Source organism: Scyliorhinus canicula, unplaced genomic scaffold (assembly GCF_902713615.1).
Source record: "Scyliorhinus canicula unplaced genomic scaffold, sScyCan1.1, whole genome shotgun sequence".
Lineage (NCBI taxonomy): Eukaryota > Metazoa > Chordata > Chondrichthyes > Carcharhiniformes > Scyliorhinidae > Scyliorhinus > Scyliorhinus canicula.
Window position 1 is genome coordinate 1,031,598 of NW_024055726.1, and position 63,674 is coordinate 1,095,271.

Genomic DNA, 63,674 nt, shown 5'->3' on the forward strand with positions numbered 1-63,674 from the left:
AATTTAACGTGGTCAGTTCACTAGGGCAGGGGTTAGACCCATGCAGACACGGGGAGACATCCGAAAAGTAGCATCCCAAAAGTTACCGAGGCAGCATTTCCGACATTATTTTTCGTTTTTACGAAATTAAATCCGTGAACATGTTCAACTTCTTAACGTATCTCACATCACAGAATCGCAGTAGTTGATGAGGAGCAAATCAACTCCTTTCAGATCAAATGAAAATGCCACTTGTTACTGGACCATTCGATGGAACGCTGAATGCAATGGTGCCGGTCAAGAGAGATTCCGCTACTGTGCAATTACTGATGGAGGCTCATAGACATAGAACAGTACAGCACAGAACAGGCCCTTCGGCATTCGATGATGTGCCGAGCAATGATCACCCTACTGAAACCCATGTATCCACCCTATATCCGTAACCAAACAACCCCCCCCTTAACCTTACTTTTAAGGACACTAGGGGCAATTTAGCATGGCCAATCCACGTAACCCGCACATCTTTGGACTGTGGGAGGAAACCGGAGCACCCGGAAGAAACCCACGCACACACAGGGAGGACATGCAGATTCCGCACAGACAGTAACCCAGCCGGGAACCGAACATGGGACCCTGGAGCTGTGAAGGATTTATGCTAACCACCATGCTACCGTGCTGTCCTCATATGGTGGGTGGAGATGGGTTGTTTGGACCAATTACTCAATTCACTTTTGACTGTATTTAAGAAATGGCATTGCAATTAGCACGATTTTATGGAAAAACTCCATAGTGCACTGAGTTATGTTTTACTCGTCTCAGTGTTGTATATTGAAATCTATAAGCGTCACCAGCAGCAACATAGATTAGATATATTCTTTTCAAAATCAATCGCAAAGTCATCGATATCTAATAATCTTAATGGCAGAGAATTTATGGAACAGTGGAGAGGGAGAGAGATACAGTGGTTTCTCCATCAAACAGAGAGGGATAACCAAGGACACAGAAACAGAGGGAAAAGGAGATAGTCAGGCAAGTATTACATAAATAGTCGATGGAACTTTTACAAATGTTACCTTGTCTGTCTCGGTACACCTTTGAAACATCAAATTATGAAACCACGTTGAGAACAATATTTTGTGTGAACACAGCTTGGATGGTTGGATAAGTCGTGATTATGGCAGTAGTTGAATACAATGGCTTTGATCATGACATGATTTCATGAAAACTAATTGCAATAAACTGAGAAATGACTTCTCAATCCTATAGATGGCCACAGATCTAAACAGAAGCCACCACCAGCAAGGGCACAATGTATTACTGTTGTGTTAAACATTTCGCCCCCATTAATAATGTTAATATCCAGGAACTGCCAGACCAAGAACAAGACTAATCAGTATTGGGGTAAGATAATATAAAAGTAAAACAGTGAGACATGGATAATAGAATAAATTGCTGGATATTCAAACTTACCAGGGACAGCGACAATAGCGAGGATTGGAAAGTAAAAGTGGAGGAAAATTTGAAATTTCAACTGAATTTGTAGGTTCTCTGACAGCGAATACAAATAATTAATTAGAAGGTCCATCTCCCAGAAGAAATAAGTGTCCTTGGTTGTCATATTCCAGTCAGAGCTTTCCATATCATTCTGATCCATTGTTAAACAATGCTTTCAGATTCTGGTGATATCTACAAAAATCCGATGTTTGTTCTCAGCTTTTGTTCTCTTCTCTCTCTATCGTTGGAACTGCAAATTCAACAGTGCAATGACACGTACATGGAACAACAGCTTTGCATTTTCTTATTAATAGCAGAGGTAAAGTATTCAGTGATACAATTTGGCCCCATCGAGATGATATTACTTGCAGTCACTGAACAAACATGTTTCTTTTGCTACGTTTAATCCAACACGTTTGCACCTGAATGCTGTAGAGATAAAAGCCTATCTTGGGAATTGTGGTCAGAGTTGCAAAGAGACGAAAAGGTGAACATTTACGACCATTCAGTCCATTTTGATTTCCCCGGCTAAAGTCACCGGTGAATTAACCCATCGATGATGCCTCCTAATCTTCAAAATGCCACAATGAAAGGGGGGAATTAGTTAAGTGATGTAAAAACAGTTTGACATACATCATAGCAATGCCAATGCAAATGATGTCCATTAAACATGACAAGTCACATGATGAGGATATGCAGGCGAACATGATCTTAGAGGGCTAGAATTATGGAGACGGGATTTGAAAATGTCAGTTAATGAACTGAGCCCCATATCTTAAACGGGATATATTGGGAAAGAACGAATTTGTCGACCGGACAATTTGCAGTCAAAGTAATAAGCAGTTGTTGTCCTGTCTGGGTCAGGAGCTCCATTGCTTCCCCTCAGCTCTCTGCCTGCACACGATGGTCGGCTGCTGAACAGTAATAAGCAGTTATTATCCTGCCTGTCTGGGTCAGAAGCTCCATTGCTTCCTCTCAGCTCTCTGTCTGGGCACGATGGTCGGCTGCTGAACAGTTATAAGCAGTTATTGTCCTGCCTGTCTTGGTCAGAGGCTCCATTGCTTCCCCTCTGCTCTCTGTCTGGACACGATGATCGGCTGCTGAACAGTAAGAAGCAGTTATTGTCCTGCCTGTCTGGGTCAGAGGCTCCATTGCTTCCCCTCAGCTCTCTGCCTGGACACGATGGTCGGCTGCTGAACAGTAATAAGCAGTTATTGTCCTGCCTTTCTGGGTCAGAAGCTCCATTGCTTCCCCTCAGCTCTCTGTCTGGACACGATGGTCGGCTGTTGAACAGTAATAAGCAGTTATTGTCCTGCCTGTCTGGGTCAGAAGCTCCATTGCTTCCTCTCAGCTCTCTGCCTGGACACGATGGTCGGCTGCTGAACAGTAATAAGCCGTTGTTGGCCTGTCTGGGCCAGAAGCTCCATTACTTGCCCTCTGCTCTCTGTCTGGGCACGATGATCGGCTGCTGAAAAGATGAACGGAAATTGCACCGCGAATCCAATTTGTTGCAGATATTAAAGTTTAGACGTTTTTCTCATTTTCTCATCAGAGAAAAGTTAATCTTTAAGAATTGCAATGTGTTACTGTGATGCCATCCGGTTCCTTTTGAAGTTAGATTGTGAATGAGATGTCCAACTTGCAGGTTTCTTGGCAAAGGACACGAGGGAGCTCAGGGAATATATTTTCCAGGCAGTTGAATTGCAATAACCCGGAATTTTCCAGCAAAAAGGCTGCTGGGGAGGTGGCAAGTCGCGTAGTGGATAGCCCTGCGATGGCGGCGCTCTGGACCCGGGTTCGAATCCCGGCCCTGGGTCTCTGTCCGTGTGGAGTTTGCGCATTCTCCTCATGTCTGCGTGCGCCCCCCCCCCCTCCACAAAATTCAAAGATGTGCAGGATAGGCTGATTGTCCACGCTCAATTGCCCATTAAATGGAAAAAAGGTAATTGCGAACTAAAAGGCAGCTGGAATCATATTTGATCATACATATCTGTCAGAAAGGAATTCATGGAAATTGGATTTTCAGTTTATTGGATTTGAGCAGGAGAAAGGGCGATAGTTCGACAGCTGATTGACTTGTATCTATCTTTCTGTCATCACTAAATCCTCTCTGGTTTGATGGGTTCTTTGATGACGACCGAGCGAAAAGCAGCACTTCCTTTTCCGACACATTGGCTAAAGGTCACTCGAATGTTTGGCGGAATCAGTTGTTCATGATTTTTCCGAAATTTCCATGATGCCTGGTATACGACGCTGCATCTTCCAGATGAAATCTGTCGCTGGGATCCGTCACATCTGAAATGGACGCTTCCCAGTTATAATCGGCGTTTGGTTACTGGTGCATTTCGCAAATTTATGTGCGATTCGGGCAGGGGCCATTTACGTTGTGCAGAAGGTGGCCAATGTTTGCGACCTATTGTAATTACTGAAAGAGTAAAGACACACGACGCCACGGCTTCTTAAAGAACAAAATAACCTTCATCTTACAAAGATGAACAAGAATGAATTACCTTCGAACATCGGCTTCAAATACTGCCTCTCAGAACTTGCGGAAGGTGTATTTGCGTTTACAGGTAATCTGTGGTCAAACAAAAGACAACTCTCCGCATGTTCAAACCGCCTCAGCAGACCTTGGAATCTCCGAGCAACCCATCCTGAAGTCACTGGTCACTATCAGCGAAGGAGTTGGGTTTCTCTACCTCGAGCTGCATTTGAAGCATTCCAGTTTTCAAGATCTTCTTTCTGAATCCACCCACACCGTGGACAATGATTGCCCCAATAATCGATTGACGTCCCAGGCTATAGATCTTGTCACGCGTCACCATATTGTCCCGAATTTCCGAGGCTGTGGTCAAGCGCGAATTCCCGGGCACAGACCCTAACCAGCACACTCGCTGATCAGAACCCTGCGGTTTCTCTGCACAGACCCTGATCAGCACATTCGCTGATCAGAACCGTGCGGTTTCTCTGCACAGAATCTGACCAGCGCACTCGCTGATCAGAACCTTGAGGGGTCACTGCACGGATCCTGATCAGCACATTCGCTGATCAGAGGCCTGAGGATTCACTGCACAGACCCAGACCTCAACACTCGTTGATCAGTACCGTGAGGGTTTTCTGCACAGACCCTTACCAGAAGACTTGTTGATCAGAACCCTAAGGGTTCTCTGTACAGACACTGCCTTGCACACTCGCTGGGTTGAGCACCGAGGTTTCTCTGCACAGACGCTGACCAGCACACTCGCTGATCAGAACCCTGAGGGTTCTCTGCACATACCCTGACGAGCACACCCTCTGATCAGAACCCTTTCGGTTCGCTGAACAGACCCTGATCAGCACATTCGCTGATCAGAAACCTGAGGATTCACTGCAGAGACGCAGACCACAATACTCGCTGATTGGAACCCTGAGGGTTCTCTGCACAGGAACTGCCAGCAAGCTAATGGAAGACCGAAATTGTCACTGCCTTCTCCTGGCTCGCGAGGGCGCACCTAGTGTTTCCCAGTTCGGTTATGTCTTTCGTGAGCTACCTGTCAGGCAGGAAGAATTGCTCAGTGAATAGCATGGCTGCCTTCACAGCGCAATGGACCAGGGTTGAATTCCGTCCCTGGGTGACCGACTGCTATGGTGTTTTCCCGATGTTCTGGTTTCCTCCCACAGTCCAAGGGTGTGAAGACTCTGCCTGTGGATTAGCCGCTCATTTGATGTCAACCAAATAGGAAAAGAAACAACCTTAGGCATAACTCTGCAACGGGCCGCTCGTGTTTGAGGTTCTGGCCGAACGTAACGAATATCAATGAGAACACATAAAATTAAAGAAGAGTGCAGCTAAAGGTGTTAGGTGGATTGGCTATGCTAAATTGCCCGTAGTGTCCTAAAAAAAGGCAAAGGTTGGGGGGGAGGGGTTGTTGGGTTACGGGTATAGGGTGGATACGTGGGTTTGAGTGGGGTGATCATTGTTCGGCACAACATTGAGGGCCGAAGGGCCTGTTCTGTGCTGTACTGTTCTATGTTCTAAAGTGCTCAGTAAAGCAACCCAACCGCTGTGGAGCTCATCGGCCTTGGGAGGCCTCGATGGTGCCCGGGGACACCGCATGCTCCATTTCTGGGACACGGCCATGAATTAAGCCGTGGAAGAGGGACACGCAGTCTGGATGGGCGACCCCCTCGTCGCACGATGCCTGGACCTATCAATGGCGAGTTTGTGCAAGCCATTGAAACAGGGTCTCAGGAGGACCCCCACCTTCCCTGGCACTGTCCTCAAAGGTTGCCCATAGACCAGGAGAGTGGGGCTGAATTGCGACCAGAACTTCCATAAATGATTGGTCAGAATGCGAAGGACTGAGCGCAGCCCATAACACATAGACGTCGTCCACTGACTCTACATTGCTGCAAAAAGGGCTTTCTTCCGGGGAGTCCGAGAGTATGTACAACAAATGGCTGCAGAAAACTGCCGCATGCAACACCCTCTACCCCAGGCCCCGTATACAGAGCGGGGCATCCTCCTTCGAGGGACCTCTGGATGGGAACTCTATCGCAACAGTTCCGTACGACGGGTGAGGCTAAGGACGTGAAGGTCTTACCTGAAATAACTCCGCGCAGTGCAAAGACCATGGCGGGCATTTATGCAAGACAGCTAGGATTGTAGAGCACCAGTCCGGAAGGAGGAGGAAAGTGTTCTTACCTACTCTCCACCCAGAATAGTAAGCGGAGTAAGGAGGAAAGGGAGGGGAGCCAGAGCAAAGGACACGTCGGGAGGAGGAGGATGGCTCACTGGAGTGTGGGGCATGTGGCTAGGACAGAGCTAGTGACCGGAGTCTCCTGTCCAGCTGGTGGACGGGAGGATAGGGGAGCGAAAGTAGAAAGGAAGAGTCCCAGCAAATATACAGTCCATACTTCCTCCCTGGGACAACTACACGAATGAAAAGCACAGGCTCTTACTGTCGAAAGATGCACTTGATATGCGTGGTCCTCAACCCGGGAGGGGATCATCAAACCCACTGTCTGCCAAATTCTCACCCGGGGGAAAACACATCTGGCAGAATAACAAAAAATGCTTCGCCCTCTCTGAAAGTTGTTGATTGTTGGGGGGAACGGGCGGGGGAGGGCCATCAGCTGGGAGGTTCCCATCAAATAAGCGGTCCCTTCACGGCCTCGAAAGTTGCCCTCTTCTCCATCTCTCTTTCCTTCCGTCCTCCCTCCATTCTGGAGTCAGGCAGTCAGCTCAGCACCAAACATACTCTGGAAACAGGCAGCATAAATAATAGCAGCAACAATGTGAGCGAGAGAAGCAGTAACACAGATGGAGAGTGAACAACAGAGAGAGAGGCTTAGATAAACAGTAACCAGTAACTTTGAGAGAGACAGAGGGAAGCAGAGAGAGAGATAGAGATGGCCATTTCTTATATTTGTCACAGTAGTAAATCGCACGGCACAATTTACGTCAATTTAGCCATTCTGCCAATACCAAGTTGTGGGGTGGCTTTAATTCTGCTCACTACTTAGTTCTAATTATCGTTTGCTATGTTTATATTGTAAAACAATGTGACACAATGCAGAGCAAAATAAGACAGAAACACCAATAGGACTTTCTTGTATGTGTCCGTCAATTGCTGACAGAAACCTCGTCATTATTCAATGGGCCTGTTCATAAGTCCAGTTGCCTGCTAAATCAGAGATCTCTAATTCCGCTCTATTAAACAAAAATCGCTATGAATGGAAGATTTTAAAATGACAATCATCCTCCCGTCAACAGCCAGTGAGAAAATGATTTCAGGCCTCCATCACCCATTCTGTGTAAAAGCTTGTTCTGGCTTTATTTATGAAAGATCTGACGCAACAATATTTGCATGTTCATCTCGTCCAATTGGAGAAGCTGCGGTTGTTCTCCTCAAAGCAGAGATAGATGTGAGTGGATTTGATTGTAGAGACGAAAATCCGGAACTGTTTGGATGGAGGAAATAATTAAAACCGTTCTCCAGTCGCTGAATGTTCGGAGTTACCAGCGGGCATTGTAATTTTATTTTAATTAATGGACAATTTAACATGGCCAATCCACCGATCATGCATAACTTTTTGTTGTGGGGGCGAAATCCACGCAAACACGGGGAAAATGTGCAAATTCCACACGGATAGTGACCCAGCGCCGGGCTAACCACTGCGCCACCTGCCGGCCAAGATGGCATTGAATTAACGGTTGGCGCAAGGATCAAATTAAATGCTTTTTTGAACACATGTTGGTTTAATCTGGAACGCTCTCTTATATGCAGTGGGAGCAGCTTAAATTGCAATTTTCTATTTGATTTGTATAAATGCTTGTTTGGGAATAAAAAACACAGGACATCGGAAATAGTTATGATGCACCAGAAGATTTCTGGTTTGCTTTATTCTACAACACAATAAATTATAATAAGGCCTAAAATAAGCGAAGTTACATGTTCTTTTCACAGTGTTTTTTGAGTGAGACAAAGCATTTCACTAGTTCAGAACTGATACTTCGGTCCTGTGTAAATTAATGAATTCGGATATGCACTAAAGTAAGCTATTAAATCAATTAGTTTAATTTTATGAACATTAACATAATTGATTTAACCCGTCGTCCTGTGGCATCGATCGGTGTAATGCAGTATTATATCTCAGTCTGTTGAAGACAGGAGATTTAATTTATATTTTGTAATTGTGTCCACTTCAAATCACTGTTGAGGTTTTTGACGGTAAATTCGGTTTTAAAGATGGCCCCGAACCAATTATAGATCCAGTGGCACAATTTCATATTTTCGTTGGAGTAGCTGCTAGCCTTGGAAACGGTCGCACTTCTTGACTGCCCGTATTTCCCCAAGAACTGCAATTGCAATGGCCAATTAAAATTGAGCGGGCATGGTGTCACTGGTCGAACAGAACAACGACTCACGGCAGAATCCATCTTCATTCTGTGGCTAATCCCCCACCCCCATCCCGCCATTCGTAAAGGACATCGCTATCTGAGAACACAGGATGCTTATTGCTATCGTAGCTATAACTGAGACTCGCTTTCAATTCCACAGTTATTAATTTAATTTATATTTTACAAGCTGCCATGTTCCCCATAGCATTAATCTGGACCTCTGAATCTGTGTTATATTTCCTACACTACACAATCTAGACGTCTAGACTGCTCTGTTTTAGCAACAAAAGTTTTTGTTTCCGTCACAAGATCACTCTGGCACATACGCCATTCGATTGAAATATGACTGACAGTTCTGTATATTAATCCCATTGATGCAAATTGTTTCCATATATTTGAACACAGTTTTGATAGTGGGCTGGAGCGTGGATGAACGGGATAGAAGCGTATGAGATGGAGGGGGGATGGAGGGAGATGGAATTGGATACAATCGAAGGGGATGTGATGGGAAGTGTCACACCTCTGTCAGCATCTAGTGTGGATGTTCGCAGTGCCATCACCCCTGACAGTTTCTCTCTGTCTTGCCTGAATGATAGGTTTTTTCTCTGAGACACGCCAACTTGACTCACCGTTAATTTAGTCCTTGATCTATTCCCAGCAATCCTAAACACGATTATACTAATTCAGTGCGTGTCTCATTCTAAATCTGTGTTTTATGCGCGCCAAAGCTAACATATCCGTCTTGAGCTGCACTTTCCCGCATTGTTTTCAGAGTCCCAAATCTTCCAGGCAAGTGTTAAATATTCCTCAAACACTTGGTGTGTGTCCATGAAGCTGGTCTACAGGATTTGGCGAGCCAGAAACTGTGAAACTCTCTCCGGATTTCATGATATCTGGCCTGCTTCTTCCAACCACAGTATTGATGCGGCTGGTCCAATGAAACCTATGGTCAATTGGAGCCCTGGGGATGTTCATGACATTCTGACTGGCACAATCGTGCCATTTATTACGATCATGATGTGTAGATGCACGTGATAGATTGGGGTGAGCACAGTAAGAAGTCTGACACCACCAGGTTAAAGTTCAACATGTTTGTCTGGAATCACTAGCTTTCACTGCAATGCCCCTTCATCAGACCTTGCATTTCGATCATGGATCAAACAATGGCTAAGATACTGGACAAGAACGCCAATAATTTGTTTTAATTTTCTGAGACTTCAAGGAAAGTCTACCTGTCGTCCAGGTTATTTCAGCAAACGGAGGACGTGGCACACTGGAATAATAATCCAGAAAGCTAGGCGAGTTCTCTGGGGTCCAAGTCTGAATCCCACCACGGCAGATGGTGATATTTGAATTCAATAACAATCTGCCATTAAAAGTGTAATGATAACAATGAAACCATTGACGATTGTCGCAAAACCCCCATTTGGTTCACTAATATCCTTTAGGGAACAAAACTGCCGTTCTCACATGGTCTGGCCTACATGTGACTCCAGAGTAACAGAAATCTGGTTGACTCTTTCCATGCTCTTTGCAATGGCCGAGCAGATTACTCAGTTAAAGGGCAATTAGGGATGGCCAATAAATACTGGTCCAACCAGTGAATTCCAGACCCCATGAATGAATTAACAAAGAATAAAATGTATTACTAACACAATTTATTTCATATAACACAAGAAAATAAAGTACAATCCCTGTTTAAACATTCTTAATTAATGCAGTGACACAATAACCCTGAACTGTGATCTTTATTTTCACTCAAGCAGGAAGAGCATCTCAGATTCCAAACGACATTTAACGGCAGTTAGCGTTCAGGATTATTGTTGCGTTGAGATATATCGAGCACTCCAGTTTGAAGAGATCGTTTGAGACTGTGGAAAGAAACGATTTGACACCCTGCCAGAATAATTCAGAATATCTGGATGTTCAAATATTCAGAAACCTTACCAGCTCATCTTCCAGCTAAAAGTAATTCTCTTGAACCCGGTAACAACTGACTGCTTCAACTCTCGGGTTGAACTATATAATATTATCAAAGTGAAACCTTGTCTTTAATTTACAGCTTCACAGGGAACCGTTTTAAATTAAATAAATCTCATTAGCCCAAACGTATACAATGTTCTAATTAGACTTCCGGATCAACAAGCCTAGCTGCCATGCAGCCAGGATGTTTAAAACACCACTGCAGTAATCAAGCAAAGACTAATCCAGACATTCACCCCTTACTGCGCCAATTGCCTATAATGCAATGTGGGTGAAATTCTAACGTTCATCACACCTCCCCTTAAAAACGATTTCAAATATAAAACGTTCACTTCATTTTTTTAAGTCTTTCAACTGTATATATTTCCCATTAACACAACTAATCCTCTTTCATGTTTATATATTACATTTAAGCAGTCGAGTGAAACATGAGTATAATCAATTTCAGTCTTTGTTTTCCACTTTCGAATATTCTAATCTTCTCCATATCAAATTCGTGATGAAGCATCTGCAATCCCTTTTTCGCTTCCTGGTTAATGTATAGAACATACAGTGCAGAAGGAGGCCATTCGGCCCATAGAGTCTGCAGCGACCCACTCAAGCCCTCACTTCAACCCTATCCCCGGAAGCCAATAAACTCTCCTTATCTTTTTGGTCACTATGGTCAATGTATCATGGCCAATCCACCAAACCTGCACGTCATTTGAGTGTAGGGGGAAACCGGAGCACCCGGAGGAAACCCACGCAGACACGGGGAGAACGTGCAGACTCCGCACAGACATTGACACAGCGGTGAATCGAACCTGGCACCCTGGCGCTGTGAAGCCTCAGTGCTAGCCACGTGTGCTACCTTGCTGCCCTTTTCAAGTGTCAAAATATAATTTGCCAGTTAAATTATTGCAGCAATAATCTATATCTAAACAGTCTTGGATTACTATCCTTTAATTTTCCAAACATTTTCATGGATACTGATCTGTATGTAGATTGTACCTGTATGTCTCAAAAGTATTTATTCTGGCCACAGCTGTAAACTAGTTCGGAAGCCGGCAGAGAAATAATGCAGCCCGCCCCCCCCCCCCCCCCCCACTCCCATCTCGACCCCTTTCCCACCACCGGAGCTAATTCAAGATGCTGGTCTTTAGGACGGAGATGAATATTTTAACGAGTCGGCAGTAAACATTAAAGGGAGGCTTTCAGGAATGATGGGGTTCAATTATGTGGGGAGGTTTGATTTTATTAATTGGAGGGTGGTCGGCTGCGCGTGGCAGAGCAAACTGTGATGTCGCGCCTGTATCTGTTCTCAGTTATTTTCCAGTAAAAAGGCAAGTGTATTGATATATTAGATTATTTGTTCCTGTCCGAATCAATGCTGACTGTTCCTCCGAATGTCATGCCCCGCTTCAATGAATAGATTCTGCACACACTGCGTATATTAGTGTAAATGGTACGAGGACTTATCCTGATGAGATACTTTGAACGTGTTCTGGTAAACAGAGCCACACCTAACCATGACATTGTGAAAGCTTGGGGCATTTATTGAGAACCTCAAAGATAAGTGTAGATTCAAAGCATAGCCGCAGCAAATTACAAATCTTCAAATCACCTCAAATAAGTATAACTGTAAAAAAAATCTTCCGTAGCAATAGACATAAGACCATAAGACCATAAGACATAGGAGTGGAAGTAAGGCCATTCGGCCCATCGAGTCCACTCCGCCATTCAATCATGGCTGATGGGCATTTCAACTCCACCTCATGAGCAAATGCCTACTCAGAAACAATGAATCTATCAAAGCACATGTTTATAACTATAACTGAAGAACATAGGCTTCCCGAAAAATAAACAATTCGTGCACTTGTAATGGATATTGGCTCTTGAACTACAATGTGTTTCGAACAGCCTGGTCTTTCAATAGAAAGGACTATTTGGAGGAGGAAGGGAGCAATCCCATAATTCTGAAAGGACAAAAGCTCATTGCAATCAGTGGAAAGGATTAATTCCCACTCCGTATGTGTATTCTGATTACACTCTCCAGATGTTCCTTCTGCCATTCAGCTCAGGTGTACCTCGGCAGCCATGGGCACAGATTCAATTATGTTTGCTTTCATACTAACCCCAACCCTAACCGGAAAATAGGTGTACCTACACCTCAGGGGTGTAGCCATGCTGGCCACGCAAAATGGACACTGAGCCAAACTAAAATGGATGACAGCAGGGAAAGCCTGTTTAGTGAGAACAGACAGCCTGCTCTCAACTAATTAGCATTTTGCAAGCAGCAAACCAGTTTTCTGGCCAGGTGCAGATCTCCAAGCCAAAGGTGTTAATGGCAAAGCGCTTAACATCCTGATGAGGCGGCCCAGATCCAGGCACAAACAATGGCAACATTTCCATCTCAATGTAGCACTTAATTGGTGGAGTAGACAGGATGGCACCAGAGTAACAAATATCGAAACCACCCCCCAACATCGAGGAAAGCCCCGCATTGGAGGATTTCGAAGGTAGCCGTTTGGAAACGTTCCAATCGGTACCGAAAGGTAGAGCCCGCCTAGAAGGGGGCAAGGACATTAGAGAGGGGTATAAAAGCAAATCCCCCACAGAGCCCGGTCTGTTAAACCCGTGCTCCGGCTCTGACTGACATCTTGCATCCTGACTCCAGCCGTTGAGCACCAGCCGCCGAAACCGTAAGTTCAACGCTCGCTACGCGATCCAAGCCCACTAGACTCCCAAGTACCAGAACGCTTGCTGAAGGCTGCAGTGCCAGACCAGGACGAAGGCCTCGTTCTCTGACCTTGCCTGTTCCTGTTAGATAAGTATTCTGTTTGCTTAAGTTTAGTTATAGCTTAGTCTCTTAGTGTGTGCATGAATATTTATTATAACTGTATAATAAATATTGATCGTTTGAACTTTACTAATCGGTGTATCGTCTTTATTACTTTGAACTTGACCTTGGAATACTTGTGACGTTGCCTATACGGCAACTGGCGACTCCAGAGCTAAATAATTACATAGAACAGAGCCTAGTAGTGTTAAGCACACGTCGAACTCGGAGGCGTGTTAATACACTCCAATAAACGCGTTTTACGCCCATAGTAAAACGTGCAACATTTAGTGGCGACATCCGCCGGGACCCTGTTGTAAGTGGAAACACCACAGTGTCCAGGACCCTGAAATTTGAATTAGAGCTCCAAATTGCAGAGAAAGAAAGAGATCACAAGTATTCAAGGTGTTCAAAATAATAAGCGAAATTCGGAAGTGTGTTTAGTGCATGCGTACTAACAGGGCTGTAAGGTAAAACTGAAAGCTTTTTGTTGCGACAAACTTTCGGTAGTTTTGTGATCGGAAAATAGCGTAAGCCGTACCCTTTTCTCGAAACACCACCCCAACAACCCCCTGTTCCAAATTATACAAAGAGAGTCAGAGGAAATGGCCATGCAGGCAATGGAACGTCTGATGGATCCAGCAAAGTTTGTGGTCGCAGCGACCAGCAGCAGTAGCAGAGTCGGCCAGTGTCCCACGTGGGAGCTGGAACTCCGCAAATATTTACAAGGAAAGGGATGGCCCCTTTGGAAAGAGTTTTGTGCAAATGAGGAGACAGGTCCCGGGAGTATAGGTCATACTTGGTGGGAGAACCTCTCTCAGATACACAAAAAGAATTTAGGTAAAGCACGCAAGCCGATGGCGATTGTGTCCTGTTTGGCACAGCTGCGAGGCGCAGAGGAGGTCATCAGGACGCTCCGGACAGATTTAGAAGAGAGGAATAGGATGAGTAAGGTCGATGTCAGGGACGTCGAGAAAGAAAACCTGGAATTAAAAGGGAAGTTGGCAGAGAAGGATAGAGAGGTGGATGATGCCAAGAGGGCTCACCAGTCTTGTCTAGCTCATCTGAACAGTTCCCAGACCCAGTATGAGAAAGCCTATCAGGACGTGCAACGTGCCGTTCTGATAAGACAGGAATCGGAAAAGCAGGTGGAGGCATTGCAGAGGCAATGTTCCGATCTCAAAGCAGCTTTGAGAGCACTCCATGCTGCAACGACCGAACAAAGACAAAGCACAGTTGACCACGCGAAATGCAGGAAACAGATTGCGGAATTGCAATCTCTGCTTTCGGTGCAGAATGGCTTCCAAAGCACCTTTGGAGCACAGTTAGATGGGGAATATGCCCCAGATTGGCAGGAATTAAGTGAGACAGCGCAGCGTTATGTTCAGGGAACATGTGCGCCAGCAGCTCAGCAGAAACGACAGGCACCCCAACCCCCCACAGCTCAGATCATAACCGCACCCATGAATCCCGTAACCACGCAGAGAAAAGCCGAATCAGAAGGCGCCCCAGACATAACTTACACCACCCCTTTAACAGTGACCCAGCTAAGGGACGCTTGTGAAAAGATCACTCCGTTCCTCCCCACCGCAGACCCCCACCAGTTTTTCGCTAAAGTAAAGCAGCAGGCTACCATGTACGGCCTGGATGAGAGAGAGCAGGTTAAGCTCACCGTGCTGAGCTTAGACCAGAGCGTAGTAGCAGCCCTCCCCGACCCACAGAACGTGGCAGGAGGCAGCCTAGAGGAGATGCACACTGCTATTTTAGATGCCATCGGGTACAATAGAGGTGACCCCGTAGAAGGATTGAATAAGTGCAGGCAGAAGAGATCCGAACACCCCACAGCATTCGCAGGAAGGCTGTGGATTCATTTCAGCGCAGTTTTCGGACAGCTAGATAGAGCGCATTTAACCCGCGAAAACATGGTTAAGTGGACGCGCACAATTATCTCACACGCAACAGAAGCAGGACAGAGCGCTTGCAATAGTTACGACCCCTCAGAAGAGGCCCATAACGAAAAATGGGTCCTGAAAAGATTGTCCCGCGCTTGGGAGCAATCGCTTCAGGCAAAAGGAAAAGTTAGATCCCCAGAAGAGGCTCAGGCTGCTGCAGATATCCAAGCAGTCAGAGAGCACCAGAAGCACGCATGGGTAAATGAAGGCAAGAGCAGCCCACAACAGAAAGGACAGGAATGCTATAACTGTGGACAGTTAGGGCATTGGGCAAAAGAGTGTAATGCACCCCAGCGATCTCAGAGAGGCCAGCAGACAGGCACTCTGAACCGCAGTAAAGCAAAACCCATCCACAATGTAGCAGTACAGTCAGGACCCACCAATGTGGACGAGACGAACTGACGGTGTTCGGGCTCCCCCACTTGGGTCTGTGACACACTATGGGACTCATCAGGGAGGCCCGTAGTCACAGCGAAAGTCAAAGGGAAGCCCATAGAGTTACTGTGGGACACAGGAGGATCCCGCACCACCATTAACTCCACAACCACGGCACACGCAGACACGTGGCCGACCACCTCCACCATCACACTTAGCGGGTTCACCGGACACTCGCAGCAGGGACATATCACAGCACCCGTAGCGATCCAGCTAGGGAACATTAGCACAAGGCACCCCGTAGTTCTAGTAAATCTTCCCCGGACAGCAGAGCACATCCTGGGGATAGATTTTATGAACGCTCATAGCTTGTCGTTCGACCCAGTGAACCAGTGTGTCTGGCGAATGGCTAGATCAGACAGAGCCCCAGCCACCCTCACAGTAGGAGACTACGCTAATCGGATTAGCGCAGTGGGAGAGTACTCATTCGACCTGACTACACTCCACACCGACCGACAAATTAAGGCCCTACTAAACAAACACAGGACAGCATTTGCAAGTCACCGTCATGACTGTGGCAGAATGACTGGACAAGTTCATGTTACCGGACAGGACCCCCGACCACAAAAGCAATATAGATTTCCCCTCGAGGCAGAGGTGGAAATAGAAAAGGTTATAGGTAGCTTGTTGGACCAAGGTGTACTGAGAACGGTAGCCTCCACCAACAATGCCCCTATTTGGCCAGTGAGGAAGCCCGATGGATCATGGCGTCTGACCATCGATTATCGGGAACTCAACAAAGTAACCCCCGCAGTAGCCCCAGCGGTAGCTACTAGTCCCGAGACCATGCTCAAGCAGGGTCTCAACGCCAAGTACTTCACGGTATTGGACATCAGTAACGGATTCTGGTCAATACCATTGGCAAAAGCGTGCCAATACAAATTCGCATTCACTTTCAAAACTCAGCAGTACACGTGGACATGCCTCCCACAAGGATTCCACAATTCCCCCTCCATTTTCCACCGACAGCTGGCAAGTGGATTAGAAAAATTTTCCCGACCCGAATGTCTGGTACAGTATGTAGACGACCTACTACTGCAGACAGACACAAAGGCAGAGCACATTTCGCTTCTGGCCGAGCTCCTGGAACTCTTGACTGAAATTGGCTGTAAAGTTAACCCGAAAAAGGCCCAAATATTGGAAAGTAAAGTGATGTATTTGGGATCAGTCATCACGCACGGCAAACGCGAGATCGAATTCAAAAGAATTGATTCGATCGTCAAATTGCCCCTTCCCCAGAATGTTTCAGCCCTCCGGTCGTTTTTAGGACTGGTTGGCTATTGTCGGAACCACATAGACGGATTCGCGACAAAAGCCGCCCCACTTTCAGACCTCCTTAAGAAAGGAGCCCCCTGGGAATGGCTTCCGCAGCATACAGGCGCTGTGGAAGAGTTAAAACGAGCCCTTAGTGCAGCACCCGCGCTGCTAGTCCCCGACCAACTTTCCCCGTACGCAATCGAGGTAGCGAGCACCGATCTGACCCTCTCGGCCGTGTTGCTTCAGGAACGGCACGAGCAGCTAAGACCAGTGGCTTATGCCTCCCGACTGTTAGACCCGGTAGAACAAGGATTTTCAGCCTGTGAGAGGCACCTCCTTGCTGTCTTCTGGGCAGTACAGTATTTTTCATACATAACCGGACTAAACCCCATCACCATTCTAACCGAACACACACCCACACAGCTACTACTAGACGGTCGACTGAAGGACGGTTCAGTTAGCCAGATTAGGGCAGCTAGGTGGACCCTACTTTTACAAGGACGGGACATTACTGTAAAACGGACACGCACACACACATATTTAGCAGACAACCTCCAATACCCCGGACAGCCCCATGACTGTGAAATTGTAGCTCCCCTGCATAACACAGGACCCTTTTTAGCAAAAACACCCCCCAGGAAGATAGGGAACCCAAAACAAAGCCCCCAGCCCACAGACACGTGTGGACCCTTGAGGATTTATGTAGACGGTTCCTCCACAGTTTTAAATGGTGAGCGTATCACAGGATGCGGCATCTATGTAGAGGACGCGCAGGGGCGCGCTCTCGAAGAGATAGCTCTTAAGTTACCAGGTCACTTAGGCGCGCAGGCAGCAGAGCTAGCAGCCATAGCGTACATAGTGGACCACCCCGATTCTTTCCCCAGCCCAGCAGACATATATTCAGACAGCTTATATGTATGCAATAGCCTAACAGATTTTCTGCCCCTGTGGAGGACACGAGGTTTTGTCTCCGCAGACGGAAAACCCCTTCCATCAGCCCCCTTACTCCAGCATATCCTAGAGAAAGCGAAGGACAGGACCTTCGGCATTATAAAAGTTCGCAGCCACCATAGGTCATCACCCCCTGGGAATGTAAAGGCCGACGCATTGGCTAAGGCAGGTTCCAGGAGAGGACACTTATGGACCCCCCCCCCAGCTAGCGCACCAGCTAGCGCCCCTGTGAGCGCAGTACAAGTCTCACAAACAGAGGTTAAAGATCTCGTGGCAGCACAGAAACAGGACGGAGACCTCAGGGAGGTTTTCAAGGGAAACTTTGTGCCTGCGTACGAACACTTTAAACACACACTGACCACACATGAGGGTGTGATTATTAAGGACCAACTTTATGTGGTCCCACAGCAGGACAGGAATCAGATGATTGCCTTGTTCCATGACGGACACGTGCATCAGGGAATTGATGCAACAACGAGGCACCTCAGGCAACTCTGTTGGTGGCCTAATCTCAGGAATGATGTAACGCACTACATAGAGAATTGCCTGATTTGTGCTCAGAATAACCCGGAGAGGTATTCTAAGAAGGCACAACTTCGGCATACTCGCCCAGTTAACGGCCCTTGGACAAACCTCCAGATCGACTTTATAGGTCCATTGCCCCCTTGTCGGAATGGCTATAAATACGTTCTGGTGGTGATAGATACCTTTACCAAATGGGTAGAGGCATTTCCCTCACGAACAAACACAGCTAAGACAGCTGCAAAGATCCTGACCCACCACATCTTCACGAGATGGGGTTTACCCCGAAGTATCGATTCGGACCAGGGATCTCACTTTACAGGACGGGTCATGAGGAACGTCCTGACAATATTCGGCATCAAACAAAATTTTCATATTGCGTATCATCCACAGTCCAGCGGGATTGTGGAGCGCATGAATCGGACCCTAAAAACTACCCTTAGGAAAATGGTTCAAGAGAATAATTCCACATGGGATTCAGTGCTCCCCTTTGCACTTATGTTCATAAGGAACACTGTCTCCACATCTACAGGATACACACCACATACACTCATGACCGGACGCCCTATGAAAGGTACAGAATTCCTTTTAGGACTGGACATGACAAGCCCCGAAGTGACGGCCCTCACACATGAAAAGGCAGTTAAAGATCTAGTTGAGACTGTGAGGTCTGCACAGCTCGCAGCCGCAGTCCAGCTAGGGAAACGCCGACAGCAACGTACTGCCTGTTTCAATAAGACCGTACACACCACAGAATTCCAGGTTGGGCAACAGGTAATGTTATCTGTTTATAACCCCAACAGTTTTTTGGCTCCAAAATATTCCGGTCCCTACTCAATTTCTGACAAAATTAGCCCCTCCGTTTACAGGATCAAACATCCTAATGGGAAGACCGCGTGGTTCCATATAAACCAGTTAAAGGCATATGGAACACAGGCCAACCATGCTCACCATGTCCTGCTGGATGCAGCAGAACACTTCACCCCGCCCACCAGAGACACTTTTCCACCATCCCCCTCACAGACCAGTTCATCCACGGACTCGCCCACGACTCCGCCCCCAGACCACAACAGACCACGCCCCGACACGCCCACAAGCTGCCACAGCAGAGACAGCAGGACTGACACTGACTCTGAAGACAGCGACAGCACACAGCCATACAGCCCACACTGCACCAGCTACGACCCCGACTCCAGTGACCCCATGGAAGTCACTTACCTTAAAAACCCAGAACCACCACCCGACCCGGCTACCCCGACAACACACTCGACACTACACAATGGCACAGGGACAATTCCTACAGACTTGTCCGCAATGATGAAAGTGACCCCCGGTCACACAATTCCAAAGTTTCATGCCTGATCCACACAAGGGTGTGGGATCCGGGAGAGCAGGACGACACGGTGTCTGACTCCCGACACGGCAACCCCTTTGTGACCCTGTTCACAGAGGCAGAATCAAAGTGAGGTGTCCAGATGATGTAAAATAGGAATCGTTTGAGGGAAACGATGTCCTTTCTGATGGAACCTGCACGTATGTTTGTCTTCGTTTTCTGTTTGTTTGTCTCAGGATTGTACATTGTTCAGCTGGAGGATGGACATCTTCTTTTCAGCTGAAAAGATTGTGACCACCTCACATACACGTTAGTTTGTCTGCCGAAACTTTTGAGAACTTCGGTTTGATTGGAGATCTTTTCCAAAGTTGTAAGGCCACACGCCAAATAGTTTATCTGCAGATATCTCTGAGAACTTCAGTGATGTCCTCAGTTGGAGCATCTTGGCTCCCTTGGTTTTTTAGGTGCCCCTCTATTCGGCGAAATAGAGGCGGCAAGTCATGGTCAACACATTCGTACCCGTTTCTTTCCAGGTTACTCAGGCAGTGGACAAACGGCACTGAGGACCCGCCCTGTCTGAGAACCAACCCTTGGTCAGCCAAGCTCGGGTATGGCACAGCACGCCCTACCCGGGGATTCCATCCAACTCGTACCCGTAGCGGCCCATACGCAACTCATTCGGATGTTTGTTTCAAAGTTTGTTTTCATTTTACGTTAGGTAGCCCTTCGGCCACCATCCCACATGCTATTTACATCCGGGAACATTCGGATGGTAAATCAGCAAAGCCTGCGAGACGGCTTGCAGAAGGAAGGATTGTTAGGTGTATGCTGGTCTTTAAATTCGCTTTTTGAAAAAAAAAAAAAAATGAGGGGAGTCACAGGGTGTGACTTAGCCAGTCATTTTAAAGGGTCAATTGGGTTTTGAAAGACAGATGCACTAACAAGTAAAGGTCTTAAACTGTGTATTGACAGATACTGTGCTTGATCCCAAAGGTTTCAAAGGACGAGACAGAGGTCGAAGCCAGGATTGTCAATACCGGAGGAAGAAGGAAGAGAAAGAAGAAGAACAGCAAACTGATGGAAGCCCACTTATTACTGTTTAATGTCATATGTATATGTGTGGAAACAAGACACGTTTCCCCCACAACCCCCACCGTAAATGCTTCAATTACAGCAAACCCCCAGTGCTCAGCTCTGATCAGCGAGGTTCAGACCTGGTGTACTAAATTCATGACGTGGTACTCCATGTCCTATATAATCGAATCACTGTTGGTGATCGCGATCCTCATCATCCTAGTGCAGACCCTCAGGTTGAGGAAATGGAAGAGGAGAGCCTCTCGTTCCAGCACCTCACCCATCTATAGAGTTCAATCCCCCATCTTCGGATTCCACCAAACCCCTCAACCCCTCACTGATTACAACACTCTGTAAATAAAAATTCAGCCATGTATTATATTGTTCAATACTCGACTGCCGAGTTGGGAAGTGTGATGTTGTGGTGTGAATGGTTAAGATTTTAGAGTGATGAAATGTTAAGTTAAGGTTAAGGTTAATAGTGATAGGTAGAGGTTCCCAGTTGTAGTAATGCATGTCCCTTTGACATAGGGCCAAGTAGAGATGTTAGTTAAAAAAAATGTTTCTCTTCTTCCCATAGTTTAGGAACAGAGTAGAACAGGAACTGGCAAGAGGTCAGAACACAAGGAAGGCAAAGTACATAGGTGATCCTTCACAATAGTATGATTGTGAGGATCACAAGGAGGGAATGTAGCCATGCTGCCCACGCAAAATGGACACTGAGCCAAACTAAAATGGATGACAGCAGGGAAAGCCTGTTTAGTGAGAACAGACAGCCTGCTCTCAACTAATTAGCATTTTGCAAGCAGCAAACCAGTTTTCTGGCCAGGTGCAGATCTCCAAGCCAAAGGTGTTAATGGCAAAGCGCTTAACATCCTGATGAGGCGGCCCAGATCCAGGCACAAACAATGGCAACATTTCCATCTCAATGTAGCACTTAATTGGTGGAGTAGACAGGATGGCACCAGAGTAACAAATATCGAAACCACCCCCCAACATCGAGGAAAGCCCCGCATTGGAGGATTTCGAAGGTAGCCGTTTGGAAACGTTCCAATCGGTACCGAAAGGTAGAGCCCGCCTAGAAGGGGGCAAGGACATTAGAGAGGGGTATAAAAGCAAATCCCCCACAGAGCCCGGTCTGTTAAACCCGTGCTCCGGCTCTGACTGACATCTTGCATCCTGACTCCAGCCGTTGAGCACCAGCCGCCGAAACCGTAAGTTCAACGCTCGCTACGCGATCCAAGCCCACTAGACTCCCAAGTACCAGAAGGCTTGCTGAAGGCTGCAGTGCCAGACCAGGACGAAGGCCTCGTTCTCTGACCTTGCCTGTTCCTGTTAGATAAGTATTCTGTTTGCTTAAGTTTAGTTATAGCTTAGTCTCTTAGTGTGTGCATGAATATTTATTATAACTGTATATTAAATATTGATCGTTTGAACTTTACTAATCGGTGTATCGTCTTTATTACTTTGAACTTGACCTTGGAATACTTGTGACGTTGCCTATACGGCAACTGGCGACTCCAGAGCTAAATAATTACATAGAACAGAGCCTAGTAGTGTTAAGCACACGTCGAACTCGGAGGCGTGTTAATACACTCCAATAAACGCGTTTTACGCCCATAGTAAAACGTGCAACAGGGGCCACAGCGGTTCAAGGATGCAACACACTACCACCTACCGAAGAGCAACCAGGGATGGACAATAAACGCTGTTCTAACCAGCAAAGCCCACATGACATAAATGAATTTTAAAAATCATCCACTTTGTTCTGGAGATACAACTGTCAGCTAAAGTGGGACATCAATGTTCCTGTGACTTAATTTCCACAACACAATGAGAGTTATGATCCTTGATAACAAGCGTCCGTTTACCACAATATCCGCTTTTACTACATGTGTGCATGATGGGCTCCGTGCAGACTCTGTCAATTGTGCAGACAATAATATGCTGATGGGCAGAGAGGTCACATTCTCATGATGGGCTCCGTGCAGACTCTGTCAATCGTGCAGACAATAGAAGGTAGCGTGGTGCGACATGGAGGCAGTGACACAGTCCCAATACCCTCAAGTTGTAAAGTGGAAAGCGCTCCAGCTCCAGGTCCACACATGTATAGTAAGATCCAACCTGTGATGCACGTGTTGATTTCTGGTCAATGCACCTCAGCAGAGACACATTGCTCTACAGTTGGAGGAGCACAGCTGCTGCTTTGCTATGAATGTAAAATAATGAGAATAGCTGTGATTCAATTGAGGAGAGATAATTAATGGGTGATCAGTTTGTGGTGGTTACAATGTTAAATCTATTTCATTAGATAGTAGCAAATACGCCGTTAGCTTTGATTGGGGAATCTATACAGCAGAAGACATAACTCTAACGATAGGCAGTTCAGGAATTAAACTCAGAAACTGAACATTGTGAACACGTTCACTCAAATGACTCTAGATTGGGGATGACAATTGGAGACAGTTTTGGTTGTTTCAATATTCTTAGCTACTGCCATTAATATTTATGGAGCAGTGGAATTTACACAGAACAGATTGAATGCAATATCAGCAATACATAGAACAAGAATGTCCCCAAGCCTGGAATAGATGCAATAAAAGGAGTGGAGAACAACGTCTCAGTTTGATCTCTTTGAATACCTCCCGGTAAACAACGAGTTTCCTTTGACAATATTGAATTGGGTTACACGTTAGTTATCATTGGGTAGCAAGTCTTGGATTTTTTGAGGAGGGTCCAGGATCCCTTCCAAGATTCTACAGTTTCACCGTTGCGTAGAGTGTTGACTCGTCGCTCTGAGCTTGGGCGATGTCTCGCTGACGCTGGGCCTGAAATAAAGTTTGAAAAGGGTCAGAAGTTATGTCAATTGTTTGAAACTCTTAGGTAAGTTCCGCAAAATTCTGTTAGGATACCAACGGGGCACAAGCGTGGAAAACATTCAACAGCAACGTGGAACTGTTGTTACTAGGGGACTTGGCTCAGTTCTAAATATTCAGAACTGGAGAAACAACACCACATCTTCCGACTAGCTAATTAGAAAAATCTGGACTCAACACTGAGTTCAACGACTTCATACCAGGAACTTTCGCCCTCCATCTTGGATTTCAACCATGAAAAGTGTGAGATGCTGCATTCTGGGAGAAATAACACGGAATGGGAATGCACAATGGCTATCACTAGGAATTACAAAGGGCCAGAAAAGCCTTCATGTGCAGGTATATGTATTGCTGAAGGCAACATAACAGTTTGGTGAGGTGGTTAAGAGTAGACTTTGGATACTTGTCTTTATTCGCAGAGGCAGAAAATATAAGAACAGGGAAATTCTGATGGACCTGTACAAAATGCTGATTGGGTCACAGCTGCAGTACTGCGTGTAGTTTTGTTTGTCGCACGATAGGAAGGCCGTGATTGCACTCGAGAGGGTGCAGACCAGAACAGCAGGATCTTTCCTCGGCCGGAACGTTTGAGTTTTGGAGCGATATTGTTTAGCCTTGGGCTGTTCTCCTTAGAGCAGAGCATGCTGGGAGGAGGGCGAGGGGAGTGATTCACGCGTATATAATTATGAGGTCAGAGATAGAGCAGGTAGGAATAACAATTACACCTAGTAGAGGGGTCAAGAACCCCGGAGCAGGAGATGTTAGTTCAGAAACAGGAGATTTACTGCGGATTTGAGGGAAGCCGTTTTTTGCCCAAAGATAAGTGAATCTGAAAGTACGGTAATGGCGGTGGCCCTCAAAACATTTACGAAGCATTTGTATGACACTTGAATCGCCATAGCATACAGGATTACAGTTAAGATACTGAATTATCGGACTTGAGTAAATAAGTGCTTGATTGCCAGCACAAACATGAGGGGCACTGGACCCACTTCTGTGCTGTATAAATCTACGTATCCATCTTGACATTTTAAATCCCTTCCTCTTGTCCCAAAGAACCACCTCCAGCTCACGAAGCCCTCTGTCCCATGCTCTTGAGTGTTTCATTCAGAAAACGTGGATCCTTGTTATCCTATTAACAGTCCAATCTCAATTACTTCTCTATCGCCATTACCACCTCTTTTGGCTTCAACACGGCCAATAACGGCCTTTGTCTTTTCCCAATACATATTGGACAAATTCCTACTACATTCCACGCACGTCTGCTCTTCCAATCTGATCCAAGGGATCGAGTTCTTCTGAAACAATGCATAATCCATCACTTACCCCACCATCTCAATTTATCTGAACAGTCATTGGAACTCGAAACATTAACTCTGTTTGTCTCACCATAGATGCGTCCAGACCAGCTGAGTGTTATCAGCATTTTATGTTTTTGTTATGACTGACGGTCTGTGAACTTTACTTTTTCCGCTGAAGGAATTAGATCAGGAGCGATGCTGAATATCATACGAAAAGAACATAGAACATAGAACAGTACAGCACAGAACAGGCCCTTCGGCCCTCGATGTTGTGCCGAAAAAGGGACTCATAGAACATACAGTGCAAAAGGAGGCCATTCGGCCCATCGAGTCTGCACCAACCCACTTAAGTGCTCCCTTCCACCCTATCCCCGGAACCCAATAAACGCTCCAAAACGTTTTAGTCACGAAGGGCAATTTCTCATGGCCAGTCCACCTTACCTGCACGTCTTTGGACTGTGGGAGGAAACATGAGCACCCGGAGGAAACACATGAAGTGAACGTGTATACTCTGCACAGACAGTGGCCCAGCAGGGAATTGAACCTGGGACACTGGCGCTGTGAAGCTCAAGTGCTATCCACTTGTGCTGCCGTGCTGAATCGACAGAGAAAGAACATTACTCGATGTGATAAGTGTTGGTAAGACGCCACATCCCGCCTTCCAGTCCTTAAAGGGGCAAATACTGACAGTGGGACACGGGGCTCGAGAACCAATCGTCACAGGTCATGACTGTGGTAGACACCAGTAGGATGCCAGAGCTCCAGGTGTCCAGGCGGCAGAGCTGAGTGCAGTGCCCGTTACTAATGAGCGGTTCTGGGGAACTGAAATGTCTGAAGGTGGATAAGTCACCTGGACCGGATTCACTGCACCCCAGGGTACAAAAAGAGATAGGTGAGGAAATTGTAGAGGCATTAGTGATGATCTATCAGGAATCACAGGAGGCAGGAAGTGTCACAGAGGACTGTAAGGAGGCTCATATAACGCCACTGTTTAAGAAGAGATAGAGGCAGAAGACGGGAAATTATAGGTTGGTTAGCCGGACCGGTCATTGAGAAGATTTTAGAGTCTGTTATTAAGGATGAGATCGCGAAGCACTTGGAAGTGCATGGCAAAGTTGGACTGAGTCAGCACGGCTTAGTCAAAGGGAGTTCGTGACTGACAAATCTGTTAGAGTTCTTTGAGGAAGTAACAAGCAAGATAGAGAAAGGAGAATCAGTGGACGTGATTTATTTAGATTTCAAGAAAGCCTTTGATAAGGTGCCTCACAGGAAACTGTAAAATACGCTAAAAGCCCATTGTGTTAAGGGTAAGACGCTGGCATGGAAAGATGATTGGCTGAACGGCAGAAGGCAAAGAATGAGGATAAAGGGGTCTTTTTCAGGATGGCAGACGGTGACCAATGGTGTGCCTCGGGGGTCTGTGCTGAGACCAAAACCTTTTACAATATACATTAATGATCTGGCAGAAGGTACTGAAGGCACTGTTGCTACGTTTGCAGATGATACAATGATCTGTAGAGGGGCAGGTAGTTTGAGGAATCATGGGGCTACAGAAGGACTTGGACAAGCTAGGGGAGTGGGGAATGACGTGACAAATGAAATACAATGTGGAAACGTGTGAGGTTATGCACGTTAGAAGGAGGATTCTAGTCATAGACTATTTTCAAAATGGGGAAATGCTTCGGAAAGCAGCAGCACAGAGGCACGGGTCCTTAGTCACGATTCCCTTCATGTTAATGTGCAGGTTCTGTCGGCAGGTAAGAAGGCAAATGCAATGTTCCCATCCATGTCATGGGGGCTAGAATACAAGACAGGGATATATTTCTGAGGCTGTATAAGGCTCCTGTCAGACCCCATTTGGAGTATTGCTAGCAGTTTTGGGCCCCTTATCTAAGGATGTATGTGGTGGCCTTGGAAAGGGTCCAGAAGAGGTTCAAAAGAATGATCCCTGCAATCAAGAACTTGTCCTGTAAAAAACATTTGAGCACCCTGGGTCTGTACTCGCTGGAGTTTAGAAGGATGAGAGGTGATCTTATTGAAACGTAAAATATACTGCGGGGCCTGGATAGAGTGAACGTGGAGATGCTGTTTCCACTTGTCGTAAAAACTAGAACCAGAGGACACCATCTCAGATTAAAGGGACGATCCTTTAAAACCGAGGTGAGGAGGAATTTCTTCAGCCCGAGGTAGGTGAATCTTTGGATCTCTGTGCTGCAGAAGGAAGTGGAGGCCAAATCACCGAGTGTCATTAAGGCAGAGAGAGATAGGTTCTTGATTAATAAGGGGATCAGGGGTTATGGGGACAAGGCAGGATAATGACGATGAGAAAAATATCAGTCATGATTGAATGGCGAGCAGTCTCGATGGGCGTGCCCTAATTCTGCTCCTATGTCTTATGATCTTATGACAACGAACGGAATAGGATCAGGAATAGGCCATTCGGTTCCTCTCGCCTGCTCCTCCATTCGATAGGAGCGGTGTCATCTGACTGTCCCCTGACCCCCACTTCCTGACTGCCCCCCGGACAAGCCCCACCACCCCTCCCCGCCAACCCGCGACTCTGTTTTCTTTCAGAAATGTGTCTAACTCAGCCACGAATATATTCAACAACCAAATGTATACTGTTCTCTGGAGGTGAAAAATCCATTTTCTAATGACCATGTGAGATATAGCATTCCTCCTGATCTCCGTATACAATGGTTGACCCCTAATTATAGTCTATGCAACCAACCTCCAACCCCTTGAATTCTACATACCACATTAGTTGAATCACTGTCTTCGCAGCTACCCTAACACGCTGCACCTCATCCCAACATAGAGCACCCCTGCACGCAGAAAGGTCTATGTTTTAAAAAAATTAAGGGGTAACTTAGCGTGGCAATTCGAACTATCCCGCAAATATGCGGGCTGTGGGGCGAAGCCCACGCAAAAACCCGAATGTGCAAACTCAACACAGACTGTGATCCTAGGACCTTGTCGCCGTGAGACAGAAGGGATAACCCACTGCGCCAATGTGTTGCCCCAGAACGTTGTATGTTAAAGACATCGCTGAGTTGTGTAAACGCATGGGTTCAGGCCCGATTTTGCTAAAAGTTCCATATCAGCCTATTACCCTTTACCCCAGAGTTGTGCTTCGTGAACATTCCCTGAACTGCCTGTAATACAATTATGTCCATCCTGAAGTTAGGTACACGAAACTGGACAGCTGTGGTATTGGGCGGCATGGTATCATAGTGGTTAGCATCTTGCTTCACAGTGCCAGCGCCACAAATTCGATTCCACGCTGTGTCACTGTCTGTCCGGAGTCTGCACATTCTCCCCGTGTCTGGATGGCATTCCTCCCGGTGCTGCGATTTTCTCCCACAAGTCCCGAAAGACGTGTTTGTTAGGAAAATTCGACATTCTGAATTCTCCCTCTATTTACCGAATAGGCGCCGGAATGTGGCGACATGGGGCTTTTCAGAGGAACTTTATTTCAGTGTTAATGTAAGCCTACTTGTAAGAATGAAGAGTATTATTATTGCCAATGCACAGTACAGTTACAATTCTGTTCAAGGTCAATGATCGGGAGAATTTAGCATTGAAGGTGGCCTCAATAATTGTTGGTGCAGGATATTAGGTGGTCACGCCTGCTCAATAAAAAAAAAATAGAAACATGCATGTCCAGATAATATTTGTTTCTGTTCTCCACAGACAGCTGCAATAATGAGATATAAACGTTCAATCCATTCCATGCCCTGTAAAGGGAAGCTTAACACACCACTGCTCAATTGACCTCTATTTACAGATGATCAGCTGTCTAACATATTTAGTTAAATTCTCTCAGCTCCATAAAGTTCGGTGGCATGTTGAAGACAACTCAAAAGATGATCGACACAGCATGTATTGTAATGAATAACTCTTGAGGGGAAGAGAGTTATGGTATTGAAAAGCAGGAAAAGGTTCAGTAATGAAAGGCAGTGCATTATTTGCTAAAGAATGAACGAAATAAAAAGAGCATCAAATAATACACTATCCAAACACTCACATATTCTCTCTTACAGAGGCAGACGCACTCTAAGTTACACACGAAAGAACAAACCCATTCTCCAGCAGGTGCACACAAAGACACGCACATTCAACTTCATATGAAGTTGAAAATAAATAATGTTGCCATTGTCCCAGTTGACCTCAGGCAGCTGGCCCCTTTGAGGGGGGGAGCAGGCTGGTGGTGATGTAACCTGAATTCACCACGCCTCTGGCGTAGAGCGAGGTGGAGAATGTGGTGCCTTCATGAATGGCGTCAGTCTGAACTGGAATGCAGCGAACGCTGTTGGCCTTGCTCCCTAAATGCACACACAAGCATGTACACACCATATCTCACACACACTCACTCTTCCACTATCGCACACAAGTATTCTCCCACAAATACACTCTAAACCACACGCACTTTCCCTTAGACACACAGGTAAACTACACACACTCTCTATTACACAGGTCAAACACACACTCATCCTCACGAACACTCAGACACACCCACGTCGACACACTGACACATACACACATTCTCCCTGTCACACACTCGACTACGCACAATATGTATCGCATACAAACTCAAACACACACACTCATGCACACGCAAACTCTCCCTCGCAAACACACACGCAAGCACACACTCACTGTCCCTAACACGCACATCAGACACAGACAGACCTTTACACTCTAAAACACATACTCTCACTCGCACACAAACTCAAACCCACTCTCACTGACACGCCTATATGCAAACTCAGACACTGTCATTCACACACTCGAACAAACATGCACACTCCCTCCTACACACACACAACTGAAACATACTACACTATCCCTCACGCACACACTCAGGCAAACATATACCAGCACATACACCCCCACACAGATGCACAATCTCACGCGCACATACTCTCACACACACACAAGTTCAATGCCTTCCTCTTACACACACTCTCAGAGCCAATTATACTTACCCTATTACTCTTCGGCTGAGATTGTAGGTTAAGAACAGCATCTAAACGAAACAAAACAATTTGAAAACAACACATTGACGATTGAACTTAGAATATTTGACCATTCATTAATGAGGTCTGTTTTGTGACTTTTTTTTTCAAATAATATTAACTACAACGATTTGGGACTAATTAGCTTTCGAAATGATAAATACATGAAATTCATTCTTGTTTTCTTTTAAATAATCTCATTTTTAATTCACATTTGGTTATTTGTTACATTAATTTTAATGTTCTCTGGCTTTGCTCTAATCCTCATTCACCCACATCCTTCTATGATTTCTCCATGAAAATACTCTCAAAACGTTGAAGAACTGTGGTCGTTAAACCGCAGCCTTCCATTATCACTAATAGAATTATGCAGCAATGCGAACCTGCCATGACCATCCATGCACATAGTTTAGACTAACTCAATTGTGCCGATACGTTTTTAAAATAAATTTAGAGTACCAATCATTTGTTCCAATTAAGGGACAATTTAGCGTGACCAATTCACCTAGCCTGCACATAGAACAGTACAGCACAGAACAGGCCCTTCGGCCCTCGATGTTGTGCCGAGCAATGGTCACCCTACTCAAACCGAACCGATATATTTAGTTTGACCATTTTGCCATCTGTTGACGAACATTCAACTCAAAACTCCGTTCCTGACCAAGGCTGGTTGCTCATTTAGCTTCACATTCTATGTTTTCTAAAGAACAAACAAAGAACAAAGAAAAGTACAGCACAGGGATAGGCCCTTCGGCCCTCCAAGCCCGTGCCGTACATGCAGCCCAACTAACCTACAATCTTCAACACTTCCTGGACGGCATCCCTCAATTCCCATCGTATTCATGCATTTGTCAAGGTCCCACTTAAATGTCACTCTCGTCCATCCTTCCACCACCTCCTCCGGCAGCGAGTTCTAGGCACCCACTACTCTCTGTGTAAAAGAACATGCCACGTACATCTACCCTAAACCTTGTCCATCGCACCTTAAATCTATACCCCTTAGCAATTCACCCCTCTACCCTGGGAAAATCTCTGACGATGACCTTTGTCTGTGCCCCTCATTATTTTGTAGACCTCTATCAGGTCGCCCTCAACCTCCATCGTTCCACTGAGAACAAACCAAGTTTATTTAATCACTCCACATAGCTAATGCACTCCATACCAGGCAACATCCTGGTAAATATCTTCTGTACCCTCTGTGAAGCCTCCGCATCCTTCTGGTAGTGTGACTACCAGAATTGAACACTATACTCCAAGTGTTGCCTAACTAAAGTTATATGCACCTGCAACGTAACTTGCCAATTGTTATACTCAATGCCCCGGCCAATGAAGGCAAGCATGGCGTATGTCTTATTGACTGCCTTCTCCACCTGTGTTGCCCCTTTCAGTGATCTCTGGATCTGTACACCTAGATCTCTCTAACTTTAACTACTTCTGAGGGTTCTACTATTCACTGTATATTCCCTACCGGAATTATACCTTCCAAATATGCATAAGCTCACATTTGTTCGGATTAAACTCCATCTACCATCTTTTGTGAACGTATAGGAGGCCCTACTCCCTGTCAGCGCCCCAATTTCGATTCTCCGCTGGGTCACTGTCTGTGTGGAGTCTGCACATTCTCCCCGTGTGTCCGTGTATCTCCTCCGGGTGCTGCGGTTTTCTCCCACAAGTCCCGCAAGACGTGTTTGTTAGGAAAATTCGACATTCTGAATTCAGTCCGCCCATTCTGGGTCGCCTACACTAACTGGAGCATAAAGAAAGATGGCCAATGTCAATTATAACAGTTCGGCCATTCTGGGTCACCTACACTACCTGGGGCAAAGATAAAGATGGGCAATGTCAATTATAACAGTTCGGCCATCTGGGTCACTTACACTACCTGGGGCAAAGATAAAGATGGGCAATGTCAATTATAATAGTTCGGCCATTCTGGGTCACCTACATAACCTTGAGCATAGAGAAAGATGGCCAATATCCATTATAACAGTACGGCTGATCCATTGGCTGATACCTGAAAACGGTTCTACAATTGAATCGGGTTTCCCGGCACTCAATTATTCATGAGGTGATAACAGATCTCTGAACACAAATGGCAATTCTTGCTGCAAAAACGCAAATCTTAACTCACATGTAACAGGTTCATTGCTTTGGTCGTCAGGAGACACTGTGTACCTTCAAGTAACAGAAAATAAAATACATTCAGTCCACTTCATCTGGTATGATCCCAGGTGATAGATTCTCTGTTACTGAATGGACTGCAGGTAATATTCCGGTGTATTGTGCAAATACTTTTCAATTGGAATGGCCAAGAAATGTTTCTGTTTCACGGATTCAGCCCATATTTACTACTGAAATTTAAATACATCTGTTGAAGGGTTGTGTTTCTACATGTATGCGCGAAAACATTTTTGAATGTGCATATGTGTCGGTGCTTGAGGTTGTGCATGTTGTTGTGTGCATACAAGAGTTTCAGTGTGAGTGAGAGCTTGAGGTTACATTTAATTGTATGGTTGAACGCGCACGCGTACTTGCGGGTTTGCCGGTCTTCTGGCGAGTCTGAGTGCTACCGTGTCGGCATGTGTGTGTTTCCGTGTGTGTGTCCCTGTGTCAGTATTTAAGTGCGGCTGTTTATGTGAACGTTTTGTGCGTTTTTGAAGCTCTGCCACCGATTATTTTGACGGCCTGTTTATGTGTGCATAGGTGTCAGTGTGTGAATGTATGTGAGAAAGAGAGTGTGTGCTTGAGTGTGGTGTGCGTGTCGCTATGTCAGTGGTATGTGCGTTTGGGTGCTGTGCGGAGGTGGGAGCGGTGTGTGAGTGTGCATGTGCGTGTCTGTATGTGTGTGAGAGTGATTTGTGGTGTGTGAGTAGTGTATGAGTATTCATAGCCATAGAATCATAACGTTATACTACACAGAGAGGCCTGCCCCTTACCTAAAAATATACCCATCGCAATTGGTCTTAACCAAGGGGAAACGTTTATTCCTTTCTACACTATATGCATCCCTCATAATTCTACACATCCGCATGCCTGTTCTTAGCCTGCTGCAATGTCCACTGAAGCCCACCCCAAACTGGAGGAACAATACCATCTTCCGATTGGCACTCTTCAGCCTTCCAGACTTAACATCTTCTGACGGTGAGCTCTTTCTTGCAACTTCGCTCACGTTGTTTTGATTTATGTCAACGTATTTACATTTATTTTCCCCTCAGTCCCTCAGTTCCATAAAATACGACCCACGTCTCTCGCTCTTCATAACTAAATCTCTGCAGCCCAAGCAACAACCTGGTAAATCCCCTTCCTCCCAGAAGAATGATAGATTTCACCTTGTACTCACTCTTCGCCCCCTCTCCGCTACCCTCCACATGCAAAGGACCATATTCAGCCAATTATGCCAACTCCGGCATGATGCCAACGCCAAACACATCTTCAGTTACTTCCCATTACTGCATTTCGAAGGGCCCGATCCTTCCGGGACACCGTAGTCTAATCCTCCAACCCGCAAATATGTAATTTACTTCCCACTTCACCTCTGCATGCACACAAATTGCTAAACGCTATTTTCAAGGGATGCAGCGCTCACTTGTACCTCCTTCAATCTGGTCTATTGTTTTTGCTGCCCCAATGCAACCTATCCGACATTGCAGAGACTAAACGCAGGCTGAATGACCGCTTTGCAGATCACCATCGTTCCGTCAGCAAGTAGGACCAATACCTTCCTGCCGCCGCTATTTGAACTCATCGTCCGGCGCTCACGTCCACATGTCCGTCCTTGGCCTGCTGCTGTGTTCCAGTGAAGCCCTGCGCCAACAGGAGGAACAACATCATCTTCTGACCCTAACGTGACAGCCTTCGGACTCAGCACCGAGTTTAACATCTTAAGACTCCGACATCTCCCCTGCACCTTCAACTACTTTTTAATAAATTGATATGAACGTATTTTAGTTTCTTATAGCGACATGCTTTTCCTTCACCATTGCCCTCCCCCCCCCCCCCCCCCGCCTTCTCCACTTGGGCCGATGCAACTTTTTCCTAGTTGCCCTTTCACACGCTACATTCCTTTGTTCTACCATTAATGTATTCTAATCTCTCAACGTGTCACTATCAGCACCATTATTGGCCTTGGTCAACCATTTTGCATGCTTTGGTAATACTTCCCATGACATAGCTCTCAATCTCCCCCTATCGCTGGGGCTCTATCCAGCTCAAATGCCCCACGCGCCCGTCCCCCGCCTCTCCACTATTATGAGTATCAAACTCAACCTATTCCCAGTTCTGCACAGCTTTGGCAAAGTCATCCAGACTCAAAAAATTAACTCCCTTCTCTCTCAGCAGAAGGTGTCAGACCTGCTGAGATTGTCCAGTATTTTCTGTTTATTTTTCCAGTCCCAGAATGGGCAGTAGTTTGCTTTTGTCATGGTAAATCTCCTCCACACCCTTTTCAGTTCATTCACTTCCCTCCTATACTGTGAATTAGTCAGTCTGTCAATGGATGCCTGTGTGAGTGAGCATGTGGTGCATTTGATGGTTTTGAATCTGCAAATGTGAATGTGTGCGTTAGAGAATATCTGTGTGTGATGGTGCACGTGTGAGATTGGTGTGAGTGTGTATGTGTGAGTGTGGATAGTTTCAAGATTCTGCATCTATGAGTGCGATCATCTGGATTTGTGACTGCGTGTGTAAATGTGTGTGAGTGAATTTGAGATGCTGTAAGCGTGTGTGTCATGTCAGTACGTGTGGGTGGATGTGACTGTGCATGGGAATGTGTGAGGGTGTGCGCGTGTGTGAATGCATGCGTGCTTTATCTTTTGTGTGCCTGTGACTGTGTGCTTGTATGAGTTGCAGCATATTAATGTACGCGACAGTGAATGTGTGTGAAGGTAAGTGCATCATTTCGAATGTTTGCACGCGTGTGTGTGCATCTATGATTTGTGTACCGTGTCTCTCTGTGTTTCTGCATGTGTATCTGTGTGCCATTGTATTTTCCAGCGTGCGTGTGTCTGGTAGATGCTTATTTGATTATACATTACATTGGAGGAATTTGTAAGTTTCAGTGTAAACTGATAAATCTCGTAGCTTAAAGACCCAATTCACACTGCACCCAGAGAGAACACATTCTTCTAATTATCGAATCGTTCTGACCATTCGGCTGACCCATGTGATTGAGTCGTAGCGGGAATGGTCTCACCTGGTATCTCTGTTCTCTTTTCTTTTCCCTGTGAAGGAAACACACGGGTTAGAAACCACGAACCAATTCTGAGTCTGCAGGAATGGATGTTTCATAGAATTTCAAAGAGCAGTGAGGCTCTATGAGACGCCAGTGCCAATCTACATATGAATGGAGACTTTCAGATTGTTTGAATGCTGATGCTGAATCTTAGCAGCACTGTAACACAGTGGTTATAACAGCTGCATCTCAGCTCTCGGGACCCAGTTTCAATCCCTGCTTCGAGGACTGTCGCTGTGGAGTTTCTATTTTCTCCCCGTTTTGCGTGGGCTGTTCCGGATGTTCCGCTTTTCCTTCTAAACCAAACCTGTGCAGGTCAGTTGGATTGGCCATGCTACATTGCCCCTTACTATCCAAAATGTTTGATCGGGTGAATGGGTTACAGAGTAAGGTGGCAGAGTGGCCTTAAGTACTCTTCCTAAGTCCCGAAGGAGATTGGATGGGCCCAATGGTTCCTTTCTGCACTGCAGGGATTCTATACAAAATGCCCTGATGGATTCGTTAACGTACCATCCAGAGTGGTTCCCACTGTCGTGTTAATGGATGGCACTGTGTGTGATTATTACGACGCTGTAAGTTCAATTTACACCACTAAACAGTTTGGTTTGGAGTTTGGGTGAGGGTAATGAATATGAATGTGTTGACGGACTGAATTCAGAACTTGGCAGTGGTGGTTATGCAGACAAGGGAGAGTAAGTCATTGGATTCAAATCTATGACCAGGGTGCAACTGAAAGTGGGGATAAGAAAGAATAGTTCATTTCAGGAAGTCCATTTAGTTCAGCGGTATGTGGAATTAATAAAGAATTAATGGAATTGAGAGATGTAGAGTTTAAAAAAATGATAACATCCCGGCTAGCATTTAGAGAAGAACACTAGTATATTTGTTGGGACGGTAGATTGTTTAAGAGACTTTGAACGGTAAGATTTATGAGCAATAGAAAACTTTCAAGGAGACGACCATTAATTAAACACTTGCAAAATAATATTGTCTTTACATGGGGAAGTCTGCAAAGTGAGAGCATTTCCTCCCGACAGAGGTGTTGACATGAGCGTCCACTGTGTGAACTGAAACCAGTGTGTGCCTCAGTGGATTGACCTGGAAAATTCCAGTATGGTGGGGGTTTCTAAGGGCAAGGGTCCATTGAGCAGTAGGTGCGGCTAATGTAGTGGATGAGTCCAAACGTGAGGTGTGTGGTGATAACAAACTCAAGGTCAATTTCAATTGATGTGTTACACAAGGGCTGATGGCAGTGGCCAAGGAATCAGGATGGATTAAATAAGCGTGTGGAGAAGTTGTACTTCTTCGACAGCCAAATGCTTCCAGACAAGGAAGTACATTTCACACAATTTCTCACATCCCCCAGATTGTTGCTGCGGTGCCCTGAGTTCATTGCAACATCCAGATATTGGGTGAATGATGCCAAGCCATTCGTCACCAGTATATTCCTTGGCAGTCATAACTTAGTCGCAACACTGATTGAACAATTTCCATATATGTGTACAAGATTATATTTTACCAACTTGTTGCTGTCTTCCTTTTTCTTTTCTGTCATGTTACAGATTCCGTATCATTTCTTCTTTGAACACCGTGTTTGAAATCACCTCTCTGAGTCTCGTTGCTTTCTTCATAATCTGACAGTGCTGGGGTAGACATTTGTTTTTGTTTTTTTGATCCTCCAAAGCAGGGCCGGCTTAAGGTACCGGCAACTCGGGCAGTCGCCCGGGGCGCCATGTGCTCGGGGGCGCCAATCCCATCACGAGACAAAATCCCATCACGAGACAAAAAAAAACTAACTTGTTTGAAGGAGAGAAAAGGAACCAGACGAAGGAATGAGAGAGAGAGAGAGTCAGAGAGAGAGAGACTAAACAAACTGTGAGTTAAACCCTCACAATCTTACTTTGGGCTACAATAAGCTGAACAGCCACAAGTGGGCTGAAAGCAAACTTTAGGAGAATAATGCCTCAGACTCTGAGACTGGCTCGGAAATTTTCCTCCTCGGAGCGCTGCAGTTTCTGAGCTGCTATGCCTATTTAGCCCTCTTGGTGGAAATTGGAATGCGCACCTTAGGTCAGCGAGAGTCAGGTATTGTAGATTAACTGGGTCTAATTAGCTTCCCGAAATGTCATTATACTTCTGGTGCTCTCTCGAAGTGTTGTTTAAAAAAACACACACACAAGGCAGATTTTGCCGCCGTAAATAGCATTTGGAGGGAGTTTCTTGTTTCTGGGTACTCCTTGCCGAGTTAACCTTATCTGTTAAGTTTATTTGCAAGGCTGAATTTTGAAACCTAAGCGTCGTGCTTATTGCGTGATTCAGAGTTCGCCCAGACACACTAGGTTTTCAAAATTCATCAGTTACAATACACTTAAGCAACTGACTGTAGTGTATTGTAACTGATGAATTTTGAAAACCTAGTGTGTCTGGGCGAACTCTGAATCACGCAATAAGCATCGACGCTTAGGTTTCAAAATTCAGCCTTGCAAATAAACTTAACAGATAAGGTTAACTTGGCAAGGAGTACCCAGAAACTCCCTCCAAATGCTATTTACGGCGGCAAAATCTGCCTCGTGTGTGTGTTTTTTTAAACAACACTTCGAGAGAGCACCAGAAGTATAGTGAAATTTCGGGAAGCTAATTAGACCCAGTTAGTTAATCTACAATACCTGACTCTATTATAAAATATAGAGTTTTATAACTCTTATAATAGAGTCAGGTATTGTAGATTAACTAACTGGGTCTAATTACCTTCCCGAAATTTCATTATACTTCTGGTGCTCTCTCGAAGTGTTGTTTAAAAAATCACACACACGAGGCAGACTTTGCCGCCGTAAATAGCATTTGGAGGGAGTTTCTGGGTATTCCTTGCCGAGTTAACCTTATCTGTTAAGTTTATTTGCAAGGCTGAATTTTGAAACCTAAGCGTCGATGCTTATTGCGTGATTCAGAGTTCGCCCAGACACACTAGGTTTTCAAAATTAATCAGTTACAATACATTTAAGCAACTGACTGACCCTGACTATATTTTATATTATCTGAATCTGATTTACATAGACTTACATCGAATTTACAGTGCAGAAGGAGGCCATTCGGCCCATCGAGTCTGCACCGGCTCTTGGAAAGAGCACCCTACCCCCTATCCAAGGTCAACACCTCCACCCTATCCCCATTACCCAGTAACCCCACCCAACACTAAGGGCAATTTTGGATACTAAGGGCAATTTATCATGGCCAATCCACCTAACCCGCACATCTTTGGACTGTGGGAGGAAACCGGAGCACCCGGAGGAAACCCACGCACACACGGGGAGGATGTGCAGACTCCGCACAGACAGTGACCCAAGCCGGAATCGAACCTGGGACCCTGGAGCGATGAAGCGATTGTGCTATCCACAAGGCTACCGTGCTGCCCCTGATGTTGACAGAATGACATTGACACACGGACAAATCACAATAACGTGAAGAGCATTATATGAAGAAAACCCACACTGGTGGTAAACAGATTTATTCTGAACATTTCCTCATCAGACTGGAACAAAAAGACCAGTATCTTACACTCACCAACAATATATATATATATATATATACTATACATATATATTATATTCCATTTTAGATTTGTTTTATTATTTTCCTAGATAGCAAATGCCTCCAAAAAAGTTATCCGGCTATGAAAACAGAAAAAGACGTCTTCAACAAGAAGAAGCAGCCAGGAAACACCCAAAGCTATCAAGTTTTTTCAGTCCTAAGTCTAACAGTGGGGACAATGCAGGCTCAACTTCTTCAGCTACATCTATCTCTCCAGATTTGTCATCTAATGATTGTGAAGTCAAACCAACTGAAGATACTGTACTTTCTGAAGGAAAGAACAATTGCATGCATGAATTAAAACATCAAGATCACAATTGTAATGCTGTTGACGACTTAGGCAATAATGTCACAGCAGGTAATACTGAGAATGTTGAAAGTAAATTTGAAAACTCCCCCAAAAGAAATATCAACTACAATGATCCAGCACACTGGCCAGATGAATTACCAATGGCTGAAAGTGATCACATCATTATGAATGGGCTGCATCCTATTAATAAACAGTACAATTTTCCAAAAGATGCAAATAAACGTAGTTTATCTGTGACAATGATGTATAGGAAAATAAACAACGGTGAGAATTTTCTTAGAAGATGGCTTATTTATTCAGAGAGCACCAATAATATTTATTGCTTTTGTTGCAAAATTTTTGGCTTCTCAAATAAGTCATTGTTAGGAAAATCTGGAATTAATGACTGAAAGCATGATCATGAATATTTGCAGTCACATGAAAATGCAGTACATCATCTGGAATGTCTTAAGAAGTGGTTTGAAACATCACTGCGATTGCAGACTAATAAATCTATTGATAAGGGGATGCAGTCACGAGTGGAAAAAGAACGAGAGCATTGGTGTAAAGTTTTGGAACGTTTAATGAGCATCACTCTGTATTTAGCTGAACATAATTTGGCTTTCAGAGGAACTTCAGACACATTATTTACACCGCACAATGGGAATTTTTTAGGTCTTGTCGAGCTACTTGGAAAATATGTTCTGACAATGAGTGAACATTTACGTCGGGTTGTGTCTAAAGAAACTCACATTCACTATTGCGGAAAAAATGTTCAGAATGAAATAACCAATTTGTTGGGAAATGCAGTTCAGGAAAATATATTAAACCGAGCTAAAGAAGCCAAATACTTTAGTCTTATCTTAGATTGTACGCCAGATATAAGTCATGTGGAGCAGCTTTCATTTACAATACGATTTTTAGATGTAGAAGACATTTCAATAAAGGAACATTTTGTTAACTATAAACCAGTTATAGATACTACAGGCAAAGGATTATATGAAAGTATACTTGATTTTCTGAGAGCGAGCGAGCTAGACTTACATAACTGCAGAGGTCAGGGCTCTGATAATGGTTCAAATATGAAAGGAAAGAATAAAGGGGTTCAGGCACGGATTTATGAAAGAAAATCCACAGGCGTTTTATATGCCATGTGGATGTCATAGCCTAAACTTAGTGGTTGGTGACAGTGCAACAAGTTGCCGGGAATCCACTTCATTTTATGGTACTGTCCAGCGCATATATGTTTTGTTTTCTGCCTCTCCTTGCCGATGGCATGCACTGAAAAAACATGTTAAATGCCTCACTGCAAAACCTTTATGCGAGACTAGATGGGAGTGCAGATTAGAATGTGTCAAAGCCATTAAATATGAAATTATAGGAATCCGAGAAGCTCTTTATGAACTTTCAGAAATGCCTGCTTCTGATCCTGCAATGCGACATGAAGCAGAGACTCTTGTAACACAAATAGAAGATTACAGTTTTCTAGTGATGCTGAATGTCTCGTATGATGTCTTAGGCAGAGTAAATGTTGTCAGTAAAACTATGCAGAACACCTCTGTGGAAATGTCTACCGCAGTTTCATTAATGAATAATGTCACTGATTACTTAATTGATTATCGTGCAAATGGATATGAAAAAGCACTAGAGTCAGCAAAAGAATTAGCTACAGAATTAGATGTAGAGCCCATTTTCAGAAGTAAAAGAATAAGCTGAAAAAGGAAGCTGTTTGAATATGAGTGCATTGACGAGGTTCCAAATGCAGATGACCCAGAAAAAAGATTTCATAATCATGTGTTCAATGTAATACTCGACAGAGCTATTAATTCTTTATCAGAGAGATTTGAACAGTTACAAAGTTTCAATAACACATGGGGATTTTTAAATAACCTAAAAGATCTGCCAGATAAAAGTAAACTCAAAGTAGCATGTCAAGGTTTGGAGGATAAGTTAAAGTACCAAGAAAATAGTGATATTAATGGATGTGATCTCTTGACTGAACTGGATATTGTAAAATAATTATTTCCTGAAGATGTAAAGCTTCCAATAGAAGCCGTTAGGTTCATAAACATTAATAAGTTACAGGCTGTCATGCCAAATCTGTGGGTTGCATTAAGAATAATGCTTACAATACCTATTACTGTGGCCACCAGAGAGAGAAGCTTTAGTAAACTGAAGCTTACAAAGACATACTTACGGTCGTCCATGACTCAAGACAGATTAAATTCTTTGGCAATTTTGTCAATAGAAAATGATCTTGTAAAGAAGATAGATATAGAAAGTGCCATGAAAAGATTTGCAGATCTAAAGGCTAGAAAAAAAATGTTTTAGGTAGGATAATAAATGTTTTCCAGCGTCACTGTCTGTGCGGAGTCTGCACGTCCTCCCCGTGTGTGCGTGGGTTTCCTCCCGGTTCTCCGGTTTCCTCCCACAGTCCAAAGATGTGCGGGTTAGGTGGTTTGGCCATGCTAAATTGCCCGTTTTGTCCTAAAAAGTAAGGTTGGGGGGGGGGTTGTTGGGTTACGGGTATGGGGTGGATGCGTGGGTTTGAGTGGGGTGATCATTGCTCGGCACAACATCGAGGGCCGAAGGGCCTGTTCTGTGCTGTACTGTTCTATGTTCTATGTTCTATCTGTTCATTTGTTCATACTTTTTATTAGGAGCAAATTCGTTACAGCTACAGTTTTTATCATCGTGAACTTACGGAATATAGTATGCTTCTCAGTTTGTTCAGATTCTGTGCAGATTTGAATGCCTCGATTTTGTAATATTGTAATAAACTCTTTATTCTACATTTTCAGTTTTTCTCCTTGTGAAAATTTTAAAAAATTATACTTGTAAGGGCGCCGAAGTTCAGCTTGCCCGGGGCGCCAGCAACCCTAGGGCCGGCACTGCTCCAAAGCGATACTGCTCGTTATGTCGCAAGTGATAGCAAAGTAATACCTGCCCAAAATCAGCTGCATGATTGTGAGTAACAAGCCCAGCCACTAGTTTAACTCTTGTGAAGACGGTGCCACTGAATATTTGAATAACAATCTGACATGTGGTACTTTTGATATTTACTGTTGCCTTCCTCGTCCGCGCAAGGTTATTTTCTGCCGATGATTCTTCAAGCTTTGTCACTGGCTATCTAATCCTTTATATGAAGTTCGAAATGCACGTCCAGAGACAGTTACATCGAACATAGAACATACATTGCAGAAGGAGGCCATTCGGCCCATCGAGTCTGCGCCGACCCATTTAAGACCTCACTGGCACCCTATCCTCGTACTTCAATAACCCCATTATTGGACACTAAGGGCAATTTACCATGGCCAATCTGCCTAATCTGCACGTCTTTGGACTGTGGGAGGAAATCGGAGCACCCGGAGGAAATCCACGCAGCCACTGGGAGAACGTGCAGACTGCACAGACAGTGACCCAGCGGGGGAATTGAATCTGGGACCCTCGCGCTGTGAAGCCACAGTGCTATCCACTGGTGCTGCCGTGTTGCCAAATTGGCTGGATTGTTCAGCGAATTGGGTCATAGTGATCAAGAAGTGGCGGCATTCACTTTGGTCGGTGCATGTACGACGACCTGTTGTTATACCGAGTATGACCTACCTTTCCTGCAGAGACAGGCGCCTAGTAGAGCCAGGATGAGAATTAGACCTGCAGCAGAACCAACACCAGCCGCTATGGGAGCAATAGACTTACTTTCTGAGTGAGATAATGGGAGAAAGAACAGAACATTGTGAATGAGCTGCTTGTACTCAAGGTGAACAATGTGGTCGTGGTGTTGGGACACTAATTGAGACGGGAATACTGCAGACACAAACATTTAATCCAGGCCAGAGAGAGAGAAAATAAACAGAAGTTGAAAACTAGATGCAAAACATACAATTATCCAAACGAGGAGGAGATCCTTCGGTCGAGAACATCTGTGCTGCCACCTTTAATACCATATTCAATTAGTCTCAATCTTCCACCAGACTTTCTCGTTCTTCATCCTTCATTAACGTTTAATTCAGTATATATTCCAGTTCCCATTTGAAAGTTACTGAATATGCTTCCACCAAGATTTCTAGGTGCATTCGCCACGTCACAAAACATGGCTCCAGAGAAGAAACCATATTAATCTCTGCTCCGCTTGTTTCGTCAATGATGTTCAATCAACATCTCCTGTTTGGTGGTTAGCATAAATGCTTCACAGCTCCAGAGTCCCAGGTTCGATTCCCGGCTGGGTCACTGTCTGTGCGGAGTCTGCACGTCCTCCCCGTGTGCGCGTGGGTTTCCTCCGGGTGCTCCGGTTTCCTCCCACAGTCCAAAGATGTGCGGGTTAGGTGGATTGGCTATGCTAAATTGCCCTTAGTGTCCTAAAGAATAAGGTTAATGGGGGGGGGGGTGTTGGGTTACTGGTATAGGGTGGATACGTTGGCTTCAGTAGGGTGATCATTGTTCGGCACAACATCGCGGGCCGAAGGGCCTGTTCTGTGCTGTACTGTTCTATGTTCTATGTTCTAAAACTTACAGTTAAAACGCACATTTGGCCGTTTCAATTCTGCATGTAACATGATGCAGCATTTTCCGACCTTGCGATGTATTTTATAAATGTTTTTATTTTGGTTTAACATTATTTGGATAATTTTATATTATCAGTCCGCTTTTCCTACTTTTGAAAAGTGGTCCACAGTGAAAACTGCTGATCAGCAAAGGGGTTCAAATCAATCTTTTATTTTTAAACAGTCTTACGTTTAATTTACGTCAGACCAATTCCTCATTTTGGCTGTTAGTCATGAGAAACCTCATGAGATAACACCGTATGCCAACTATCAAACAGATGTTTCATTATTCCCAGCTTCTGTGTATGAGTACGCCTGATATCCTCACAATCCATTGGGTCAATACTGGACATCTATGCAGGAAAAAAGCTGTTCCCATGCCCACATAAGTTTGAATTATTAAGTACAGTAGTTACTGTCACAAGGATCGCAGAGTGAAATTTATACAGGGGAAAACATTCAGTAAAATCGGATGAATATGTTGACAGCCAATCTCACTTACCTATAACTGTGATGCTGACAGGGTCACTATGAGGTGAGGATAGGTTTCTTCCACTGATGTTTGCTATATACTGACAGGTATAGTTTCCAATTTTAGAGTGATCGATATTCTTGATGGGGAAGGTGACAGCATGTCTGTCTTCATCAGGAGGTTTAACACTGACTAAAGTAGGTTTTTCGTGCCTGTATAAGTAAAATGCAATGCCAGGGCGCTCCAGAGGGCTTGTACAGTTGAAAGTGATATCTCCACCCTCAGCAACACCATCAAAATTAACTGTGAGATGTGGTTTATGCAAATCTGCAATTAGAAATAAAGGAATAGTGACGACTGATTGCAAATGCAACGCTCACTTACGGGAGTGGATTGTAATCTGAACTTCGGTAAAATGGCACACGGCACATTAAAATGAAAACAATAACACATGCGAGGAAGCATGAGAGTGTAATGAGGAGCGAGGCGGAATGCACTTACAGACGACATAGAAATGTATAATGCGAAGGAAACAAAACTGATTAATTTTAATGCAAGTAAACATGAAGTGAGATGTTTATGTTCGAAAATGAGGAGAACAAGATATTTTTTCATTCATTCATGGGTTGTGGGTGGCGCTGGCTAGGCTCATTACCAGTCCTAATTAACCCCTGACAGGATGGTCGTGAGCTGAATAGGCCATCTGGCCGCTCGAGCCTGCTCCGCAATTCAACATGATAACGAATAATCTTATTGTGGACTCATTTCCACTTAGCCGCGGGCTCAACATAACCCTTAGTTCATCGACTGTTCAAAAATCTATATATCTTGTCCTTAACAACATTCAATAAGGTATCCTCATCTGTTTAACTGGACAGGGAACTGGCAGACTTACTGGTTTACAGTGTTTTGAATGTAAAGTAAATGGGGTGGAAAAATAAGGCGCAGAAGGAGGTGGCCCTGAATTTGGCATGACATCCTTGAAAGCAGCAGGTAGCTGATAAGTGTCCTGGTAATAAGTACATGGAGTTACAAAAAAGTTCTGCAGAATCTTTCTGCGCCAATAGTTCTAACTTCTGTCGAATGCTGAGCACCAGACTATTAAGGAAGGCCAGGCCTTGGAAATAGCATTGGAGCACATCAATGGAACGGTTGCAGTGATGAGGGATATGTGTTATATATAGACACTGGAGAATCTGGGATTTTTCTGGACAGTGCAAGAAAGGTTAGGGCAACATTTACAGGAAAAATAGTATACCAATTATATGTTTTGATGAAGTAATTGGGGAGTTGGTGACGATACAATCACAGAGCCCACAAACAGACCCTTCCTTCAAATACGTCCATGTCGACCATGACATATCTTTCTTTTAATTAAAAAAAAAAATCTAGTGCACCCAATTGATTTGTTTCAATTAATTGGCAATTTAGCGTGGTCAATCCACCTAACCTGCACATCTTTTGATTGTGGGGGCGAAACGCACGCGAACACGGGATAATGTGCATTCTCCATACCGACAGTGACCCAGAGCCTGGGACCACGGCGGGGTGAGGCAGCAGTGATAACCACTGTGCCACCGTGCTGCCACTAAATATTATTATTATTTAAAAATACATTTCGAGTACATAAGAACATAAGAACATAAGAACTAGGAGCAGGAGTAGGCCATCTGGCCCCTCGAGCCTGCTCCGCCATTCAATTAGATCATGGCTGATCTTTTGTGGACTCAGCTCCACTTTCCGGCCCGAACACCATAACCCTTAATCCCTTTATTCTTCAAAAAACTATCTATCTTTACCTTAAAAACATGTAATGAGGGAGCCTCAACTGCTTCACTGGGCAAGGAATTCCATAGATTCACAACCCTTTGGCTGAAGAAGTTCCTCCTAAACTCATTCCTAAATCTACTTCCCCTTATTTTGAGGCTATGCCCCCTAGTTCTGCTGTCACCCGCCAGTGGAAACAACCTGCCCGCATCTATCCTATCTATTCCCTTCATAATTTTAAATGTTTCTATAAGATCCCCCCTCATCCTTCTAAATTCCAACGAGTACAGTCCCAGTCTACTCAACCTCTCCTCATAATCCAACCCCTTCAGCTCTGGGATTAACCTAGTGAATCTCCTCTGCACACCCTCCAGCGCCAGTACGTCCTTTCTCAAGTAAGGAGACCAAAACTGAACACAATACTCCAGGTGTGGCCGCACTAACACCTTATACAATTGCAACATAACCTCCCTAGTCTTAAACTCCATCCCTCTAGCAATGAAGGACAAAATTCCATTTGCCTTCTTAATCACCTGTTGTACTTGTAAACCAACCTTCTGTGACTCATGCACTAGCACACCCAAGTCTCTCTGAACAGCGGAATGCTTTAATATTTTATTGTTTAAATAATAATCCCGTTTGCTGTTATTCCTACCAAAATGGATAACCTCACATTTGTCAACATTGTATTCCATCTGCCGGACTCGAGCCCATTTACTTAACCTATCCAAATCCCTCTGCAGACTTCCAGTATCCTCTGCACTTTTCGCTTTACCACTCATCTTAGTGTCATCTGCAAACTTGGACACATTGCCCTTGGTCCCCAACTCCAAATCATCTATGTAAATTGTGAACAATTGTGGGCCCAACACGGATCCCTGAGGGACACCACTAGCTACTGATTGCCAACCAGAGAAACACCCATTTATCCCAACTCATTGCTTTCTATTAATTAACCAATCCTCTATCCATGCTACTACTTTACCCTTAATGCCATGCATCTTTATCTTATGCAGCAACCTTTTGTGTGGCACCTTGTCAAAGGCTTTCTGGAAATCCAGATATACCACATCCATCGGCTCCCCGTTATCTACTGCACTGGTAATGTCCTCAAAAAATTCCACTAAATTAGTTAGGCATGACCTGCCTTTAACGAACCCATGCTGCGTCTGCCCAATGGGACAATTTCTATCCAGATGCCTCGCAATTTGTTCCTTGATGATAGATTCCAGCATCTTCCCTATTACCGAAGTTAAACTCACTGGCCTATAATTTCCTGCTTTCTGCCTACCTCCTTTTTTAAACAGTAGCGTCACGTTTGCTAATTTCCAATCCACCGGGACCACCCCAGAGTCTAGTGAATTTCGGTAAATTATCACTAGTGCATCTGCAATTTCCCTAGCCATCTCTTTTAGCACTCTGGGATGCATTCCATCAGGGCCAGGAGACTTGTCTACCTTTAGCCCCATTAGCTTGCCCATCACTCCCTCCTTAGTGATAACAATCCTCTCAAGGTCCTCACCTGTCATAGCTTCACTTCTATCAGTCGCTGGCATGTTATTTGTGTCTTCCACTGTGAATACCGACCCAAAAAACCTGTTCAGTTCCTCAGCCATTTCCTCATTTCCCATTATTAAAACTCCCTTCTCATCCTCTAAAGGACCAATATTTACCTTAGCCACTCTTTTTTGTCTTATATATTTGTAAAAACTTTTACTGTCTGTTTTTATATTCTGAGCAAGTTTACTCTCATACTCTATCTTACTCTTCTTTATAGCTTTTTAGTAGCTTTCTGTTGCCCCCTAAAGATTTCCCAGTCCTCTAATCTCCCAGCAATCTTTGCCACTTTATATGCTTTTTCCTTCAATTTGATACTCTCCCTTATTTCCTTAGATATCCACGGTCGATTTTCCCTCTTTCTTCCGTCCTTCCTTTTTGTTGGTATAAACCTTTGCTGAGCACTGTGAAAAAACGCTTGGAAGGTTCTCCACTGTTCCTCAACTGTTCCACCATAAAGTCTTAGCTCCCAGTCTACCTTAGCTAGTTCTTCTCTCATCCCTTTGTAATCTCCTTTGTTTAAACACAAAACACTAGTATTTGATTTTACTTCCTCACCCTCCATCTGTATTTTAAATTCCACCATATTGTGATCGCTCCTTCCGAGAGGATCCCTAACTATGAGATCATGAATCAATCCTGTCTCATTACACAGGACAAGATCTAGGACCACTTGTTCCCTCATAGGTTCCATTACACACTGTTCTAGGAAACTATCGCGGATACATTCTATAAACTCCTCCTCACGGTTGCCTTGACCGACCTGGTTAAACCAATCGACATGTAGATTAAAATCCCCCATGATAACTGCTGTACCATTTCTACATGCATCAGTTATTTCTTTGTTTATTGCCTGCCCCACCATATCGTTACTATTTGGTGGCCGATAGACTACTCCTATCAGTGACTTTTTCGCCTTACTATTCCTGATTTCCACCCAAATGGATTCAACCTTATCCTCCATAGCACCGATGTCATCCCTTACTATTGCCCGGATGTCATCCTTAAATAACAGAGCAACACCACCTCCCTTCCCATCCACTCTGTCCTTCCGAATAGTTTGATACCCTCGGATATTTAATTCCCAGTCGTGACCATCCTTTAACCATGTTTCAGTAATGGCCACTAAATCATAGTCATTTACGATGATTTGTGCCACCAACTCATTTACTTTATTCCGAATACTACGAGCATTCAGGTAAAGTACACTTATGTTGGTTTTTTTACCTCTGTTTTGAAACTTAACATCTCCAGTTTTATTCCTTTTGTTATTACTGGGACTATTCACTGTGCTCCCCTCAGTCACTATACCTTGTACTGTCGCCCTTATGGATTTCTGACTATGTCTTCTCTGCCTTGCACTTTTCCCCTTACTTCCTTTTGTTTCTGTCCATGTTTTACTACCTTCCAACTTCCAGCATTGGTTCCCATCCCCCTGCCACATTAGTTTAAACCCTCCCCAACAGCTCTAGCAAACACCCCCCCTAGGACATCGGTTCCAGTCCTGCCCAAGTGCAGACCTTACGATTTGTACTGGTCCCACCTCCCCCAGAACCGGTCCCAATGCCCCAGGAATTTGAATCCCTCCCTCTTGCACCATCTCTCGAGCCACGCATTCATCCTATCTATCCTGACATTCCTACTCTGACTAGCTCGTGGCACTGGTAGCAATCCTGAGATTACTACCTTTGAGGTCCTACTTTTTAGTTTAACTCCTAACTCCCTGAATTCCGCTTGTAGGACCTCATCCCGTTTTTTACCTATATCGTTGGTGCCTATGTGCACCACGACAGCTGGCTGTTCACCCTCCCCCCCCCCCCAGAATGTCCTGCAGCCGCTCCGAGACATCCTTGACCCTTGCACCAGGGAGGCAACATACCATCCTGGAGTCTCGATTGCGTCCACAGAACCGCCTGTCTATTCCCCTTACGATCGAGTCCCCTATCACTATAGCCCTGCCATTTTTCTTTCTGCCCTGCTGTGCAGCAGAGCCAGCCACGGTGCCATGAACCTGGCTGCTGCTGCCTTCCCCTGGTGAGCCATCTCCCTCAACAGTATCCAAAGCGGTATATCTTTTTTGCAGGGAGATGACCGCAGGGGACACCTGCACTGCCTTCCTACTCTTGCTCTTTCTTTTGGTCACCCATTTTCTATCTCCCTCAGTAACCTTCACCTGCGGTGTGACCAACTCGCTAAACGTGCTATCCACGACCTCCTCAGCATCGCGGATGCTCCAAAGTGAGTCCATCCGCAGCTCCAGAGCCGTCAAGCGGTCTAACAAGAGCTGCAACTGAACACACTTCTTGCACGTGAAGGAGCCAGGGACAGTGGACGTGTCCCTGAGCTCCCACATCGCACACGAGGAGCATGACACGGGTCTGGGATCTCCTGCCATGTCTTAAACCCTTGGTAAACTTAAACAACTAGAATTTCAAAATAAAAATAAATAAATTAGACAATGAAAAGAAAAAGAGAGACTACTTACCAGTCACTTACCAGGGTTAAAAAGCACCTCCTCACACTCTGCACCCAATTACCTCACTGCACCAAATTACCAAGTTTAAATCTCTCACTCTGTATGAGTCTCACTCCGGATGTGTCTCCTGGAAAAGTGCTCGCTTACTGTGTGCGCTCTCTGTCTGTCTTTTATACAGACCTCAGCTAACCGATGACTCAAAAAAAAACCTTACCTTCAAAGAGAATAATGCAATGTGCCCCTAAACAGGCCTCAACAGGCCTCAGGTGATTGACAGATAACTGCCTCTCAGCAATTAGGGTGGGGGCAGCTTCAACCAATCAGACACTAAGCTCCACACTGCACTTTTAACTGAAAAACAGCAGAATTAGATTTTCCACTTACCTTTGCTGATTTACCTCACTGCACCAAATTACCAAGTTTAAATCTCTTAGTCTTTATTTTATTTTCTCCATTTAATGTGTAATTTGGTGTGGGCAGTCCACCTACCTACTTGCACATATTTGGGTTAAAGGGGTAAAACCGACAGAGACACGGGGAGAATGCACAAACTCCACACATACAGTGATCCAGGGCCGGGATCGAATCCGCGTCCTCAGTGCGTGAAATACCATTCTGTACTAATGCTATTGAGCAGCACATGGTCCATGGTCTACAATGCCTTGGCAAGTTAAGTGCTTGTCCAGATAATTCCGAAAAGTTCCGAGGTTATCCGCGTCTACCCCACTCAGACAGTGTGTTGTATATTTCCACCACCCTTTCGGTGAAATAATGTTTCTTCAGCTCCCTTCTGAACAATTAATTCCAAACAAACACATTCCCTCTGATCTTCCCTGGGAAAATGTTATCACGATATTGCCTATCTATGCCTCTGTATATTTCAATCAGATCCTTCCCCGAGCCTCTTTCTACAGGTAAGACAAGCTGAAACGTTCCACCCCAGGCGGCATCTTTCTAAATTTTCTCTGCACCATCGCCAGTGCAATAGCGTCCTTCCAATCGTGTGGCAACCGGAACTGCACACGGTATTGCATCTGTGGCCAAAGCAATGTTATACAAATTTGGACAAGACATCCTTGCTCCTTTATCTATACGCCGGGTAATGAAGGAAATCGTTCAGGTTGCATTCTACACTGCCCTAAATATCTGTGCTACCACATTTAGGGACCCGGCGAGGTGTCAACCAAAGTTCACTTGCTCCTCAATACTCCCAGGAACCTACCGTAAATTCTGTCTATCCGATCATTATTAGACCTCGCAAAACGCATCACTGCAGATTATCCGGAGTGAGTTCCATCTGCTGTTGTGCCCAACAACGAGCTGATCCGTATCAGACTGTAGTACAATGCTATCCTCCTCACTTTAAGAAACATCCCAAATGTTCCTGTACCCTGCAAACCTGCCAATTATAACTCCGACATTAACATGCGAGTCATTGATGTATGCAAATAACATACATCCCTGTGGTACATTGCTGGCCAAAGGCTTCTTATCAGAAAAACAACGATCCCACCAATGTCGCCAATTGTGAGGATATTTGGTAGAAGGAAGATGGGAAGACAACATAGAATGAACGATACAACTTTTCAGAGATACAGGAGCAGACGGTCCTCGGGGCTCAAGTGCATAATTCTCGAAAGGTCGACTGCATTGAAACTATGTGAAGAAGACTGATAACATCGTCGGGTTCATAAATAGAGGCATAGAGTATAACAGGAAAGTAGTCATGCTACACCTCGACAAATCATTGGTCAGACCCCATTTGGTGTATTGTGTTCAGTTCTGGGCACCTTATTTAAGGAAGGATTTGAAGCCATGGAAAGCGTGCGGAGAGCATTTTCTACAATTATACCAACAATAAAGGATTTTAGATACAGTGAAAGATCGGAGAAACTGGGCTTCGTCTCCATAAGACTAAGAACAAGAGCAGAAGTAGGCCACTCGGCCCATGGAATCTGCTGCGCCATTCAATAATGGCTGACAATTTTCTCATCCCAATTCTGCTGCCTTCCCCCATAACCCCTAATCCCGTTATTAACCAACACCATAACAATCTCTGTTTTAAAGACAGTCAATGACTTGGTCTTCGCAGCCTCACCACCCTCTAGCTGAAGAAAATTATCCTAATCTCTGTTTTAATACTACTATTCTTTATTGCCACAAGTAGGCTTAGGTTAACACTGCAAATGAAATTACCGTGAAAATCCCATAGTTGCCACTTTCTGTTCTTGTACACAGAGGTTGAACTTAGAATGGACAATTTACCTAACAGCACACCTTTCGAGACTTGTGGGAGCAAACCGGAGCACCCGGAGGAAACCAACGCAGACCAAGGGAAAATATGCAGACCATCCACGGACAGTGACCCAAACCGAACCTGGGACCCTGGAGCTGTGAAGAAACACTGCTATCCACTGTGCTGCCGTGCTGTCCATGTCTTTAGTCTGAAATTGTGTCCTCTGGATATTGTTTTTCCTACAAGTGGAGACATCCACTCTATCCAGGCGTGCAGGATCCTGTAAGTTTCAATAAGATCCACCCTAACCCTTTGACACTCCAACGAGTTCATACGCATAATTCTAAACCTTTCCTCATGCGACAAGCTCCTCATTCCAGAGATCATGATTGTGAACCTCCACTGGACCATTCCCAAGACCAACATCCTTCCTTCGATATGGGGCCCAAAACTGCTCGCAATACTCCAAATTGTGCCTCACCAGAGCCTTTTACTACCTCAGAGGTACGTCACTGGGCTTGAATCTTTGCCCTCACCATATGAATGCTTAAATTGCATTTGCGTTCCTAACTGCCGACTGAACCGTAAGAAAATCATGATAAAAGCATTCCAACTCCCTTTGTGCTTCTGTTTTGTGACTATTAGACAATAGTCCACCCTCCAGTCCTCCTTCCAAATTGCATACTTTAACACTTTTCCACATTGTATTCCGTCTGCCACCCCATTGTGCAAGCCTGTCTCCGTCCTGAAGCAGCCCCCTTCTTCCTCAATACTACCTGTCCATTTACAGATCTTTGTATCATCTGCAAATTTAGAAACAGTGCCTTCAATTCATTGTTCCAGATTGTTACCAAGTATTGTGAAAAGCTGCGCTCCCAGCACAGATCCCCGAGGCACACCAGTGACCGGAAGCTATACCGAAGAAATATCCCTTTATCCTGACCCTCAGCCTTCTGCCAGTCTGCCAAACCTCTATACATGCCGGGATCTAATCCTTAACAACATGAACTATTAACTTATTGAACAGTCTGCTATGCGGCACCTTGTCAAAGGCGTTCTATTAATCTAAATAAATCACGTCCACTGGTTCTCCTTTGTCTAACTTCCTTTTTACATCCTAAAAGAACTGTAACAGATTTGTCAGACATGATCTCCACCTGATGAAGCCGGACTGACTCAGTCCTATTTTATCATGTACTTCCAAGTACTCCGCGATCTCACTTTAAGTAATGGACTATTAAATGTGACCAATTACCGAAGTGAGGCTAAGCGTCCTATAGTTTCCCTTCTTTGCCTCCCTCCCTTCTTACACAGTGATGTCACGTCAGACACTTGACAGTCCTCTGGGAACGTACCTGACTCCAGTGTTGCCTGAAAGATCACCACCAATACCCTTACAATATCCTCAGCTGTGTCTTTTAGGACCGTTGCGTGTAATCCATCCGGTACAGGTGACGTATCCACTTTCAGACCTTTCAGTTCCCCCAGAACATTCTCTTTAGTAATTACCACTGCACTCACCCCTGCCCCCTGGTTCTCCTGGAGCTCTGTCATCCCACTGGCACCTACCACCGTCAAGACTGACGCAAAGTGTCAGGTAGATGTACCTTTAAGAAATGCGTGTTTTTCAAATAGCTGCAGTGATGTCAGTGCGTGGGTCGAGCTGGGCTGTCTCTGTCTTTCACCTTTGTTTTGAGCTGTAAAACTGCTTTTTAGCTGTTTAGTTTGGCTTTGAGTTGGACGGCCGTAGTAGAAGCAAGCAGATGTGTAATGATGTATCTCCCTACACGTTAAAAAATGTCCAGCTCACTTGATGATTTTTAACTGGGTTCATAGAATAAACATGGTTTTGTTTTAAAAACTACTTATGGTTTCTGTTGCATAACAACTGGAGAATGGATACTTGTGCTCCTCATATCCAAGATCTATTAAAAGTCGTGGCTCAGGTGAACTCCATCATATAATTTGAAGTCCCCTAAACCCTGTGCCATAATACATTGGGGGCTCGTCCGATCAACCTTTCGTGATTGGGTTGGTTCGTAAACTTAAAGAGAGTGATGGGTGACAATATTGGTGTTTGCTTTTCAGGTGTGGTGTTCCATTTTAAGGAGGGGCAGTGTCTTAGACAATGGCTCATTCAGAGGCTCGGATGTTTTGGTGGGTGGAGAACGTCACACGCATAATCTGACGCACAGAGACCAAAGAAAGTGTTTTAGATTGGCAGAGACATTGCGGTTAATGTTACTTGACAGCGTAACATTTAAAATAGCCTGAGTTACAGTCGGACGCATGAGAGCTGGCAAATATTCAGTGCCAAATTAAACAACTGGAACATGAGAAAAAGTAATGCAGCTTGAATACACAATGAGGGGAAAACAAGAATGGGGAGAAAGAGATAGAGCGGAAAAATAAAAGGACAGAGGAAGCGAGAGAGAGGAAAGTGAAAGAGATAGAGAGGAAAAGAAAATGACAGAGACAGAGATAGAGAGGAAAAAGTAAACGTGAGAGAAAGAGAGAGGAAAGGTAATAAGAGAGAGAGTTTGAACTACGGAAAATGGCCACGAAACATAAGTCAGTTAAAATTGGCAGATATAAAGTGACACGTACATTTTGAGGATAGATGAGAATAATGAGCTTGAAAGTCATAGTCGAAGGCTTGTTGTGGATCTATTTAAATATGTCCACGCATTGCTACGGTTTGATGACAAGGCGGGAGAAGCCGTTTTTCATTTCATTTCAGAAGGCAGCTAACCAACTGATTCAAACGAAGTTGGTAGGTAGGGAGAGTAAAGTGTTTGCATCACTATCGGTGGAGGTATCTGGGTCGTATGAGGAGGTGATAATATACATCTAAGGTGCATATGAACTTGTACCTGAAGTAAAAGGTTTAGCAATGTAGGGAATTAACGTGGTCAAACATATATGGAGTTTGAAATTATCAAACACAGTAATTTTGATAGGTGGATAACGGCTTTGAAAATAGCTCAAGCGTATGACGCTCTCAGAGGAGTTTAAATACAATTCCTGATGTACTGAGAACTCATGTGGTAAAGGAGAGAGTTACAATTGTGAGTTTAGCAGCAGAAACCAACGTTTGGTTTCCAACATTAGTTTCAGGCTGTGAGGGATAGAAACTGGGGAAAAGAGAAATACTCAAGTGGTGAAGGTAATCGGACGGGAGATAATAAGGAGAATGTACCTCAGATTATGAAGAAAATCCAGGAGGATGGAAGAGGCATGAAACGTTTCAAATGTTTTCACTAATAAGGTAGGCCATATAAAGTCACGTTGTTGATTGTTGAACAAAAGCACTGGGACGGCTGGTGTGGTAAAACAGGATAAGATAGTGATGAGTGTTAAAGTGGTAAAGAACAGCCCAAGTGAAGCGAAGGATGTGCAAAATATTGCACTGCATGATCAAGAGGTTGTTGATAAGAAGGCGTTAGGTCACTTTAAAGAATTTACTTGTGTGGACAAAGTTCACTTATATGTATCAGGAGAAGCAGGTAAATGTCACAATTTTAAGGGCACTGGAGCCATTAAAGCTTTAATGGTAAGAGATGAAGAGTAATGTAGTTTGGAAGAATATTGCAAGAAAAGGTGACAATATGTGGAATTCGGGGTTCGAAGAGTAGTGTTCCATTATATAAGGTAAGATTGGAATGTCCAGGAAAGAGGGGTGAATTGGTAATTGGAGCAACTGACAAACGATCGTGTCCAGGAATAGAGTTAATCCTGGGTAATGATAAAGCTGGATCGCAGGTGGGAGTGATGCCTACTGTGATCGATAAACCAGTGGAAAATCAGACAAATGAAGTGTGGAAGGACGAATACTATGATATTTGCCGGGTTGTGTAGAAACAAGTTAGAAAAGTCACAGGTTAAGACAAGAGGTGAATTCTGAGAGTGAAGATTAAGTTGAAGTGCAATTATCAGAAACGATTTTTCATCTGATGGTTGGATAACAACAGGTGGAGGATGAGGCGGATATTTATAGTTCAGGAAAATTGGCGTAGTTACAACAGAAAGATGAATAAATCAAACGGATGTTACAGAAAGTGTACACGGAAGAGGAATCTGAGTGTATATCAGCATGTTATTTTCCACATAAATGATGTCTTGATGAGAAAATTAAGACTTTTGTATTTTCAGGCGGATGAAAATTTGGCAGATGTACATCAAGTGGCATTGACGGCAGGGTATAGAAAGGAGATTCTGCGAGGAACACATGAGGTACCAATGGGATGGTAATAACATTCGGATATACACTCAGATTCCTCTTCCATGTATGCTTTCTGATATATCCGTTTGATTTATTTATCTTTCTGTTGTAACTCCGCCAATTTTCCTGAACTAGAAACATCCGACGCATCCTCCACCTGTTGTTATCCAACCATCTGATCAAAAATTGTTTCTGATAATTGCACTTCAACTTTATCTTCACTCTCTGAATGGCAGTAAGGAAACCTCAAGCTAAAATACAAAAACATTTTTATTGGCCTGTACTACATAAAAATGCAGTTAAATTTTGACAGTCATGTCACACATGTCAAGTGATAGGGAAACCTCAAGCAGCCATAACACCAGCGCTTTTAATAGCATTTGAAGAATCTTTTACAAGGGTCTCAATTAATTGCGACGGACGGCTTTCTAAATCAATATATTTTGACTACAATGGATGTATATACTAGGTTTTCATAGTCTATTCCACAGTACTCAATATTACAGCTAGAACGATTGTGAAGGAGTTACTTTAATTATTACCGAAATATGGACTACTGACAGAAAAACAATTCGATCAAGGATCGAATTTTACCCTTACGTTATTCAAAGATATGTATAGCTTATGGATAAAACAATTTAAATCAGCTGCGTACCATCCAGAAGCTCAAGGAGTGTAAGGAAGGTGGTGTCAGACATTAAAGACAATGTTGAGGGATTATTGTCAAGTTTATACAGAGGATTGGGATAATGGAATGCCATTAATACTGTTTGTAATTAGGGATGCACCTAATGCGGAAACCAAATTTAGTCCTTTTGAACCAATGTTTGGTCATGAGGTAAGAAGACCACTTATAATTGATTACGGAGAAATTGGTGAGGAAGCCGTCGGAACATACCTTATTGGATTACGTGTCAACTTTTACTGAATTATTAAATAAAGCAGTGGAATTGACGAGACAACATTTAAAGGTTGCACAACATGTGATGAAACGGGAAGCGGACAAGAAAGCAAAAATTCGTAGTTTTGCCAGTCGAGACAACGATTTAGTGTTATTGCCAGTGGAAGGTGCACCTTTAAAAGCAATGTTTTATGGACCGTATCTGATTGAAAGGAAATTAAGTGAGCTGAATTATGTGGTAGAAACGCCAGGTAGAAGAGATATTCACCAATTGTGTCATGTGGATATGCTTAAAATGTACTTTCAAATGGAAGGAGAGCAAATAGAGGAGGTTTTAACTATTCAAACTCAAATTGAAGAACTGAATCCAGATTACATTGAATTTGACATTCCTCAAATTAAATTGAAAAACGAGGATGTTCATATAAATTTTTGAGTTATGTTCCAGAGAAAAAAACTAACTGACCTGAAAGAGTGATCAATATCACATGGGCAAGTTTGTGGAGATAGGTTGGCAAGTACTAAATTGGCAATACATGATGCTGATGTGGGAAATGCCTTTCAAAACAAACAACATCCCTATCGACCTTAACTCTTTAAAATTGGCACATCTTGACAAATAGATTGAAAGTATGCTTAAAAGTGGCATAATTGAAGTGGGTTGCAGCCAATGTAGCTCACCCACAGTGATATTACCGAAACCGGACGGTACTCAACAGTAGTGTGTGGACGAGAGAAAGGTGAATGCAGTTTCAAGAACGGACCCATCCTGTCCCACGCTTAGAGGATTGCGAAAGAGGGACAATAGGCTTTTTTCCCCAAATTATATTTTAAAGGCTACTGGCAGGTACCTGTATCCGAAAGGGGGAAGGAGATTTCAGATTTTATGACTCCAGATGGTATGTACCAATTAAAAGTTATGCCATGTGGCATGAAAAACGCCCCAGCCACATTTCAACGAATACCTAACAAAATTGCTTCAGGATTCCCGAATTATGCGGTATACATCGACGAAATGGTATTTTCTGCCAGACATGCAAAGAACATTTGAAGCATCTCATGGAGTTATTCGATCGACGTCAGGAGCCGGGTTAGGTTGTTAAACTAGCCAAAAGTACATTTGGAAAACCCAAGTCATTTTCCTTGGCCATACAGTCGGAGAGGGTCGAATGGTGCCACAGTGTGTGAAACAAACGTTATGGGGAGTTTCCAATACCCTCGACACGAAGGGAAATGATGATATTTCTTGGAATGAGTGGAATTTACTGAAAATTATGCCTAATTTGAGCAGTGTGGTCACTCCACTGACGGACTTGCTAAAGGAACGCAGCAAATGTCAGTGGTCAGCGGAGTGTCAACTGGTATTTGACGGCTGAAGGCTGTGTTGACCACTGCTCCTGTGTCAGCCATCCCAAATTATTACAAAGCCATTGAAAACGGCTGTTGATACGAGCGATGTGGGGTTAGATGCAGTGCTTCCACAAACCATGACGAAGGACTAGAGCGGCCTATTGCTTATTTTTCAAAGAAATTAAATCCACATCAGAAGTAGTATTCTACGATTGAGAAGGAGACTTTGAGCTTGGTTTTGAGCCGTTTTCACATTCATGTGACCAGTAATCCATCTGAAACAATTATGTACACTGATCATAATCCATTGAGGTTTTTGGAGCGATTCGGGAATAACATACCAGGCTGTTTCGATGGAGTTATTGTGACAGTAATTTCATTGAAAAATAATACATGTGGTAGGACGATGAAACGTGATAGCAGATGCTTTGTCACGAATGTGATGAAGAGATGGCAGGTTTGGTTGAGGAAGAAGAACTAAATGGACTATGTTGTTATACCTGTTTGCATCTTTTGTTTTGTGAAACGGAAAAGATTATGTTACCGTCAGTATTTCTTAGAGGAAATGAAAAGATGAAAAATGAAACCATCTCAAGTTGATGGTTTATTTTTTTTTCTCTTGGAGTGAGGGGACAGGTGGATGTACCTTTAGGAAACAGGGTGTTCAGCCAAAGCTGTAGTAATGACAGTGTGTATTGAGCTGTGCTGTCTTCAGTATTGGTTTAACTCACAGGGGCTGGTTTAGCTCACTAGGGGCTGGTTTAGCTCACTCGGCTAAATCGCTGGCATTTAAAGCAAACCAAGCAGGCCAGCAGCACATTCCCGTACCAGCCTCCCCGGACAGGCGCCGGAATGTGGCGACTAGGGGCTTTTCACAGTAACTTCATTGAAGCCTACTTGTGACAATAAGCGATTTTCATTTCATTTCATTTTCACTTAGTTTGACCTGAAGAGCTGCTTTGTGGTTGTTTTTGATTTAGTTTCCAGTCTTGGAGAACTATCTTTAAGCAAGCAAATCTGTAATGACCTCTCACTACAAGTGAGGAATGTCTTCAGCTCACTTGATGATTTCAAAGTAATACCTCTTTCTGTAGAGAATTTAAACCTGCAACCGTTGTTAAAAGTGTTTAACTGAAGAATGTTGGTGGGAAAGGTATGACCGGCTAGCTATAGAGTATTGTATCTCTGGTGTTATGTATGTTCGTAGTTGATAAGATGTTTCCTGTGTGTTTCTTAAAATGTTAACTGGGTTCATAGAATAAACATTGTTTTGTTTTTTTAAATATTTATGATTTCTGTTGCATAACTCCTGTAGATTGGACCCTTGTTCTCCCCATAAGGAACATCTATTAAAAGTGGGTCAGCTGAACACCATGATATACTTTGGAGTTTTCTGAACCCTGGCCCATAATAAATGTAATTATTCAGTTCGTTTGCTATTTCTCTGTTTCTTATTATTACTTCTCCAGCTACATTTTCCAATGGCCCAATATCTATTTTTACCTCTCTTACCTTTTTTATATATTATATATGTTTAGCAAACTTGTCCTCATATGTCATGTTCTCCCCGTTTCTGCTTTTTTAATCGTCCTCTTCTCTCTTTTAAAGGCTTCCTAATCCTATGGCTTCCCACTAATCCTCGCCACTTTGCATCTTTTTTTCTTTTGCTTTTATCTGGTCTTCGATTTCCCTCGTCAGCCAGATTCCGTGTCCTCCCCCTAGCATGTATCCTCCTCATTGGGATGAATTTCTGTTGTGCCTCCCGAATAACTCCCAAAAGCTCCTGCCATTGCTGTTCCACTGTCTTTCATGCCAGTTTTCTTTTCCAATGAACTCTGTACAGCTCCTCCCTCGTGTCTTTGTGGTTTCCCTTATTTAATTTTAATACGTTTACATCAGATTCCAGCTTCTCCCTGTCACACTGCAGGGTAAATTCAATCACATTGTGGTCACTATCCCTCAGGCTTCCTTCATCTTAAGGTCCCGAATCAAGTTGCCTCATTACACATTACGAAATCCAGAATTGCTTCTTTCCTTGTAGGCTCTGTCACAAGCTGCTTTTAAAACACATCTGTTTGGCATTCCACAAATTAATTTCCTTGTGACCCATTGCGAAACTAATTTCCCCAGCACACCTGCATTTTGTGATCCCCATGATTATTGCAATATTGACTTATTGGCTTCCCTTTTCTATCTCCTGATTTGTTATCTGGCACACATCCTGACTACTGCCGGGGGCCTGTTTATAACTCGCATCAGGTACATTTACCTTTGCGATTCCTCACCCTACCTGGAGATTCAATGCCTCCTGATCCAATACAGATCCTTGCTATCGATTTACCTTCATTCTTACCAACAATGCAACCCCGCCTCCTTCGACCACCTGTCTGTCCTTTCGATAGGACACATATCCTTGGATATATAGATCCCAGCCCTTGATCCCCATGCAATCACATCTTTGTGATGCCCACATCATCGCAACGGCCAATTTGAATGCGTAAAAGGTCATTTACCTTGCCCCATAGACTGTTTGCATTAACATAAAACACCCTTAGTCCTGCATTGACTACGCCCGTCTCACACTTTTCACCTTTTTTCTCTGCCTGCGGGTGCTGTCGTTCTCTTATTTTGTTCTATATTTCCCCTTAGGTTATTACTTTTTCTACGCTAACGCTGAGGGATTTCAGAGCCCTGACAGACTATTCCGAGTGATTCTAGCAACCGTACCAGATAAGATATTAGTGCCACTGCTGGTTAGATTTGGCCCATCCTTCTTCTACAGTTCTCCTTGGATCAGAGAACATTAAGCAGCGAATATTCTGAACATTTTGACAGGGAAAAGAGGATATTCTATTTCCACTAGTTGATATGTCAGTGACTAGCGGTCACAAACACAAGATGGCAATCAAGAGAACTGTGAATGAATGGTTTATTGGGATTTTGAATGCGCTGCCTAGGGAGTGTTGATGGTGGATCCATAGGACTTTGCCGATGAGAGCTGGATATATATGTGAAAGTGATGAACGTAAACATAGAACATGCAGTGCAGAAGGAGGCCATTGGGCCATTTTGTCTGCACCGACCCACTTAAACCCTCGGTTCCACCATATCCCCGTAACCCAATTACCCCTTCTAACCTTTTTGGACATTAAGGGCAATTTACCATGACCAATCCAGCTAACCTGCACGTCTTTGGACAGTGGCAAGAAAGCGCTGCACCCGGAGGAAACCCACGCAGACAGGGGGAGAACGTGCAGACTCCGCACAGACTGTGAACAAGCAGGGAATCGAATCCTGGACACTGGCGCTAAGAAGCCACAGTGTTATCCACTTGTGCTACCGGCCTGCCAACGGACTGTAGAGAACGGGTTGGGGAATAAGACTAACTCGGAATCCCCTTTGGGAGCCCTAGCAGGTCCGGCTGTGATGTAAATAACAAACAAAAAAAAACCCAAAGAAATCACCCTTTGCTTGTTGTTGGCATGACAATTGTGAAACACATTGGCTAACCTTACTTGGATCCTATGGCCCTAACATTTTTAGCACAATCATTCATGTGGGATCCTGAAAACGGTCAAATTGAACTCCATGTTAACATGAACTGTAAAACCCTCATCAATGTGTTTAGTTACTTTTTCAAAAAACTGAATTGAATTAGTCAGACAGGATCTTCCAAAACAACTCCATGTTGACGTCTATGATTAATACCTGCCTTTTCAAATATTCATTATCCCAGTTCTGCACAATTTGTTTTACCAGGAATGTCCCGACCTGTGACATTTTGAATTAGTGGCCTGTCTAACTCCGCTCGCTTCATGAAGCAAAGCATCATATCTGCTGTCTTCCAGTCATCTGGAACATCACCTGTGGTCAGCGAAGATTTACATGTGTGTGTCAGGGCCCAAGCAAACTCGTCCATTGCCTCCCGTATCCGCTTCGGATGCATCTCATCTGTTTCGCGAGATGTGTGTACCTTTATTCCAGCAAAATCTTCCAATACCTCATCACTATTAATCTTAGCGTGTTTACGTGACGGTTACCGTCCAAATGTATATCCTTAGCAACCCATGACGTTCTCGTTAGCGAATGAAAACGAAAAATATTCACTTGAGGCCTCGCCCACGTCCATTGTCTCAACGCACAGATAGTTCCTATGCTCCCTAATTGGCCCCAATCTCTCCCTGATCAACCGACTGCCCCGAAAAGTCTTGTTAAAAGCCTTGGGGCTTTCCTTAATCCAAACCAACAATGGTATTTTGTGTCCCTTTTATCCCCCTAATTTATTATTCAAGTACTCCCTGACACTCTCACAATACTGAAGGGCCTCGCCGACTTAATTTGTTTTACACCTACCATATACGTCCTAATATTTCTACACCAATCTCTAGATTCGCCTGGAAACCCAGTGTTGCCTTGACCTGCGTCTTTTTCTCTTCACTCAGAGGGAATATTTGGCACTGAACTCTCACTCTTTCACTTTTACAAGACTCGCGCTATCCAAATGTCGGTTTACCTGTAAGGAGCTGCTCGCAGTCTGCGTTTGCCACAACCTGGCTCATGTTATTGAAATCGGCCCTCCCCCAATTCAGAGCCTTTATTTCTGGACTGTACTTACCTATGTACCATGTCACCACAGCGCTCCCGATACTTTGCCTTTCTGCTGTGCAGCAGAACCAATCGTGGTGCCACACTCATGGCTGCTGGTTCTGTCCACTGAGCGGTAAACCTTCCTAACAGTATCCAACACGGCACACATGTTTGAGCGGGAGTGACTCAGGGACGTCCCACTACCTGCCTACTTCGCTTCCTGGTGGTCAGGAAATGCTTTCTTATTTGCAGCCATTGCTTGCGGTGTAACCAACTCTCTAAATGTGCTATTTGCGATGTCCTCAGCATTACAGATGCTCCATAGTTTAACCACCCGTTTCTCCACTGGCACTGTGCGGAATTCAGGAGCTGCGGTAGGGCAGAGAAAGTTTCCTTGATTTCCCTCATATTGCAGGCAGATCATTCCACCTGGCCGAATACTCCTGCCGCACTCTTAAAATGTGCTTAGAACATAGAATATAGAAGAAACAGCACAGAACAGGCCCTTCGGCCCACGATGTAGTACCGAACTTTTGTCCCATATTAAGAACAAATTAATCTGCACCCCATCATTCTACAGTA

At 44.3% G+C, this 63,674-nt stretch overlaps 1 protein-coding gene and 1 long non-coding RNA gene across 2 annotated transcripts; one reads left to right on the plus strand and one right to left on the minus strand.

Moving 5' to 3' along the window:
• Positions 1 to 22,927: 22,927 nt before the first annotated feature.
• On the minus strand, positions 22,928 to 53,586 carry LOC119960709. The gene is made up of 7 exons (XM_038788318.1): positions 53,388 to 53,586; positions 44,027 to 44,371; positions 42,587 to 42,682; positions 35,068 to 35,095; positions 32,008 to 32,051; positions 29,847 to 29,887; positions 22,928 to 23,509 (listed from the first exon to the last, which is right to left on the minus strand). The coding sequence occupies exons 1-7, from the start codon at positions 53,584 to 53,586 to the stop codon at positions 23,438 to 23,440; spliced, it is 825 nt and encodes a 274-aa protein (XP_038644246.1). The 3' UTR covers positions 22,928 to 23,437.
• LOC119960712 lies at positions 36,950 to 39,011 on the plus strand. The gene is made up of 2 exons (XR_005459496.1): positions 36,950 to 36,981; positions 38,745 to 39,011. It is a non-coding gene; the product is annotated as an uncharacterized LOC119960712 (long non-coding RNA).
• Positions 53,587 to 63,674: the final 10,088 nt, after the last annotated feature.

Coding starts and splice junctions, on each gene's coding strand:
- LOC119960709 (XM_038788318.1), bottom strand. CDS start 53,586: ATGACAGAGCTCCAGGAGAACCAGGGGGCAGGGGTGAGTGCAGTGGTA. Junction 44,372..53,387: donor TCAGGCAACACTGGAGTCAG/GTACGTTCCCAG, acceptor CCCGTAAGTGAG/CGTTGCATTTGCAATCAGTC. Junction 29,888..32,007: donor AAGCAATGAACCTGTTACAT/GTGAGTTAAGAT, acceptor TGTTTCGTTTAG/ATGCTGTTCTTAACCTACAA.